At 40.7% G+C, this 51,061-nt stretch overlaps 5 protein-coding genes and 1 pseudogene across 5 annotated transcripts; all 6 read left to right on the top strand.

Annotated features, from left to right (window-relative positions):
• The first annotated feature begins 9,233 nt into the window (after window positions 1-9,233).
• LOC141784481 (uncharacterized) lies at window positions 9,234-10,685 on the top strand. The gene is made up of 5 exons (XM_074662318.1): window positions 9,234-9,279; window positions 9,379-10,077; window positions 10,214-10,333; window positions 10,415-10,443; window positions 10,560-10,685. Exons 1-5 carry the CDS (start codon window positions 9,237-9,239, stop codon window positions 10,683-10,685), a joined length of 1,017 nt encoding a protein of 338 aa, XP_074518419.1. The 5' UTR covers window positions 9,234-9,236.
• A 4,908-nt stretch (window positions 10,686-15,593) lies between these two features.
• On the top strand, window positions 15,594-19,843 carry LOC141811334 (uncharacterized). Its single transcript, XM_074699357.1, has 5 exons — window positions 15,594-15,648; window positions 15,744-16,442; window positions 16,538-16,646; window positions 19,315-19,345; window positions 19,721-19,843. The coding sequence occupies exons 1-5, from the start codon at window positions 15,594-15,596 to the stop codon at window positions 19,841-19,843; spliced, it is 1,017 nt and encodes a 338-aa protein (XP_074555458.1).
• A 3,246-nt stretch (window positions 19,844-23,089) lies between these two features.
• On the top strand, window positions 23,090-27,933 carry LOC141784480 (uncharacterized). Its single transcript, XM_074662317.1, has 5 exons — window positions 23,090-23,156; window positions 23,264-23,944; window positions 24,237-24,362; window positions 27,291-27,325; window positions 27,814-27,933. The coding sequence occupies exons 1-5, from the start codon at window positions 23,090-23,092 to the stop codon at window positions 27,931-27,933; spliced, it is 1,029 nt and encodes a 342-aa protein (XP_074518418.1).
• A 3,890-nt stretch (window positions 27,934-31,823) lies between these two features.
• On the top strand, window positions 31,824-33,321 carry LOC141784479 (uncharacterized). Its single transcript, XM_074662316.1, has 4 exons — window positions 31,824-31,875; window positions 32,026-32,721; window positions 32,843-32,999; window positions 33,207-33,321. The coding sequence occupies exons 1-4, from the start codon at window positions 31,824-31,826 to the stop codon at window positions 33,319-33,321; spliced, it is 1,020 nt and encodes a 339-aa protein (XP_074518417.1).
• Window positions 33,322-36,877: 3,556 nt separating this feature from the next.
• LOC141784478 (uncharacterized) lies at window positions 36,878-38,362 on the top strand (annotated as a pseudogene).
• An 8,150-nt stretch (window positions 38,363-46,512) lies between these two features.
• On the top strand, window positions 46,513-49,923 carry LOC141784477 (immunoglobulin kappa light chain-like). Its single transcript, XM_074662315.1, has 4 exons — window positions 46,513-46,577; window positions 46,682-47,377; window positions 48,623-48,739; window positions 49,874-49,923. The coding sequence occupies exons 1-4, from the start codon at window positions 46,523-46,525 to the stop codon at window positions 49,921-49,923; spliced, it is 918 nt and encodes a 305-aa protein (XP_074518416.1). The 5' UTR covers window positions 46,513-46,522.
• Window positions 49,924-51,061: the final 1,138 nt, after the last annotated feature.

Below are 51,061 nucleotides of genomic sequence, written 5' to 3'. Positions count from 1 at the left end.
CCATATTCATTTATATATATACACACACATATATATGTGTATATATATCTATATCTATATATATATATATATATATATATATATATATATATATATATATATATATATATATATATATAGATAGATATATATATATATATATATATATATAGATATATATATATATACACACCATTTGCTTTTTTCAGGGCTGCAGCTCCAGCAGAGCCTCCAGCAGTACACTCCTGACAGTCAGGTATGGTCAAAATTCTCAAAACACTGTCAACAAGTTAAAAAAGGTTCCTCCATGTTTTCTTTTTCAATCTGTGCCCTGTCTTTAACAGAGCACAGATGTGGACGCTCTGCAGTACGTAGCTCTGGACTTCAAAAAGAGGCAAAGCGGTAGAGGACAGAGGGCCACAGAAGAGGAGACTGTTTACTCTGGAGTGAGACAGACCTGAAGTGATTAAACTCTGAGGTAGAATTGAACTGTATGCAAGTATTACCCACCACTGATCTCTCTCAGTCCTGCTTTTTTACATTCTCATAGAAACATTGTATCATAATAAATGTGTACCCAATATTTAACATATAATACTTCACTGCGCTGCCTATGCTTCTGCAAAAACTAAAAGTTTTATTCTGCAAGTAAAACAAAAACAAAACTGAAGTTCACTTTAGTAAGGTGTAAAATAATAAAGAAATGTATAATTATATTTGAACAAAACTGTTTCTATCATCTCAACTGTCACTTTTTTGAACGTCATGAAACCAATCATTCATTTTTCAACTAATACAATAAATAAAACAAATAATTGACAAAATGAGCAAATTGTTCCTTTCTTTCTAAATGGTTGTCTCCATGTGAGCTGCATCAGTCCATTTTCTAATCCTATCATATACAAACATACACAACTCAAATAAGTTGCATAAAAAAGTCTAAAAAGACACTCTAAGGAAATTCATTTTCTGATTGTTGTAAAATAAAATCTAATTTCTGACTCAAAACAATCAGAAAACAGTCAAAAATTTAGCATAGTTTATTTTAGGATCACGGAGTCTGCAGGTAAACACTGTCAGCCTGTTTTCTGAGTGTGGAGCTACCACACAGCAACAGCCGTCGGCTCTCTGCAGGTTAACACTGGTATACTGGTGGTGGTTACTCTCACTTCAGTCAAGGAAACCAGAAACAGCCTCTGTTAAACTTTTTCTCCTTTTTGCGAAAAAAAAAAAAAAAATATATATCCACATAGATGTTGGAAAGTAAAAAACTCAAACACAAGCACAGCATGTTGCTGCACTGGAAAAAAAAAATGAAATCATATAAAGTTTTTTTGTCCTTTTTCAGTATAAAATGTCTTTTAAGACTTAATATGAACAACATTCAACTCACAAGTCCAGGAAAGTGTCAAGTTATTTAACACAAAAATAAAGTCTGAATCACTTGAAACAAGTAAATAATAATAATAATAAAAAACTGAAATGGAACAAGAGGAAACTTGTATTAAAATATTGCTTTAGTTTCAAGCAAATTTTCCAGTCCAATTGGCAGATTCATTATTTTTTACTTAAGACAAGCATTCAGACCTTATTTTTGTCTATAAAAAATTAAGACAAGGCCTTCTTATTGATTTTTCAGGTGAATATTGCTTATAGTAGGTATAACAAGAACATTTGTACTTAAAATAAGACAAAAACACCTGATAAGATTTCATTATAGATTAAGATTACATTAATAAAAAGATAACATGCTTAATCTGGTTGAATTCTGGTGTGAGGTCACCAAGGTGAAAAATGTTTTTTTTAAAAGGGGGTTCAGTTATATTTTAAAGCTTTGTACTGACATAAACTGTACAAGTTTCACAGGACATTTTTTTTTTTCTCACAATGCTGTTTTAGAAAACCCTTTATCAGCTTCTGTCTGAAACTCTTTGTTTTAGGTACTGTCTCTTTAAGAGTCCCTGCTCCACAAACCCTTTTCCCTCTGACTGGCCAGCCCTTTGAAGGCTTGTTGTGAGCAGAGCTATTGGCAGACCTCGGTGTTGAGGGCCAGAATTAAGGGCCAGACCTCAATGTTTGAGGTCTGGTCCTCATACTGCAAGTCTTGGTAATAAATTTTGGGGCTCTTACTCTTATTCTTGAAATGAAATTTTCAGAGTAAATCTGCACTCGTTTGGTGTGAAAATCCAATATTGATGCAAAACTCATTTGTAATTGTGTTTCTTAGATGTCTGTCATTAACTTCTGCATCCTAAGTTCCTAGTCATGGTCATAATAGTAACAGGAATAAGGAGTTTGTGATTTTTAATCATGATATCTTAGTGAGACAGCACAATGCAACAGAATCAAGGGGATCTGACAAACTGAAAATACAACAAAGGTCATCAAACATCTGTTTTCACAACCCATATGTAAACCTAGCAGACTGTACCTTAAAACCCTGCTGAGAGCAGTTTAGCCTTTGGCCATTGGGGGGCAGCAGTACACAAGTGACTTCAGTGCTACATCATGAAGCTTATCGTTTAGCTGATTCAGAGCTATTTATGAAGACACAACAGAAAACTGCTGCTGTGACCACAAAGCAGAGACACTCAGATTATTTATAGTGAAATCAGCATTCGTGGCCCACAGGGTGACATGTTTGGTTGTAACCTGCTGTTGTGGTTGTCTTTAACCTGTTTTCAGAGCGCACAGCACAGTTAAAACCTCAGAGCAGCACTTTGTGTCATCACAGTCTAAAATGATCTGGGTTTAAGATGTAAACTTACAAGTTGAAGTTTGTTTTGCCAAATTTGGCAGCTTCATCTCCTGCTTAAGTTTATGTTTAACCCTTGAAATATGACAGAATTTAACGCCCTCACTGCCACTGATCCAACTTTATCTTATCTCAAAACACCAACACAAGTCGACTATTTGATGGTTTGCTCTGCATGTTTGTCTCGTCTTTGAAGTCATTTCTCTTCAGCGTTCACAAAGACAGCAACGTGTTTTCATGATCAAGACAAAAAAAAAAACTCCCATCAGAGCTCGCTCTGGTCAAGGTCGCCCACGCAAGTTCAGCCTGAGTGGTTTCATCGCCCCCCTTTACCTCCGACAGGATGTCTGTGTGGTTTTATCTGCAGTGATGTTTATTGCAGCCTTCTCACAACAACAGCTTTGTTCTGTGTGCTTCGGTCGACTTGTTTGTCCTTAAACAGGTAAAAAGTCATACAGAGAATCACACTTTGAGACCTGAAGCTGTTAGAAGGTGGAGTTACAGGCGGAGCAGGAGCATTGCTGACACCGCTAATGCAGGCTGAGCTCTGCACTCTGTCTAAAACTTAACGTAGTCTATATCATCCAAAGTTTTTCAGTATCTGTGTTAAAATCCTACAGTTTGATATTTTTAAACAGAATAAAAAGACATTCACAAATGGAAAAAATGAGGATTCATTTTTGCTGAAATGCTTTGCTAAAATATTCATCCATCAAGTCACTAAATTACTGATTTAGGAAGATAGTTCAAAAATTGTCCGGGTGCTTTGCTATCAGCCACCATTGGTTTTGGCTTTTTTCACGACTTCAAAAAAGTAGAAAGAAAGAAAGAAAGAAAACCTACTTCCTGTCTTCTTTTTTTTTTTTTATCTGAAAAGAATTACTATAAATCAGGAAAGATGTGTTGTCAAAATCTGCAGAATAGAAAAATAAATATGATGGAAGAAAGTCTAAAAAAGTTGATTTAGTCTGACACTGGGTTTTAAAGTTATGTCAGATTTTAAAGTCAAAGGACTACTTGAACATGCAACAAAGCAAAAAGCAGACCAAAAATTAAAACCAGCCATCTTAGACCCCTGCAAGAGAAAAAACCTCATCATGTACTGGGAAAAGGCAGAGGCCGTCCACTCAGAGAGAAGCAGACACCAGCAGGTGTCACCATACCTTGGATGCTGTCCTAAGGCTCAGTCATTTTACTGCTTCAGGTTAGATGGCCAAACCTCTATGAATCAGCTGACATACGAGTCACTACAACCTAAGATGCTTCTGAAGACTTAGTGCTTCTTCCGCCTCAATAAGGAAAGTAGCCATTTGATGTCCCACAAGCCTAACGCCTAACTCACATGTGGTCCCTTTGCATGTAGTTGTCATGGACGATATACGAGAGGAGTAACATTGAAGTCACAACAAAAAGAGTAATAAAACACTGTAAGCATATCTATAACTATAAGTAAACTTTCTTGTTTTTTTTTTTCATATTAAATATCACCCCTGCTCTTTATCTGGGCTTGGGACCGGCAAAAGTGGCCTAAAAGAGAAAAGCACAATTAATTTACGTGCAGTGTCCTGCTCTGTCTGTGAAGGATTTGGATAGAGGAGGGGTCCACAGCAGCACCCACTGCTTGATGAGAAGTGTGAGATCACTTTCTCGTCAGAGTTCAGAAAAGTCGCTAGGTTGGCAACACTGGGAAGACTGCGGGAGATTGGTAGTTGAAATATGGCAGGGCATATGGTACAAAACAAAACAAAACAAAAATCAACATTTGTCTAGTTAGAGGAGCTGTTGAAGTATGGTGTACAAAGGTTAGATAACGAAAAAGTTAGCTTCCGGCTACCGACCAGTTTCTAGCTTAAAGGGGACATATCATGCTGATCCCTGATTTAATACTTACATATGATATAATAAATTTGAAAACAAGACATTTCACCCCCTGAATTTTCAAAAAATGAGATATTGTATTTTTTCTGATATCCTAAAACGAGATTTGATGCCTCTGAAAATAGGTCATTGACATTTGGCCGCGAGATTTCAACCATCGTGACGACACGAGGATCCTTTCTTTATATTGGAGTAATCTGATAAAGCAGCTCCTCCTCTGTGATGTCAGTTAGTCACACAACCACCACCGAGGGATACAGCCACCAAGAGCCGAGTATTAACGTATAAACATACATGTTACAGTACCGGTTTGACTCACCACACTGAAGCGTCCTGAGATGATCTGTGTCGAGGTGGAATTTTCTTCCTCCTGAGCTGCAGAACCGTCCAGGTCTGACTCGGGGTCCAATACAAAAGGACGTATCCTACACTCTGCCATTTTATTAGTGCTATCAATGCCTTACGGTGAAGTTTTGGCAAACAGCAAACTTGCTCGGTCTGCTCCATCCAATATGGCGATTTTGTAAATACTGCCATGCTGCAAAAACTGCCCCCTAGCTCTACCCCCTCTATCCCTCTGATAGAACTGACCAATCAGAGCACAAAGGGGTGTGACGTTGCGAGGTTACTGGAGGTCATTCTGGAAACGGAGCGTTTCAACGAGATCTTCAGAATGGCCTAAAATGAGGATATTGAGAACGCTATTGTGGGGCAATGAAGGAACTAAATGACTTGTACTGAGGGCAGAAATGCTTTACAGGCATTCTAGTCTGGCATAGTGAAAAAGAGAAACAAGCATGATATGTCCCCTTTAAGTCTGATCCAAAAGTAGATTCAAAAAAGTTGAAATAAGGATGAACTACATTGCATATATATTTAAAATGTATAGGTGTACTTAAAAATACAAACATTATACTCGAAAGGATTGAAAGTTTTATTAACTGCTCCAGATGAGAGCTCTCTGTGTCTGCAGATGTCATGCAGCAGCTCAGCTTGTCACCTGCAGCCCCACACAAACCCTAAAAAAATACACTGCATCCCTAAAAGTTATGGCTTTCTATGGTTTGCAAAATGCATGATAAAACTTGTGTCTGGTTTTATTTTGTGCCATTAAATCAAAAACTTTATAAAAAAATAAAACAGCTACTGTATGAGGAACAAAGACGTGACAGAATGAGAACAAAGCTCCAAATGACAAAGCAAGTGGCCCTATGCGCAACCTGTCAAAACCACAGTAAACAACTCTACTCAGTTGCATGATCCAGGAAGTAAAGGCTCATGTGCTCAGAAATGTGTCTCCACCAACTGAAGAAACAACAAACAGCTTCGTCCACTGTTCTTTTTTTAGAGCTTAACCACAAACATCACACATACACTTAAGTTATACAGCAGCAGCCCAAATCTGTTTGGTGCTCGTCCAATGTGTGGTCATCCATTACTTAAGTTAGACGAGGCATTTGATCAGTGATATCTTTCAGCTGCAATTGAAACTTAGATGGCTCAATCACTCTGAGAGAGGTTTTATGTGGGAGGAGAAAAAAGGCCTGTCCCTAGGAAGCGGCTCCATAAAGTTAAAGAAATGCTTAACATTGAATTACAAACACAAATGGGGTTTTCATTTTTTGTATTTCATCACTTTATCTCATGTTATGGATAAACAAAAACAGCTTCCTTATGCCCAAAGCTAATCCACTTCATCCACCTCAGCTTCCACTTTAATACAAGTGCAACTACAGCTGCAAGAGTTAAAACTGGGATGTAAATACTCAGTCATCTTTACAAAACAGAGTCCAGAACTCTCAAAGCTGTCATTGAGAGGTGGTTCCTGGAGTAGCTCAAGTTCGAGACGGATCCTAGATAGCTCTGTGGTATCACCTGACTCTGCTTACCAGGCTCTGGGTTTAAGGATGTTGTCACCTGGCTTTTTTGGGGGGGTGGTAGAGGTTTAGTGGTAGAGTTGGTCGTCTCTCAATTGGAATGTCAAGGGTTTCATCCCAGCAACTGCAATCACATGTCAAACCGTCACACGCCTCAAATACACTAGATAAGTCTGCGGTCAGACTCCATTCCGTTGTATGTTGACTGCGTTTGTCAACTTACACCGGTTGTGTGGTCAGTCCATCAAGCTGTATGACTGACAGACAGCTGGAGTCACAGACCAAGGAGTTCCCACGCTTCCTGCTCCATTGATAAGCCTTTCTTCATTCATGTTGGGCTGTAAAACCTCAAACCTGTTGACTCCTGGTCTGGCTCCGCTCATTGTGTCCGTTTGTTGTTGTACACAAGCTAAATACAAACTGATTTTGACATGGTCTATCAGTGATAATCTGAGCCTCTGTTCTCTAAAGGCTTAGAGCTGTAATACATTTTACTAGGAGAAGAAGAAGAATCACTGCAGAAGAAGAGAGGAATTTAAATCGAAACTAGATGCTCAGGACAGTGAAATCTGTTTTCTAAAGTAAGTATTACGGTGCTTTCCTAACTGTTTAAAGTCAATTTGTGTTCACATGGGAGATCGTTTTGTTTTAAGCTACGGATACCAAGCTAACGTTAACGTTTTATATCTCATCGTGTCCCCAAATGACTAGCGTCAGCTTCCAATGGCTGCTTAACGTCTACATTTAATTCAGGTTGTTGCATATAGTTACACATTTTACGAATGATGAAACATCGGTTTCATGCTCTGTTGACTTATAAGACATGTAACGTGGGATACATGACTGCTTTGTAAAGAGAAGCAAATAAGGTAGTAAGACAGACAGATAGACAGACAGTCAGGACTCAGCTTTGGCAGAAGCAGTTATGGAAGCTCCCATCCTGGGACTAGTCAGGAGAAGGAATGTCAGGCAAAACCCAGCCCATGATCCTGACATCCTCATGACTTCCTGTCCTGCTCGATCTTTTCTGCAATGGACTGCAACAGGTGAGGTACAGTCTGAGTTGACACATTGACATTGACTTGAATGGAAAACTATCTGATCTGTTGCTGTGATTGAACGGAGACGTACTGCAGACACATATTGCACTGACCCTACTGGTCAGTGCTGTGTCTGGACCGACAGTGACTCTCAATGCCCTGGAAACAGTCTGGAGGTCTTTCAGTGGCAGCAGTCCTTCAACTGAGCCGCCACCGCCTCCTTTATAAACAGGGAGGTTCATCTCCTGTGCTCCCTGGACCACAGGAGATAAATTCTCAGTAAGCATGGGTGAAGACCAGCACGCAAAGCTCCAGATAACTCCAGAACATCTCTGTCTTCTTCTGACCACGATGACCTCAGCCATTTGTGTGCAACACTGTGCCAGTTTGCACCTGCCTTTTCAAAGTGCAAAATATCGGCGCAAAAAGCAGGGACTTCTAACAGTTTTCGGTTTGATTCATCATTCAGCAGGTGTTAAATGATCACATTTGCATCTCCTTCTCCCAGGGTTGTGCACGTTCTGATGATCTGCATCGATTCTGCATATTCACGAAGGCAAACACTACATGGACTGCATGTGCTATTTTGTTCTTTTAACAGGCGCAATCCTCTGTGCACCCAATTAGTAAATCAGCTCTACACACGCTATCACGCTTACACCTGTTTTTGTGCATGCAAACCTTTAGTTGATCAGGCCCTTGAGGTCTAATACCAAGTGTCTTATGGGACTGGTGCTCAAGGTCTGTGAAGGAAATGTGACATCCTCTGAAGGTGTCCAGAGGAGTGGCCAAAGCTGGCACTTAAAACTGACTGGGTGTTCCAGCTGTTCTTCCACGAAAGTTGAACACAATGATTGGTTATTTACCTTGTCAGAGGCAGGACTTGAGCCAATACTGATCATCTGAGGGTCCATGTTTGTCCAGCAATCTAGTCATGTGCCCCATGTACCATGTACAGAGGGTAGCCCTCTAACTCTCTGCGCTGTTGCTACAGTTGCTACAGTTGCTACAGTCTGACGTCAGCTTCCTTTGTACCTGAATGTAGCACATATTATTTTGTTAGTGCCTTCAATGTGTCCTTGAAAATTCTTTCAAGGTTTCTAAGCTAGGATGATTATGTAGTGGCACTCTATTGCATTCAATTTCAAAATAAAATGACTACACACAATATTACACCCATACAATGCTTCGGTGGTAGTTGATAAAGTAGGGTGCAAAGGAAAACAGGGCAAAGGATTTTTTTATGCATGCAGACACAAATACCTCGGCCACCCCTGTCTCTGTCAGTTGGGCCACCCCAGTCAAATAAGTCTGGATACGCCCCTGGGTGCTGCAATCACTGACTCTGTCTTGTTCACCTATAGCATCAGTGGAAATGTAGGCTGACAGTGTTACTAAGAGCACAGCAGATTTTCCATGTGAAAAAACAAACAAAAAAATCAAAACACACCTCTGACAACAGAGCATAGTCTGAAAACATATTCAGAGGCAGACGGCAGAAAGGCAAAAGAAGTTTAAACACCAAATGTGTAGTTTGTGAAATCAGCCTCAACCACCTTTCTTTTCTTTTTTTTTTTTTATCAAGGAGATATCGCGAGTCTGAATCTAAACCAGCCCAGACAGCTGAGCCAATCACAAACAGCCCTTGTCTCTTATAAAAGTTGAGAGCTGCTATCGACACAGGATAAAGCCTGCAGAGATTCAGCCATGAAGCCTCTTTACATTCTTATTGTTCTTCTCAGCGAGATTGGTAAGTATTTCAATTTTTTTTTTCACTGATTCTTTTTTCTTGATGTGTTTTAATGAGTTTTACGAAGCCAGACATCATTATGTTTTTATTGCTTTGCAGCTCGAGCTGCGGCACAGGACGGGGACTCAAGTATTCACCAGGACAGTGGGGTTGAAACAGCTCTGGTTGGTCAAAGTGTTAGTTTTCCGTGCAAGTACAGGAGCGATACTGCAAATTTCATTTCTTGGTATAAGCAGAGCTTGGGCAGCAAACCTGACATTATATCAACTCGGATGATGCTCAACAAAAATGCCAGCGTCTACCCTGCGTATGAAGACAGGTTTCAAGTTGTAGTAAAAAAAGAAGAAAGCACAGACCTTCTTATCATCGAAAAGATTAAATTGTCAGATTCAGCGACGTATTACTGCGGGATTTTGGAATTCAATGCGATTGAATTTGGAGCAGGAGTCTTTCTTCACGTCAAATCATCTTCGTCTAGCATGAAACCTGTCATCAATCAGCCAGCGTTGGAGCGTCTCCGGGTGGGAGACTCTGTGAATCTGAGCTGTACGGTTTACTCTGAACCGTGCGAGGGGGAGCAGAGCTTCTACTGGTTCAGACACAGTGTTGCTCAGTCTGCAGTTATGTACCACAGCAAAGGACAGTGCAGGACGGATCCAGAGTCTTATAATAAGAGGAACTGTACTTTGAATCTTGCTATAAAGTCAGTGAATGTCTCTGATGCTGGGATGTATTACTGTGCTCTCGCTTCCTGTGGGGAAACTGTGTTTGGAAATGGAACAAAGGTGCAGATTGAAGGTAGGTGATGGCTGACACAAGGGTCAAAAAAAAAATATTGTTCACACCCTCAAAAAACACACTTCCTGCATCTCAACATACTTGGACACAGAAATTGGATCAATGGCTTTATTTTGTCTTCACTTCTTGTTCCGAGGTTTAACTGAAGTCCTGGTCTCTTGCCTGAGTGTTGCACTGGCAGTTGCCATCATTGTGCTTCTTGTTTTGGCTTCCATCATGTACAAGCTGAAAACAGAGTCAAACTCTGTGTGTGAAGGTAAAATTTACAAAATCAATTTGTTCTACTTTTTTTTTTTGTAACAGCCTGGCTCGATCATGAATCTGCTTTGATTTGCAGGCGCTGTTTCTACAACATGTGACGCTTTGGTGGGTAACACAGCAGTGTGATAAGGCCAAAAACTACACAAATATGACCTTCAAAGAGCTCTTTTCTCATATGATGATTCTGATATGATTTAACTTTGTTATTCTCTCATCACCAGAGCCAGGATGCTGATAGTCTCCATTATGCTGCTCTGAGTGTGAAAGGAAGCAGTGAGCGGCATCGTCCGGAGAGGAGCATGGACACAGACTGTGTGTACTCAAGATTAAAGAGCAGGAAGGAGTGAAGATTAGTCTCTCTATATACCTCTTATCTGCTTTGTAGTTCCTCTGAAAAGCTTGCATTTAAAGAAAATGTCATTTTTTAATGTTTTGAAGGTTTCTTCTGTATTACATGTTGCTTTAGTGTAAGAAATTAAAAGAAGGATTGCACGTCTCTACATACAGTTTGATACTGGGTACAAATAAAGGAAAAACATGCTCATTAAAAGCCCCTGTGTGTTCTATAAATACCTTCTCGTTCAAGCTACGCAAACTCAGACTGTGTCTTTCAGTCTACAGCCGTTTCTCACCAGACAGCGCTCACTCTTGTGGTGAAGGTGGCGTGAACTCAAGCCTCTAAGTTTCCATCGGTGGAAACACAAGTCCTAGGTGAGCTCAAACACAGGAAGACTGGCCTGCAGCTCACAGGCCACAACCTTTGTCACCTCTGCGGAGTCTTTCTCACAGAGCTGTGTGAAACAAACAGCACGTCTTTGATGCACAAGCAAGCGGTGCACACAGCAGAAAAACACCTCTGAGCAACAGGTTTTATCATTACAGTAAGGCTATACACATAGAATAACTTGGATATTTGACATACCTGCAGGTCCAGCCGTCTAGATTTAACTGTAAGCTCATGTGGAAACCAGACTCAACCAGAAAGAGTTGGTTCATTAACTTTTGCTTCTCAGTATTTTCAGTTCCCTAATATTTCAGTGAATTACAGTTCTCAGATTAAACAGAAAGTTCCTTCTATTAAGACAAGACCAAACCACTGCTGCTTCAAGAAGTAGATCCCATTCTCAGAGGTCAAGATAAGACAAAAGGCTGGTGAGCTGGTAGTTGTTAAAAGAGTCATTGGATGTGTCAGAAACCCTACAGTCAAGACCCAAACATGAAAGGTTTTCAAATTAATTTCCCAAGAATCTTTTTTTTTTTTCTTTCTGTGTTTTCAATATATATGGCAACACTTAAGCACTGACTACAAATATGCATACACACGAACACACTGCTGGGATGTGATTGGGATGTTACTTCATCAGTTTAATAAGAATCAGAATACCTTATTGATCCCCTGGGAAAGGGAAATTTCATTTCAGTTACATCCCTTCCAAGACATATGCGAAGACAAACATTGGGGAACACAGAGATTGAGAAAAAAAACAACAACTCCTCAGCAAAGAAGCACATGAAAACAGCAATTATAAACTCAAAGACTTGCACAAATGTCACTGCTCAGCCACAGAGGGGTGTGCACGCAGCCTTTCTCGGGCACGCGTGCACCAACCCCTGCAGCTGGACTGTAACGGAGCCAAAGAAGGAGTTGAGTCTGAGGCTGTGTGTGCCATGTGACTTCATGTGTGTGTATGTGTAAGCCCATGGACTTCATCCCCACTTAGACTCGACAATGTTTGTGTCATCTGATGGTGGCCGTTGAGACGACCTCGAGAGTTCTGACCCCGAGACAAGTTCGCAGGTGGAAGGTGGGGGAGAGGAGGGGATGAGCATCTGTATGCATACCATCCAGGAGAGTAGAGTGTTATCAGCCTACCAAGGCTGACGCGGGGGAGCCGGAAGAGAGATAAACATTGTTTGGGTCAGGCAGACACACTGAAATTTTTTGTCTGCCTTAAAGTCCCAACTGGTCAACTCTGTGGCATGCCAAAAGACCTAATTCAGTGGCCCATTACAGCCAAGCCGAGCTGACAACTTCTCCAGGTTATTATCCGTCCTGCGAAGAAGTCCAGGAATGACATCCTGCCTGTGATTAAGTTCACATATCGCTTGAGTCTGAGTGTTGACAGCCCTGCACAATCCCTCAGGGACCGGCAGCTTGTCAATTGCCAAAAGTGCTGCCTGCATCTTCTGAAGTTTGCCATAAATAAGGAAACCGCCAACTCCAAACAGCGGAAAGCCTGTTGTCATAATTCCAAATATGTAGAAATCTTCAACATCCTCGACAGAGCTGAGCAACTGGCATATGGTCCTCCAAGTATCCCAGGTGTCAATCGTATACCCTGGTGCAAACATTCCACTGGGGCAGGCGGGCTCCACTTCCAGTTTTCTCGTTGAGAAAATTCGATCAATTGTGTTGAGAGACCAGCTGATCAAATCCATGGTTTTAGGTTTTGGATAGGATACAAAGAGAGGCTCTGATAGTTCAGACAGAGACAGACCAAGAGCAAGCAGGACAGATAGGGAGGAGGGAGCTGGAAGAAAAGCGTCCGCCTTTGTCGAGAGCAAAAAAGAAGACACCTTGGATCAGCAGCAGTCTCAGAAACACAAACAGGCTAACAAATCCTGCTATAAGTATATAGCATGTAGCTTCAATGCATCTGTCCAAAATAAAAGCCACAGTGTGTTCTGTAAATGCTGTTTTTGTTTTCTAGAGCTCAAAGGTGTCTGTTTGTTTGTGGCTGTACAGTCAGCAGGCTGAACAATCGGGTCTTGTACTTTTCAGCTCCTCTGTTGAGTTTGTCTGTGGTTCAATCAGGAAGTATCTACAGGGTTTTCATGCATGCTCTGCAGTTTTACTGTGACGCTTCAAGGATTACTAGAAAACTACTGTAAATAGATTAAGGCTAAAAGAGGAAGTGAGCTGTTTATTGAGGCTCTTTGGTGGTTAAATTAAAAGCACTGTGTTGTGAAGAACTGATAAAACAATAACCAGTAACCCCATAAAATACAAGACATATTCATCAGCATGCCAAAATACATTACATACAAATCTTTAAAGGTAGAGTCTGCCTGATTTTCTTATAAAATCAAATGTCAACTTCCACAGGAATAATCCTGCTCAATCATCACTTCTGGGGCTCATACATGTGCATCTGTGTCAGTGTCAGTGTCAGTGTCTGCTTTCAACCCTCTCCTCTGCCTGTATGTTGATGCTTTGGTTGTATCAGAATGTTTCTTGATGGAGAATAGGCTTGGCTACATCAGCAATCACAGTGCAGTGCGCAAGTGACTTAGCATGTTGGTTAGTGAGTGGAAGAGGCTATCCTGAGCGGCTACAATACTGTAGAAAGCACGGAGAAAGAAAAATATAACCAAAGTGAAAATTAACGCCAAACAGATCATACTTTTAACTAAAGGACAGGGAAGCTTGGATTGACTTTTACTCGCTTTCAGGAACCTGGAGAGCAGCACGGGCCAAAGAGCTTTCTGCTAACCAGGTATGTGTCAAATACCCGTGATTAGCTTGTGCTAAAATGTCAAATCTGGTACAGGGCTCTCAAGTCTCTTCCATCTAGACACGTTTTGCTACAGGTGTGTTCACGCAATCACAGCTGGAGGCATTGACAGGGGCCCCAGAAAGGACCCTGGGGGGCCCAAAATCCCTGGCGGCGCCCTTATCTTTGACCAAATTTATTTATTATCATATATGTCCATATAGATGGTTTTCAAGCTATAACCTTAAACCTTACCTAACCATGGGTTAGGAAGGTGCCACTGCTCGCTGATTGCCCCACGAGTTCAGAGTGTAGTAACTACACAATTGGTCAAAATGGAGTTAAAACTGGAACTCAGCTTTGGGACATCTGGTTCATCTCCTGACAAAGTCAGTTGGTGCAGATATGTTCTGTTTCAAGAGAAGAAGACAAAAATGCAGATTTTCAGCAACTTTGTAATGCAGACATAAAAGCAAGCCAAATTGTTTCATGCTGTTACTGGGGTTAAGCTTTGTTTGACAGTAAAGGCTGTGTTATGCTCTCCACACGAACATGATATATGGAATTGAGACGCAGGAGATCCGCATGGTGTCTGTTGGTGTCTATTCCAAAACTGCAGGGGGCGGTGTATCACAAACATACATCTACCAGAGCACTAAACAAGAGTCGAAGCAGTTTGCCTTCGTTTATGACATATCTGTCCTGGAGATTTTTCTTTTAACAGATTCCTCTTCTCTGTCGAGAAGGCTGCAATTTCACACCATGAATTATTTACCGCTCGGTTATCACAGTGATCTCTGTGTAAAGAGTCATACAGATGCCCGTATTTCTGCACTTCAACTACCAGGGGATCCCGTTCTTTCGTCATCTTGTCCGGGCGTCTCCATCTGGCAGGTTAGAAAATTGGAGTGTGCACAGCGCAGAAACTTTCTGCGTTAAAGGGACCTCGCGAGAGGGCTTAGGTGCGAAAATGACGCCATTCATGCGTATGAAGCCACACGGGCCCCACGGACACGTCAAGCATAATTCAGCCTTAGAGAAACAACACTGCCATACATGTACAGAAACAGGTTTCCCAAGATCACCAAGACAGTGGGCATGCGACATTGGCTACTCTGAGATAAATAAATGTTTTAATCAACTGACAACAATTGGGGTTGCTTGTTGCTAGCATATTAATAATAATAAAAATAACAACAACAACGATGATAATAATAATAATAATAATAATAATAATAATAATAATAATTATTATTATTATTATTATTATTATTATTATTATTATTATTATTATTATAAAGTCATGATAATACATGGCTCTGTTTGAAAAAAAAAAGATCCTTTGCTTGCAAAAGGGATCTATCTGTATTGTTGAGGTCAAAGGTCACAGCAAGATTGAATGCCTTTAAGAAAAGACATCACATGAATGCATCCACTCTCATCTCTGTCTGGCAAGCCAAAAAACTTTTTTCTCAGTTTCATGTTTGCGTGGTGCCTGCTCTCTGTAGAGCAGCATAAGTCCTTTAAAACAAGTAAAGTGTTTTTTCTGTACCTCTGAAACATTGTGAACGTGCTCTGACAACTTTCACCCTTTTTAATTCACTGTCTTTAAAGTACACCCCACGCAGAACTGAACATGTGACCATCGTTTCCACTTGATGACACCAGGGGGTACTTCTGATTGGCCAGTCACATAGAGTCTATCCTCTGTAAGAGTGCAGACCATGCTGAGATTCTCAGAGTCAGTGCAGCAGTATGATCATGACAGCCCTCAGCTTTGCTGTGTGTTTGACTTGTCTGTTCTTAAGAGGATTGGGTGAGTAATCTGTTTTTTTCATGCACTTACTGAAAGATATCACTGCATGATGAGTCAGGTTGAATTAATTCTGCTCCTCCTTCATCTCTTTTCAGCTCAGATGACTGATCTGAAATCCTTCATTCATGTACGTCAAGTCAGTGGATTTATTGAAGCTAATGTTGGTGACAATGTGACTCTGGAGTGTTTCTATTATGAGACTGCTACTATGTTTTACTGGTACAGGCAAAGTCTGGGGGATAAACCAAAGCTCATGGTTTCTTTCTATCGTCATGATGAGAGTGGTGTCTTTGTAAAAGAGTTTAAGGACATTTCTCGTTTCCAACTAGACGCAGGAAGCGGTAAATTTCACTTGAAAATTTTGAATTTAGACCCGTCAGACTCTGCCACCTACTTCTGTACGGGCAGCTATGACTATGATTTTGAATTTATAGATGGAGTTAATGTTATTGTAAAGGGATCAGGCTTGAACACACAGTATTTAGTCCATCCGTCAGGATCTGAGACCATCCAGTCTGGAGGATCCACGACTCTGGACTGTACAGTCCACACTGGGACGTGTGATGGAGAGCACAGGGTTTACTGGTTCAGACACTCTCAGGAACCTCAACCAGGACTCATTTACACCCATGGAGGCAGGAATGATCAGTGTGAGAGGAAATCCAACCAGCAAACACACACCTGCATCTACAACTTGCCGGTGAAGAGCCAGAGTTCGTCTTCTCATGCTGTCTGTGCTGTCGCCTCATGTGGACAAATACTGTTTGGACAAGACAAAAAGCTGGATAAAAAGAGTAGGTAGCATTTATTTGTTAAAAACATCTTCAATGATTTTTGCCTGTTTAAAATTCCAAGACTATATTTAATCTACTTTGTTTTAAATCTGCAGATGAAAGTGACTCTTTTGCCTTGGTGCATTTCTTGATCGGGGCTTTGGTATTCACCACCTCACTGGTCATTTTGCTGGTCTACGCTTTGTACAAACAAAAGTACTGCCAGCATACAGGTAGGATCAGGGGTGGGCGATATAGCCTCAAAATTATATCACAATATTTTAAGGAAATTTGCGATAACGATACTTATGACGAAAAAACGAACAACTTGTTATGAGTGTTTGCTGCTTCTAAATAACAGCATTTTTAACTGCACACACAGTATGGAAGCCACTTTTCCAACCATTTACTACTACACAAGCTTGAAATGTAAACATAGTAAGTAGATCAGATCCAGAGGAAATCTGACGTTTTGGAGGAGGAAAAGTTAAACTTCATAACTCTATACAACACAACACGTTCTTTCTATGAGGACACCAACAGAAAGGAGAAGGCATGGACTGAAGGGGCTGAAGTTTAGGGAGAGCCAGTTAAGCTAAACATGCTAATAAATAACCATGAAAGTACGTTGTCATGGGTGGGATTCCTGCAGAAACATGTGGTTCTCCTGTGATCTTGTGATCTCATTATCCAACTGCTATGGGCGCTGCCCCGCCCTGCCCTGTGCTGTGCTGTGCTTTGCAGCGCTCAAGAGATGCATCCACTGGCGCTCACCCGAAATCTGCAGTACTGTGCTGAGCAACACTCACGTTTTATGGGTAAATTAGGGGTAATGCTGTTAAAGGGTTTGGACATTGGGCTCCACTACACATCCATCGTAGAGGCAAAAATTCCACTGATAATGTTTCAGCTGTAGGTGGTGGAACATGTTTGTGGTGTTGCCACCCCGCACGGTAAGAGTTCCCCAGCACATTTGCTGCATGTCTGATCTTTGTTCAGCCAAACCACCTCAACATCACTGAGGTAGCTCTTCTTTTAGACACTAAATCCTCATGTGAGGATGAAGTTGATGCTGCCGCACTACTTTCGCTCTCGCCCATTGTTGATTTGTACAAAGCAGGGAGCATCATGCGTCATTGCGCTTCTGCATTGTAATAATAAGGAAGTGACACATTTATATCATCCAAAAAATTATACCAGTATTATCATAGACGGTATAAGATGGCATACCCCATAGGTAGGAATATATATATATATATATATATATATATATATATATATATATATATATATATATATATATATATATATATATATATATAAATCTTAGCTTTATGACATGGAGCGTTATCCTTCTGGAAGTAGCCGCCAGAAGAAGAATACACTGTGCTCATAAAGGGATGGACATGGTCAGCAACAATACTCAGGTAGGCTGTGGACTTTAAACCATGCTCAGTTGGTTCTAAGGGGACCAAAGTGAGCCAAGAAAATACCCCCCCCCCCCCCCCCCCCCCCACTATTTTTAAAAATATATCCATCCACCAGCACCAGGAGCTGGAAGTATGCCAAATCCATATTTGCCGTTATTGTGTTTTTCAGACATGAAACCCATGCCAGACAATCAGAACAAATCCTTGTCATTCAGCAGTGACATTTGAGAACCAAAGCTCAATTTCCAGATGTACACATAAAACTGGAGTTTTCTCAAATCTTCTCTTGGGCCAGAGTTTCCAGTACCCATTTTTTTGGTAAAGCAAAACTGTGATTTGATATGGATGACAGGCTAAAATGTATAAAAATATACTATATGCAGTTTCCCTGATACATGGCTACGTGTAGACATGACTTTAGCTGACAGGAGGGTCACCCGGTGTGGTCTTCTGCTGCTGTAGCCCATCTGCCTCAAGGTTGGACGTGTTGTGTGTTCAGAGATGCTCTTCTGCAGACCTCGGTTGTAACCAGTGGTTATTTGAGTTACTGTTGCCTTTCTATTAGCTCCAACCAGTCTGTCCATTCTCCTGAGACCTCTGGCATCAACAAGATGTTTAATCCCAGAGAGCTGCTTCTCACTGGTTTCTCTGTAAACCCTAGAGATGGTTGTGTGTGAAAATCCCTGTAAATCAGCAGTTTGTGAAATCCTGATAGCTGTCTAGGGTCACCACATGACCACAACAGGTGAGACCATCAGCTTTTTGTAAGGCCAGTGACCTCACGGTGGCTGTGGTGATCTGTCAGTCACAGCAGAGACGCAATGACAGGAGATGAGAACTGAAGAGGCGTGCTTGCTGTCCTGAGAAAAGTGGATCAAAAGTTGGGCAAGTTAACAGACAACTGAGGCGGAGTTGTGAAGCTGATTTTAAGATAACATCAGTCAAAGCAGCAGACGTTAAACAGCTGCCAGGCAGATGAAAACATGGAGTTACATAGTGTAATGTACGAAGATCGTGCATCCAAAAAGACCATCTGACAAATGTGAACTCGAAAGAAAAAGTTTGTTGCGGTCCTCAAAGCGACAGTTATGATGAAACTGATAGGAGGATGTATGAGGTTGTTACTGAGAAACAAAATAAAGGCATTACCATTATGAGAGCTGTCCTCAGAATTACATTTAAAACAAAGGTCCTAGTGATTGGATTTAAAGCCAAAAGTGAAAGCAGAGTCTTATCATTATTTCAATGATTGTTTCAGAATTTCAATTTAAAAAAAATAGTTACAAAGTAAATTTTGGTTATAGCTCTTTTTCTGAGGTTTGGTCTTGAAAAAGGTGGAGATTGTCCTATATTTAGGTCATTACAGTAGAATCAATTAACTTAAGTACAGGTTTTTATTTCATCATTCGTATGAAAAGTGAGGTTTGATAGTTTTTTTTTTTTTTTTTTAAAGCAGATCCTAGATCTTCACCTGCCTCAACTGAAAACACAGGGGTAAGCACCATTCATTTCTATCTTCATGATTTGGATTTATACAGAAAGAACTCATGGATCCTCGATTATGTCAGTGTAATGCTTATCAAGAATAAGTGGTTACTGGCAAGTTGCCATCTCTTTCAATTAAGGACCAAATGTTATTTTGTATTCTTCACTTTATATATATATATATATATATATATATATATATATATATATATATATATATATATATATATATATATAGGTAGCATTTATAACTCTGTGTGTAAGAAATGGTTTTGCTGCTGGCAAATAAGTAATCCGTATGCATGTACTGTCATAACATTGAAGTTGTATTGTAGTTATTGCCTAAGGGTTGTACTATCATGATTTTATTTTTTATGACTGCAGGAAAACCAAGATCCAGACAGCATTCATTATGCTGCTTTGAAGGTGCAAAGGGCCACCAGCAGGTCTGTGAGACACAGAGAGGATGTCCCGAATGAATGTGTCTATTCCAGTGTGAGGCAGTAGAGCCAAACATGTTCATTTGTTCATACCATGGATGAAGAGTGTGTTAAAATAAAAGTGTCTCTCACCCAAAAAATTGTGTTTATTTTTTTCAGAAACATGAATTTATTTTCAGATGTTAACTTGTTTGGTCACGCAGAGATTTTTTCCTCCTCCTGCAGTGTACACTGTAGACTTTGCAGGGTGTAAAAATATGTTACACCACTGTACATCATGTCACACAGGGTTACATAACAATGCTTAATTTTTCATTAGAAATGGGCTTTGTCATACTGAGCCCTAGCTTTTGCAGCTAGCATCCAGTAGACACTCAAGGTACTGCAGGTCTTTTCACTCACAGTATGCTTTGACTTCTGTTTGCTGGTTGGTCTCATCCTCATTTTGCAGGAGTTTGCAGGTTACCTCCAGCATTAGGGTGTGGTCACTGTGGTCGAAACTGACCAAACCGTACTCATGCATGATTGAGCCACCTGCAGCGCGATTCCCCACCTGTGGTCACACCACTCCAATATGAACCAGACCAAAGCTTTTTTTCGTCTTGAACATATGTCATAACACTGTCATACAACACACACATGGCTCACCTTCCAGTGGGCTTATTTTACAACAAGATGAAACCCAACGGGATCAGGTGCTGACATTATTGTCCAGGAAATTAACTTAACTGCTTTTGAGAATTCCAGATAATTTCTGTTTGTCAAATTAGAGATTTATGAAACCATTTGGTTATCTGAACATCTACTCAGTGATTAGCACCGCCTTTATGGAGGCCGAACACTAAGCCTAGATGTCTTTAGGTCACATGCCGAAGTGTCCTCAAGCAAGACACAGAACCCCAAATTGTTCCTGATCCCAGTGATGTGAGTCAGATAAGGTCATATTGATGGGTTGTATAACTCCCTGTGCCATCTGGTTTCAGTTTCTATTTTTTTTCTTAACGGGAAAAACACTTGAGATGAATCATCTTGTTTTCAAAGGATTTCCTGTCAAAGATACGTATGAGATGGAACATGATTATCCATCGACTCTGAGCTAGCTTCATTATGAGTTCTTATATTTAGGCTGGTTTATACTTCTGCATTAACCCAATGACATAGTGGCTGTCATACATGTTGCTGTTGCTGTTATCATCAAGCAACTATTACAAGGAAGGATAGAGAAGAGATGTCAGCAGTAAATACAGGAAGCACATCTAGTCACATCTAGTCACAGGGCTTGTAGTCTGAATCATTTCGACGCCCTGGTGTTTTGGAGGAGGTGCACATCAGCTACATGCGTAGGTCTTTGCGTTAGTATGCAGTGTTGCTAACTTAGTGACTTTTCAGACCCCTTTAGAATAGAATAGAATAGAATAGAATAGAATAGAAAATGCTTTATTTATCCCCAAAGGAAAATTCAGGAGTCACAGACGCAATCAAGAAAACAAAAGTAAGAAAGTGTATAGAAAGTGCAAATGATGACAGCTTGTCCACCACTCTCCAGCCCAGCCAGTCTCCACCTCCACAGGGTCCAGGACTGAGCCTCCCCAGCAGTCTGTTCAGTCTCTGTGTCCTGGATCCTGTCTGCTCACAGCAGGTGAAGCTCTTCCAATGTGGCGTTGGTGTCCGGTGTTAGCTCTGTTAGCCATGTCTGAATAGCATGATGCTACTCTGCCCTCTGGTATTCCCTCTGTTGCTGGATTAGCACGGCTAGCTTGTCCATCTTATTGGAGAGAGATCTTAAGTTCCCAATAACGATGGATGGACGGACAGGTCCATGTCGTCACTTCTTAGCTCACACCTGAGAACCAGCAAGTTGTCCTCACCTCCTTCTCCTCACCTTGTGGGGAAACATCAGGCCTTGCACCAGTTAGCATTGACATGCTACAGGCTGCTGACTGCTAATCTTACATGTAAACAATGCAGCCATGGTTACATGTAGGATCTCCAGACAAACACAGGAGAAAAAGTAGTAAAAATATCACTGTAGCCACAAAACCAGTTTACAAAGTAATAATTAGGGCTGCACGATTATCACAATCGCAACCGCAATCGCAATGTCAGCACATGCAATTCAGATTTTTCTCCATGATAACCAAGCAAGTCCGCAGACTCATCATGACACAACTCTTTTTATTAAATCGCAAGCACAATCGCAATCGCAATATTGTCCACCTAATCGCAAATCGCACCTTTTCCCCAAATCGTGCAGCACTAGTAATGATCCACTCCAAATACAAAGATGACGAAAAAGAGACGAAAAAATAACAAGACACAGACAAAGAAGAGATATCTGCTGTAACAGGCAGCAACAACCAACAGGTCGGTGCCTAACAATTTGTTAGTAACCAGCTGCACATCTAGTGACTTTGCTGGAGTTTGGAGACCCTGATGTAAAAGCCTCCCCGTTCACAATCAGTCACAGGCAGACAGGTCATTCTCCCTCCCAGCTACAGCCAGAGCAGGGGACTGCATGAAAATGAATAATACATGTGTGTGTCTGTTTTGGGTCGCTTTTGCCAGTCCCAAGCCCGGGACATTAGTAAAAAAAGGATAATCAACAGAAGATAGTTCATTTGAAGTTGTTAACGTATTTGCGCTGTTGTTTTACACGCTTTCTGTCTCTCCCACAATTATTTTCCTCTCTCCTACAGAGTCCATAGCAGTAACATTCAAATGGTTCATTATGCAAATTAGGCGATGAACGTTGAAGTGATTGTAAAAAAAGATTCAGGGCTCTGGGGAACATCCTGGCCTTAAGCTCTGTTTGACACCTGCTTCATTCTGCTTATATTTGTGTGTAGGGGTGTCTGCACAGATAGATACAAATAGAAGCCACAAGAGCTGTGGTAAATAAAGATCAAAAAGTGTGATACATAAAAGACAGAGCAAAAAAAAAAAAAAAAATCACCCACTCTTTAAGCCCCTGTACTGTCATGTCACTGAAACAAGACTTTCCACTAGTGCAAAGAGTAACCATCAAGACAAGAGAGAGCAAAGGGAGACCAGAACCATCATTCTTCAGACAGTTAGTTCACTTTTTCCTGTCGAAAACATCGTCATTCAATTCAAGAAAACTGTGGCTCATTGGGTTTTTAACCATCAGGCTTGGGGGACTAACTGTGCAGCTAATGTGACTTTGCAAGAACCAAAACAGGGCAAAGGAGGAGGGCAAAAGAGGACATCTCCTCAGCCAATCACAAGCAGTCCCTTCTGTTAGAGTAGAGGACCAGGGACGCTGCTTCACATTCATCAAGATATTTAGATCAAGATGACATCTCTGAAGCTCTTCTTGTGCCTCATGTGTCTGTGCTGGTGGAGAACAGGTAAGCTGTTTTGTCAGGATGAACTTTTGCTCTTAAAAAAACGTTCACTGAGCATTTTCAGCCCCAAAGAGAAACTTTTTATGGCTTTAATGTGTAACTTCTGTCTTTTTTCTTTCTAGCCTTGACAAATCGTGACAGATTGATCTCATTCGTGCGCCAAGAGGAGAGTTTTGTATCAGCTAATGTTGGGGAAAGTGTGACATTACGATGTTTCTTCGAAGGAAATGTAGCAGCTATGCTCTACTGGTACAAGCAATCCCTGGGACAAAAGCCGAGGCTCGTCTCGAGCTTCTACAAACATGATACACAGGGCACTTTCAGTGAGGAGTTTGAGAATGATTCACGCCTCAAACTAATAGTTAATGGTTCTATCAATCACTTAATGATCACAAACGTGCGTCCGTCAGATTCTGCCACCTATTACTGTGTGAGTAGCTACGCATACAACTTCCAATTTGCGGAGGGAACTACTCTCACTGTGAAAGGCTCAGGATGGATCATCCCAACGACCGTCCACCAGGCAAGAAGCTCTGAGACCCTGAACTGTGCAGTGAGCGCTGGGAGCTGTGACGGAGAGCACAGTGTTTACTGGGTCAGAAGCTCTGAGGAGTCCAAACCAGCACTGGTTTACACACAGGGAGACAGGGACGACCAGTGTGAGAGGAAACCTGAGACAAATACTTGTGTCTACAGTTTGCCAGTGGAGTCCCTGAACTCTTCTCATGCCAGGAATTTGTACTGTGCTGTTTCAGCATGTGGACATATTCTGTTTGGAAATGAATCCAAATCAAACTTGTCAGGTAAGTACAGATGTTTGAAAGACTAAAAATGATTGCTGTGCAAGCAAAAGTTACAAACATTGCCTTAGTGCATTGGGAGGGTTAAAAGATCTGGGAAAAGCCTGACTTATCATAAGAGTAGAAAAAAATACATCTGTGCAGTCTGAGGGTTTAGCCCTGCAGCAGAAATATTTTTTTTTATTACATTAAACCAAGTTCAGCACATTTTTACACATTTACACCAACAAATTTAAAGAATCTGTAACAATCTGGTAACAACTAAACTGTTTAACCAATGTCTTGCCGTGTACAGATGAGAAAAACTCTCTTGACTCTCTGGTGTTGATCTTGAGCGGAGGTCTGGCGTTCACCATCATCCTGGCTGTTATCCTGACCATCACAGTTTATAGAATGAATAAAGGAGGCTGCCAATGTGCAGGTAAGTGATACTGATTCTTGATCTGCATCTTCATGTTAGAGAGAACTCATCTCTTTGTCACCTCTGCTGAGCACTCGCTTGCTAACCACGTGCTGCCTGTAACCTGTCAGTATCTCAGTTTCTCTGCTCTCTGCAGCATGTTGCCTCTAAGTATGCGTCGTCCCTGCATACACATCTGTAAATGTTGACTTTTCAGTCCGCTGCTTTTTTGGCTGCTTCAGTTGGATATGTAAGCCATAGTGCAGTTACTGAAGCTGACTGACATATGAGCTCAGAGCTTGTCCAAACAGCTTCCCCTTGGACCAGTCTTCGTTTCGTTACCCAAAATTATGACAATAAAGAGCTGAAATATTTCACTGATGCTAAAATCTCTGATAAAGTATTGTTTCTGACGTGACGAAAATGAGCAAGATCAACCTCAGGAACTTTGCCTGACGTGTGTCCCATCTGTCTAGGGATGGGTACCTTTCTCATTTGAAACGATACGGTACCGATGCCTGGTACCTGGCAATCAGTACCAGTACTCAACTGTAAAGATTTTCTGTACATTTTTGAGTTTGAAAAAGAAATATATCAGTTTGTTTAATAATAAAATATAAAATGTTTACAATTAAACATATTTATTCTTTAATATATAACCTTCCAATGCTGTGTTCATGTTCAGCATGGAAAATCTCCCACTCTTCCACTCTTCCCTCAGTCACAAGGATGGATTTAGGTACCTAAACATGGTACCTTTTGATTGTACGTGAATCGGTACCCGGTACTTCTGACAGAATTCAGTCGGTACCTATAAAAGTACTTAATTCAGCACCCATCCCCACATCTATCAAAATCAGAAACAGTGAAAAACTTTGCACATCCACGCCATGGGCAAGTGCGTCAGAAGAGACAGTTAAGTCCAAATTAACAGAAGAAAGATCCTGCGCACTGGCCAACTTCCAGAAAGAAGAACTTTACCACAATGTTTCGATCTATAACATTGTACTAGAGTTCTTCTTTCTGGAAGTTGGCCAGTGTGCAGGAACTTTTTCTGTTAATTTGTCAAAAAAAATAAATAAAAGGAATGCATTTTTGTTACAGGTGTATTTAGAGCCCTATATGCAACGAAGACCCATAGTGCAAAAAAATGAAATCTTATCAAGTGTTTTTGTCTTATTCTAAGTAAAAATGGCCTTATTATATTATGTATGAGCCACAAACAACTTATCAGTCCAAAAAAACGTCTTCTTTTAAGTTATATAAAGACAAGAAATAAGGTCTGAATTGTTTGTAACAAGAGAAAAAAATCTGCCAATGGAACAAAGAAAAATTCGCTCGAAAATTTGCTTGAAACAAGAATTATGTCTTCATACATTCTCTTACATTCAGAGGTCATTTTCGTCCTTCAATAACTTGAAACAACATTTTTCTGGACTGGTCAGGTAAATGCGGCTCATATTAAGTCTAAAAAGACATTTTCTACTGAAAATAAGACAAAAACACTTGATGAGATTTCAGCTTTGTTTTTTTTTTTTTAGCAGTGTGTAACATCGACTTGAATTGTGATGACAAAAATATTGTTCATTAACATTAAACAACTTGTTACATTTTTGGGTTTTATTACAGTTTTTTATATTACATTTCAGGCTCAGCTATTTTTGTTAGTTTAAACCAGTTATTTCATTTTGGTTATTATTATTATTATTATTGTTATTATTATTATTATTATTGTTATTATTATTATTATTATTATTATTATTATTATTATTATTATTATTATTATTATTATTATTATTATTATTTCTTTTGTTTTATTTATTTTCAATTACATTGGCTTCGTTACATTTCAAGTCTTTGATGCAGACGCTCTAACAAGGCGTGTGGTGATTACACAGTCATTGAAACTGTCTGCTCAAGATGTGCCCGCCACTGAAGCTGCATTTAACCACCGTTAAAACACAGCAGTGTTTTTAAAGCTTATCATTCAAAAATAGAGCCATGGTGTCCACAGAAAGAGTGTTTTCTTTTTGCTTGACTTGGAGCAAGGATCATTCTCCTGTACTTTCACTTTTATCCGTTTGTAGCTGCAGCAGATTTATACTTAAAGGAGAATCCAGGCTGAATTATAACACAAAGAGATGTCACCAGCAAAAGTGTTCAGGGAGTTAAAAGCTGCAGATTTTAACACTTGGTTTGACCCCAATACCAATCTCTGAACTGAATTAATCTAAAGAGAAAACATTCTAACTAAAATGTTTATGGACTAAAACTAGACTAAGGCCATAAAGGTCAAAAAGACTATCGTGTCTAAAATTAGCAGGTATTTACACCAAAGCACTAAAACTAAAAACAAAATAGCCGTCAAAATCATCACTGTCGCTCCCTGCCTTCTTGAACTTTGACCTCAGCCTCCTCAGGCCTCACAAATCCCTGACACTCTGAGCTTTGGGACTATGTAGAAACAAATTTGATAGATGATGTAATTATATTGGCGCTGAACAGCAGTGGTGATTCTAAATTGCGCGTAGGTGCGTGGAAAGCTGTCTGTCTCTGTGTCAGCCCTGTGAGTGAGTGGAGACCAGTCCAGGGTGTGACTGGAAGACAGATTAGATTTTACTGTGTTGTGTTGCTCTTTTTGTTTTACTTCCCTTGTGTTTAAATCTGTCTTTTGTGGATTTACCTTGTGTTCCTTTGAGTCAAGAATTTTGTATTTCTATGTCCCTGTGTGTCTGGTCTCAATGAAAAAAAAAAAAGCTGAACATGACAGACTGCTGCGATGGTTCAGTTTAATTTCCATTGTCAATCAAAAATCAAAACAGAGCCCTGAGAAATGGTAAACAAACTGGAAACAAATCTTTGAAAAAAGTTGTGGTTGTCTGTTTTTGCTTCTGCTTCACATTGACGATCAATACTCCTGCTCATATACCTTTTTTTGTTTCATGACAGAGTCTCAAAGAGCGTCTGATGCATCAGCTGCAGAGGTACATATAATCTATCTTCTCAAACTTGATGTAATTTACCTGGATTAGCTTCATTGATAGTCTTACATGTGCAGTATCACAGTTTATCTAAAGGTCGAGAAGCAACGCTGAGTAAAGTGACCGTTACCTTTACACCTATCTAATCTAATCTCTCTGACTTCCTTAAAATGTTGGGTCTGCTAAAACTGCAAAGCCAAAAGTTACAGAAATTGGCAGATGAGACTCAGACACTCCAAGATTTTAACTTCCAAAAGGTGGTGTTTTGATAAATATATTTTTTTAAATCATCGTAAAAAATGAATGGACCCTAAGTCAAATTCTGAGCCACCACTCTAAAAAGGCAAAACTCATCTACTTATAACCCCAGTTTTCCTGAAACCTTGTTTTGCACATTAGCCTTGAGTTACATTGAAGGATACATTGAAATCCTCAGAGGGTGGAAGTCTGTTTTTACCAAGCTCACACATCAGATTTGTTTCCTTTACCAGGGTTATCAAGAGGCAGACAACCTCCACTACGCTGCTCTGAGGGACCCCAGGGCCAACAGACCGAGAGCACACAGGGACAACACCAGGAGTGAATGTGTGTACTCCAGAGTCAGGCAGTGAAAAAATGGAATCATGTATTTATTTTTTCCCTTTGTATATTTATACACCCTACTTCTTTTACCGGAAGATTTTCTTTTCCATACAAACAGATAAATTAAGAGACTGGACTAACTGTGGTTATTTAAGAGCCATGAATCAATAAAACTGCTTATCTATTGTATTAAAATAAGGCCTGAGCTCTTTTTGTCAGTGGGCTTACTTCAAACCTTAAACTGTATTTGACCTTAAGAACAGCAAGTTATAAGGAAAGGAAAGTGTATGAGGTCATGGTGCAGTGGAAATGCAGTTTCAATAATGATGGTTTCAATAAAACTCACTTTTCTCGTGGCTTTGGTAACTACAGTGATCTGATTCTGAGGCCTTGCCCACGGTTTATTGTGTGGCAGTGTCACGGCGGGTTGATAAACTACAAGTAAGGCTCAGGATTTTTTATTTGATCACCATAATGGTGAGGAGGAGGAGGAGGAGGAGGAGGAGGAAGGCGAGGCCAAGTGTTAGAATCTGCAGGCCGCTGAGCGTCTGCTCGAGGCTGGCCCCGGAAGAACAAAAAACCACAAACACACCAAGCCAAAATTAAAATATAAAAGCCAAGAAATAAACATGTTTACAGCCTGGTGTTTTCTTGCGTGACTACATAGAAATATTAAATGTTTTAAAAATAAATGTCCCTGTTATCTTTGTTCCAAAGTTGTTTGTGATAAACATACACCATGTTTCACCTGATGAGGCACACGGGCAATAAAAAACAGCTATAAGTTCAAACAGGAAATGCACAAACACATGTACATGAAACACATTATTGTATTAAGTGAAACAAACACAACATGAGGTATATCTTGTGAATCTCCTTACCTGGTGAGGTAGCTTACAGCATCTCCCTTATGTTTGCTGAAAAAGTGATATCAGTGTGAAATCATTGTTTGTTTTTTTATCAAATTTTGAAAGTGATACACAATTCTACTTGAAAAAAGCAGGAACTACACTTTTTTTATCTTAAACATAGATATTCTTGATATTCAGGTGAAATAATGAAATGTGTGCAGACTTTGTAACTCCTACACATTCATATGTTGTAGGATCTGTGTGTAAACTGGTCAAAAAGCTCAGTTCCGAAGTAGCTCAGGCTCTTCTCCAGCCCTAGAACACCATCGCTGGCTGATTTTCGCCCGGCAAACATGTTTACGTTGTTTTCATTATGTTGTCTTTTTCTGAGTGTCATGGGTCCCTGGGTAGCCTCAGCATCTTCTTTGACATTTCTGAAGGCATGGGTGTTTATCTTGTCCAAAACCGGATTTTTTCCTACAGGCACATGCTGGGGTGATTTTCACCCAGCAATAGTGACTGTGGGTAAAGTAAGTTTTGGGTGTATTCCACTCGGTGATAGTGTTAACATATAAAATCAGGGGATTCTCCTGCATTTCAAGGGTGACATCACTCAGGACTGCTATATTTACTGTTATTTCTTTGCCTCATCCTGTCACAGGATTGGTGTCTCTGGCATCCCAGCTACTGAGTAACACATAGCTAAGGTTCATTTAAAGGGGACATATCATGCTGATCACCCTGATTTAATACTTACATATGATATAATAAATTTGAAAACAAGACACCCGCTGAGAAAATTAGATATTATATTTTTTCTGATATCCTAGAACGAGATTTGATGCCTCTGAAAATAGGTCATTGCCAGTTGGCCGCAAGATTTCAACCGTCGTGATGACACGAGGATCCTTTCTTTTTATTGGAGTAATCTGATAAAGCAGCTCCTCCTCTGTGATGTCAGTTAGTCACACACCCGCCACTGAGGGATTCACCCACCAAGAGCCGAGTATAAACGTATAAACTATACGCTACCCTGTTGCTTGGGCAGCGGTCTCCAAGGCCTCCCATGGCCTCTGATTTTCTGGGGGATGGGCCGTGACCTCCATCCCACCACTACATGCCCACATCTTGCCCCACCTGGCCTGGCTGTGGTTCGTGGCTTGGGGCCGGGTGGACGGGTGGTCGGGGAGGGCGGGTGCTATCTGCAGGGGGGCCGCTGTTCTGGGCCCTGGGTGCTGTCTTTGGTATCGGCGGGGAGGCAGGTCTGTGCCCCCTTGAGTCCTGGGGTTGTCCCTGGGCCTGGCGGTTTGGGGACTGTGTGGGGGGCCCGGGTGACCTGGTGGCCAGGGGGGCGCCCGTGGCTGGATTTTGCCTACTTGGATATTCGGTGACCACCTCACACACATGCAGATACTCAAGCTTCTGTCGAGACTAACAAAGAGATATGATAGATCCCGTCAGAGCATGCTGAGTTAGGTACTGTTACACATCTTCTCACATCCTGTGATGCATGCCACTTCAACTCCTATCCACGTAGGCCCACACTCCCCACACTATCAAGACCCCCCATTTCTGATGTCCCTGGTTTCGTTCAACATTTATTTCCTGTATTGAATTAGCCCAGCACTTGAACTGTGAAATCAGTTGATGTTTGTCCTCCCTTCTGTTTGTCTTGTCTCGTCCTGCCTGTCATTATTTCCCCTTCTTTCACACTGTGGTGTGGCACGGCCCTCCCCTTCAGCTCACATCAGGGGTTAAATAAAGTTTAGAATGATGGAGTAGCCTACAGGGAGGGCTGGTGATGGTCACTATAGCAGTTAATCATATTCACATCTCTCGGACTGCTAGAAAAAAAAATACATTGGTCTTTTCAACGCTGTCATATGACACAGTGCTCAGCAGAAAAGATAATGCAGACAAGGGGAAAAAAAAATAAAAATAAAAAAAATAAACTGTATTGTATGACTTAGATATATCCTAAAGATCTCAAATATCAGACACCATTTATGCTGTGTATGTTAGCTGCTCACTGCTTTATGAAATTCCTGCTTACTGCTTTATGAACATCCTGCCCACTGCTTTATGGTTTCCCATTTACCCGGTACAGTTTAGGTGCTTTCCATCCTGTGCCGCTCACTGCTTTATGATGACTCATGTATGATAAGACACTTACATGAGATTAAAGAGGGTTATGAGCCAGTCATGAACTCGAGTCTGCATGAGTTTGTATGTGTCTGACTGAAGGCCAGTATAGGCCTAAATTCTTAATACTTCCGGACACCTGTGAAGTTGGAGATTGATACATGGGGAGTACAAAAAAACACCATTAGACTTGTGCTTAAGTAACGGAAGTTGAAGGAGGAGCCCCATACGCCTATGGGTTGACCGGACATTATTAAAAAACAAAGGAAATATCATTTATAAGAATAAAGGGGGTGTAGAACCACCCCTGGGATGAAAATGCACAAAAAGAGGTATTATGCCATTGTAAAGACAGTGTTTTTGAACCTTGAAAGATTCACACTCCCCTCCTTGTTCACTTGTTACTGAATAAAGTGCTTTTTGGATGCAACCTGGACAGTGTTTTACTTTTGATTTTTGATTCTTGAACGAACCTGAAGATGCAGAGACGTCAGATAGCCTCAAAGCCCTGAAAAAAGAAACAACATGAGTTGAAAACTCACAATGAAGTGACAAAAGAAACCCTCCATGTGACTCTGGGTGACTGATTGAACTAAAACCAATCATACAGATGTGAAAGAAGTAATAAAACTTCACAAGGACAGAAAACAGGAAAAGAAGACAAGAAATGCAAGATTGAAAAACTAACAAACTTGAAAGATGCAACTGGCTGCACTCACCCTGTGTACTTTACTCTGGTTAGCTACAGGGTGCCTGTGAGCTTTTTCACCTGCTTTTAAATATAGAGAAGAGAAAGAACAACACCCACCAACACACAGAACAACACAACATGCTCCGTTTCATGTCAGCCAATCAAACACAGCCTGGTGTGTGAGGTGAGAAGGGACTGTGGGTCCTCAGTCATTCAGTGATACGACTTCAGCACGATGACATCTCCGAAGTTCCTCTTCATCCTGACATGTTTTCTGGGACAAATTGGTGAGTGTTTTGATTCGTTTTATTATTTTTCTATTTTCTTTTTCATGTAGCCTGAGTTAGCTCCAAATTGGACACGTCTGAATTCTCTAATGTGGAACTTATTCGCTGGATGGTAACAAGTGCTTTTGACTTTCTGTCATTTCTTCTCAGTTCAGATAACTGCTGTGAAAGAGTCCTCATCTGTTCACCACGAGAGCAGAGAAACTCGAGAGACTTTGACCTTACACTGTTCCTATGAAGGTGCTGATTCCAAACGTGTTTACTGGTACAAAAAAACTCTACAGGATCAATTAGAGCTCATCTCCTCTGTCTACAAATACACAAGTACTGACAGTTTCCACGGTGAATTTAAGAACAACTCTCGTTTCTCTCTGGATGCTCAGGAGGGTAAAAACCATCTGACAATCTCAGATTTACATGTTTCAGACTCTGCTACTTATTACTGCTTAGGTATCCATTATAGCGGGTTAGAGGTTTTAAAAACTGTTCATGTGATTGTTAAAAGTAAGGGATGGAGCATCCCAGCCGTCATCCATCAGTCAGGACCTGAGAGCATCCAGCCAGGAGGCTCTGTGACTCTGAACTGTTCAGTCCACACTGGGAGCTGTGATGGAGAACACAGGGTTTACTGGTTCAAAGACTCTGAAGAGTCTCAACCAGGAGCCATTTACACCAGCGGAGGCAGGAATGATGAGTGTGAGAGGAAAGCTGAGTCACAAACACACACCTGTACCTACAAGCTGCCCCTGAAGAAGCTGGATGTTTCTCATGCTGGGACTTACCACTGTGCTGTGGTCTCATGTGGACACATTGTGTTTGGAGACGGGACCAAGCTGGACTTTAAAGGTAAGTGTCTGTGCTGTGAAGCTGCTCTCATTTCATCCCCAATGACTGTGATCAGAGGAAACATGAAGACAGAGAGGAAAGCTGGGAGCTCTGTTTCTCATGTCTGACTCTTTACCTCCAGACGGAGTGGACCTTCTTATCTTGGTGTATTTTCTGAGTGGAGCTCTGATATTTCTGACTCTGCTGCTGGTTGTCATGGCCTTCTCTCTCTACAAGATGGAAAACAGGAACCGTTTGCTTTCTGAAGGTAGGACAACTAACACTGCTTCTTTCTGCTTGTGTCTCATTGACTTTAATGTTAAACTAAAGAGTGTTTCCTGTTTGTCACAATCAGAGGCTGAAGGAAGAACGTCAGACCCCTCTGCAAGAAACCTGGACGTGAGAGCATTTCTTTTAGCTCCAAAAATATGTTTACTGCAGTAAAATGTCTGAAGTTTTTCATGGTTCATGTGATGATAGACTTTCTGTGTGTTGTAGGGTCAAAGAGAAGCAGACGACCTCTTTTACGCTGCTCTGAGTGTGAACAAGTCAAAAACATCAAGAAGACAAAGAAACACAATTGGAGATGAGTGTGTGTACTCCAGTGTGAAGCAGAACTAATATTTCTATATTTTAAAGATAAAAGCTTTTTCAATCAAGAAATTTGTTTCTGTTCTCTATTCATGTTCTTAAATAATTAAGTGTCAATAAAGATTCAAACTGAGTACTTTTTTTTTCTTATTCTAATGTTTTATCTGTCTTCTTATAATCTTAACTTAATACATTGATTAGTTTGACTTTACTTTATTCTGTCAAAAGTACACAAGAAAATAATTTTATAAAAATCTCAAACATGAGTGAAAAGGAGCAGAAAGAAAAAATATCTTCACTCTCTCACAGTTATATTTATCAATAAACACATGTTCAAAACTACAAGTTATACACTCACTGGCCACTTTATTAGGCACCAGTGTCCAACTGCTCGTTAACACAAATTTCTAATCAGCCAATCACATGGCAGCAACTCAATGCATTTAGGCATGTAGACATGGCCAAGACGATCTGCTGCAGTTCAAAGCGAGCATCAGAATGAGGAAGAAAGGTGATTTAAGGGACTTTGAACGTGGTATGGTTGTTGGGGCCAGACGGGCTGGTCTGAGTATTTCAGAAATTGCTGATCTACTGGGATTTTAACCCACAACCATCTCTAGGGTTTACAGAGAATGGTCCCAAAAAGAGAAAATATCCAGTGAGCGGCAGTTCTATGGGACAAAATGTCTTGTTGATGCCAGAGGTCAGAGGAGAATGGACAGACTGGTTGGAGCTGATAGAAAGACAACAGTAACTCAAATAACCACTGGTTACAACCCAGGTCTGCAGAAGAGCATCTCTGAACACACAACACGTCCAACCTTGAGGCAGATGGGCTACAGCAGCAGAAGACCACACCGGGTGACCCTCCTGTCAGCTAAGAACAGGAAACTGAGGCTACAATTCACACAGCAACACCAAAACTGGACAATAGAAGATTGGAAAAACGTTGCCTGGTCTGATGAGTCTGGATTTCTGCTCCACATTCAGATGGTAGGGTCAGAATTTGGCTTCAACAACATGAAAGCATGGATCCATCCTGCCTTGTATCAATGGTTCAGGCTGGTGGTGGTGTAATGTTGTGGGGGATATTTTCTTGGCTCACTTTGGGCCCCTTAGTACCAACTGAGCATGGTTTAAAGTCCACAGTCTACCTGAGTATTGTTGCTGACCATGTCCATCCCTTTAAAGCACAGTGTACCATCTTCTGATGGGTACACTGTTATCCAGCAGAATAACGCTCCATGTCATAAAGCTAGAATCATCTCAGACTGGTTTCTTCAACATGACAATGAGTTCCCTGTACTCAAATGACCTCCACAGTCCCCAGATCTCAATCCAATAGAGCACCTTTGGGATGTGGTGGAACGGGAGATTCTCATCATGGATGTTCAGACGACAAATCTGCAGCAACTGTGTGATGCTATCATGTCCATATGACCAAACTCTCTGAGGAATGTTTCCAGGACCTTGTTAAATCTATGTCACCAAGGATTAAGGCCGTTCTGAGGGCAAAAGGGGGTCCAACCCTCTACTAGCAAGGTCTACCTTATAAAGTGGCTGGCGAGTGTATAAAACTATATATAACTATATATAACTATATACATTACACTGAAAGTCCTAACCTGTTCTTTTCCCTGAGCCCCTTTCTGAGGCTGATGATGACACTTTTCAAGACAAAAACGACATGCTCAGAATCAGCGGTGGACTGGCCATCGGGTGTACAGAGTTTTCCTGTTGGGCTGATCAGTAATGGGCCAGTGAAAGGTCGTTTTATTCATCAATTTTTTCTATTTTTGCGCCTTGCTTTGGTAACTACGGTCACTCTCCGGGGCCAGCTCGAGGACATGCAGCTGCAGACACCACTCAGTCATAGAGACAGAGAGGTGACGATTGGTTGGCTCAGTCAGTGACAGCGCTCACCTCCCGTCCAGTACACTGTAAAAAAAAAAAAACAAAAAAAAAACACAGAACTATGTGAAATAACTGTAAAAATACTGGATTAGATTTTAAAGTCACAATTCATTAAAACACAGTATTTCATAGTTTATAAATGTTTGTTACACTTTAAAATAACATATAAATTCAGTCAGGACACATGAATTTGTGATTTTAGTGAAAATATCATTGACGGATTTTTCCTAAATTATCACGGTCGAACACCTTCAATATAGTTACAATGCAAAGAGTTCTGCAGAAAAATACCGTTATTTTACAGCCAAATAATTTTTGTTGTGATGGTGTTTTGTGACTGTGAGTGAGGAGGGAACACAGTGGATGTAAGACTCTGCTGAACATTAAAGTATTGCTTTGGGGAAACATGCTGCCTGTACAACATTGCATTGACCGACTGTGAAATTCAAATAACATTCTTCTTAAAAATTGACCAACAAAGCAAAGACTATCAACACATCTCATTTATTAAAAACAAAATACACAGTAAAAATTACTGGATACATGGTCCGCGCCGTGACACAGGGAACAGTTCCGCCCCGTGGCACACAGAAAGTGGATCCGCCCAATATGGCACAGACAGCCAGTCTGCCCCGTGGAGCACAGACAGCCGGTCTGCCTCCTAGAGCGGAGACAGCTGGTTCGCACTGTGAAGCACAATGTCAGGGACCAAGCAGCAAAGACACAACAAAGGAGTTTCTTTGTTTGAAAAAGTGGGTTCTTTTTTATTTTACCCCAAAATAAAGTCAACTGTAAAAATTATACTGATAATAATTCGGCCTATAAAAGAGGTCAAGTTAATATATCTCAACTCAAACTGAACTTAGGGTGGGAATATTACAAACAGACCTAACACAATGAAACAATAGGACACAATATATAGTGGTTTGGCCAAATCAATTCAAACACAAGGGGAAAACAAAACAAGAATATGTGCAACCTTTTACAAAACTAAACTAAGAAAACCTAAATCCCTCCCGTGACATTGGAACAGTTGGACTCTTCCATTTGACAGCCTCCAGTATAAAAGCATTGGCTGCCCTCGGCCCATCGCCTTTTGCTCACTCCAGGAAGTGCCCTTCCCCAGCAGCCAGGTAACTCAAAACAAAGAAATGATTGTAATGTGTGTAATGTTAATGTTAAAGCAACCTAATGTGTCATTGGTTTATTGCAAAGACAAAGTGTTGAACAAAGTGGGTGGAGCTGTTACCCCTGTGTGGCCCTGGCCATTACACACAAACATGCTGTTCCCACTGTTTCCTGTAAAGTTCCTTTTTTTTTTTTTTTTTTACAGTGTGGAGAATCTACATGTGAAAGCAAAAGATAGTTAAATTACACAGAAAAAAAAAGAAATGAAGGGAGGAAAAAAAATAATGCAAGATTGAGGAACTGACAAGCTTCACAACAGCAGATGCAACTGGCTGCAGTCACCCTGTTTACTTTGATCTGGTTCATGTGAGATTTTTCACCTGCTTTTAGATGTAGAAGAGAGAGGAAAACACCCTAACAAAAAATAGTGCTTTAAAAAAAACATGCTCTGTCAGTTTCATGTCAGCCAATCAAACACAGCCTGGTGCGTAGGGTGAGGAGGGACTCTAAGTCCTCAGTCATTCAGTGATACGACTTGGACACGATGACATCTCCAAAGTTCCTTGTCATCCTGACATGTTTTCTGAGACAAATTGGTGAGTTTTTTGATTCATTTATTATTTCATGGGCATCAGCTCTAGATCTGACATTTTTTAATTGTTAAAATGTACTAACTTAGTGGTAACAATATCTTTTGATTTCTCTGTCATTTCTCCTCAGCTCAGATAACTGCTGTGAAAGAGTCCTCATCTGTTCACCATGAGAGCAGAGACACTGGAGAAACTTTGACCTTACAATGTTCCTATGAAGATGTAGGTTTCAGAACTGTCCACTGGTACAGACAAATACCAGGGGAGCACTTAGAGATTATCTCCTCGGTCTCCAAACACCAAACTACTGACAGCTTTCATGGTGAATTTAAGAACAACTCTCATTTTCTTTGGATGCTCAGGAGGGTAAAAACCATCTGACAATCTCCAATCTACAGTTGTCAGACTCAGCTACTTATTACTGTTTAGGTATCCATTATAGCGAGTTAGAGGTTTTAAAAACGGTTCATGTGATTGTTAAAAGTAAGGAATGGAGCATCCCAGCCGTCATCCATCAGTCAGGACCTGAGAGCATCCAGCCAGGAGGCTCTGTGACTCTGAACTGTTCAGTCCACACTGGGAGCTGTGATGGAGAACACAGGGTTTACTGGTTCAAAGACTCTGAAGAGTCTCAACTAGGAGCCATTTACACCAGCGGAGGCAGGAATGATGAGTGTGAGAGGAAAGCTGAGTCACAAACACACACCTGTACCTACAAGCTGCCCCTGAAGAAGCTGGATGTTTCTCATGCCGGGACTTACCACTGTGCTGTGGTCTCATGTGGACACATTGTGTTTGGAGACGGGACCAAGCTGGACTTTAAAGGTAAGTGTCTGTGCTGTGAAGCTGCTCTCATTTCATCCCCAATGACTGTGATCAGAGGAAACATGAAGACAGAGAGGAAAGCTGGGAGCTCTGTTTCTCATGTCTGACTCTTTACCTCCAGACGGAGTGGACCTTCTTATCTTGGTGTATTTTCTGAGTGGAGCTCTGATGTTTCTGACTCTGCTGCTGGTTGTCATGGCCTTCTCTCTCTACAAGATGAAAAACAGGAACCGTTTGCTTTCTGAAGGTATGACAACTAACACTGCTTCTTTCTGCTTGTGTCTCATTGACTTTAATGTTAAACTAAAGAGTGTTTCCTGTTTGTCACAATCAGAGGCTCAAGCAAGAACGTCAGACCACTCTGCAAGAAACCTGGAGGTGAGGGAATTTCTTTTAGCTCCAAAAATATGTTTACTGCAGAAAAATGTTTGAAGTTGTTCCATGATCCACATGGTGATAGACTTCTGTGTGTGTTGTAGGGTCAAAGAGAAGCAGACAACCTCTTTTACGCTGCTCTGAGTGTGAACAAGAAAACATCAAGAAGACAGAAAAACATGACCGGAGATGAGTGTGTGTACTCTGAGTGTGTGTACTTCAGTATGAAGCAGAAGTGACTTTTCTTTGTTTTAGAGATTTAAGCTTTGTTAATTAAGAATGTGAGTTTCTGTTCTGTATTCATGCTCATGTCAGTAAAGACTTTTTCCAAGTGCATTTTTTCATAATTTTGTAAGCTTTTATCTGTCCTTTTATAAAAGTCTCTTCTTTGTAGATCATTAAAAAAAGTTACGGAACAATAAATGGAATGATTCACTCGACTATTTCTTATCCAGCCCCCCTTTACATTTTTTCCTTCCTTTCTTAATGCACAGTAGCCACATTCTGAGTGTAAAACCTGAATTTAAATTTAATTTCATCCTCTTTGAGCCAAAACATAAAAAGCCTGATTAAAAAAAAAAGACAGAAAAAAATGGGGGAAGAAAAAAAAAGTTTTCAGATTTCCTGTCTACGTGTGGAAGGAGCCTGAGACTATTCAGACGAGGTTTTTGTGGGTCTTCAGTCCTGTCCCTCTTGGCCCTGGTTTTCTAGTAGTGTTGGGAGGGTCCTGAACACATCATTTAATACTTGAGAATCACTTTACTGACTCGTGAATCATGATTCCTCTCTCATTCACTGACTCAGTGCAAAGCTCACAGTTGCCCGACCCAATCCTAACACAAGAGAATCACTCAGTAGCTCACAGTACCCAGTACGGCTCGACTCAAAACATACACAAGTCACTCACCCAACCCTCCCTTCCTGTGAGTTACGGATCACTCACTAGCTCACAGTGGTCTGCTGCTCTGCTGTGATAGTCTGAGCGACGCTGTAAAAGAAAGAAATTCAGTCTACACATTGTGGTTGTCTTGCAAATATAGAGGCAGGCAGACCAAAGAAAAAAAATATTTAGCCTGTTCCACTGTTTGTTCTGAAGATCAACTATAACTTAAGTGTCTTTTTGCCGCTGCAATTAATAACATTATGAAAGATGGAACGTAATAGAAACTTACCATTTAGTTTTGCCCTTTTATTACAAAAAAAGAGGGAATTTTAAAAGATAATTAACAAAAAAAGTGTCATTTGCATGTTTCTATTATTACTTTTTTTGTGCCTGTCACTCCCTCCAGAAATCAGACAAAGCTGAGTTGTCATCACAGGTGACTTTATCGCGTTCTTCATCATATTACCAGTTCCACTGTCGAACTTACAATGAAAAATAAGAGAACATACTTAATACAAACTCACTTCACAGTCATGTTACATATTTTCATACAAATACACATAAACACATACCTCGCTGGCCGCGTTAATCCGTGAGGGAATAAGACAATCAAAGGGGAACAAAAAAGGTGCGCTCCTAAAAATGAGCCAAAACAGATGCACAGAACACCTGGTTCCTATCATGACGTCGCATGCAACTTAAATCCTATACTTATATTCCTGCACTTAAAGAAAAATAAAATATACAAGAAAATATAAATATAAAATGACAACAATTTTGGCAGCTAAAGTGCCCATATGTAACCTTTATGTGAATGGGGCCTGATGAAGAGGTGTGAAAAGGTGTTAACCTCGTGGTAATCTTCTATGCACTCCCTGCGTAACTGACTCAGTGACTCAAGAAACCCGAGTTACTTTGGTGAGTGACTCATTAAAACTCGATTCACAAAATAGAATCAAGTGGCTGGAGCCTACCGTAGCTGTCTTTCAGCAAGAGGCAGCCCTGGACTGGTCACCAGTCGAGCACAGGACTGACACACAGAGACAGACAAGCTTTCACACACTCACACCTACTGGCAACTCAGAATCACAGATTAACCTGATGAGCTTGTTTTTGGACTGTGGGAGGAAGCCGGAGTATTCACGCAAGCACAGGGAGAACATGCAGTCAGTTCTGTCTAGGACCAGGTGATACAGTCTCTTGGTTAGTTTGTTAACCTGAAATTTGAGTGGGGTGTATCAGCAGTGGGAACAGTGGTGCCGTGTGGGGTGCGGCTGAGGGGGAAAGACAACCACCCCACCCATCCCAGCTCTAGATGTTAGTGGACTATGAGGCAGGAGCCAAGAGCATCTTCACCATCCTTCATGGATGTTTCGAAAGACTAGTCCCTTACACCTCAAGAAGGCTCATCAGTGACATCTGGAATCTCAGATGTGCTCCATTCTGCCCCTAGCCCTATGTGTGATGGCAAGGTGCAATGTGGTACTTTGTTAGAGAAGGGAAGCAGTTTACTGGGCTGTGAGTGGTCCACACCTCTATCTGGGGTTGGGTTGGGATCTTGAGGCTGGGAAGCGGGATGAAACCCCTGGTTAGGGTAGTGGGTTTGGGGTTTGAGGGGTACGGCCTGGGGTTTTAGAGGTGGGGGCTTACCCAGGCCTGTGGTGAAATTTGAGACCTAGGAAATGTCTCTGCTTTTGAACCAGAGCCACCAACCAGCCTGTTCAGCTACACCTGAGAGGGCTTTGATGGCTTGAAGTTGGGCTTCGCCACAAATTCCCAAGTCCTGAAGCAATCTGGTAGTTGACCTGCCCATAAATCCTTTATAGCCAACTCCCACCAAGCAAAATTTAGCTTTGTAGTTGCGCTGCACAGCATCAACTGTATATGTAAGGCTCTTGTGTTCATGGGCCATCTCCATTTAGGCAAGTTAAGCTCTTTGATGTAGGGGGTAGTCTGAGGTTTGTAGGGGCTATCTCTGCAGGGGAGTCTTTGATTCAGATCTGCCGCTAAACTTAAGTCTTGTGCCCCTCCCAACTGGCCGAAGTCCGATCTTACGCTGACCTTGGTTGTCCTTGTCTCCTGCGCAGATGAAACCTTCTCCAGGGATTGATAATGCCAGAGGTAAGGCATTGATTTTGACTGTCTGGTAGTCAGGCACCTGATCGTGCCAGGCTTGTCTTGCAACTTACCAGAAATGTGCCTCGGGTTTGTTGGAAATGGGCACAGGGGCACATAGGGTCTTCTTTATACCATTGGTCGAGGTTACTCTGAAATGGTAGGATATTCCAGGAGAACTTCCTCTTTTAACTCCCTCCCATCTAATCCACTGCCCTTGTTTTACTGTGACATGAGAATAGGGAGTCGATTCAGACAATCAGTGGAGATATCCAGTCCAAATCTAGGCCCTCCATAGGCTAGATTTGATTGCCCAACACTGACGTTTGGAGGCAAACTACTCTAACTCCTCCTTTTTCTCTGTGGTTAAGTTCTACAATTCTAAAATGCTTATTTACCAGACACATTTGTTCAAAGCAACGTACAACACAAGCAAGAATTTAGACTTGGATATAAACTTTGGTTAGTGTGGCAAAGTGCTTCAAGTTCTATTGCTTTTCTTGTCATCATAGGCAGCTGGGGAGCAAACTTGGGCACCTTAACTGGTCTGTAGATATGAAGGCTCGTATGCTGCAAAACTGTGATGCACTGTGAGTAACCCATCCCTCTGTTATTCCAAACTGGTGACTCAGTTAACCTATATTGCTTCAGCAAATGAACAAGTGCTGAAAGTAAGAAACAAAATCAATGTCATGGGAAAAAAAAAGTCAGAAAACAAACTCAATTCAGAAAGTGACAGACTTGGGGAAAAAAAAAAAAAAAAAAAAAAAAAACATTATACAAGATATGCTTCTGCAACTGGCTGCACTCAGCTTGTTAACTTTGATCTAGTTAGCTACTGAGCAGATGTAATCTCTTTCACCTACTTTTAGTTAAAGAACAGAGAAGAAAACACCTTAACAGCACACAAGCATACAGCACTATAGGATTAAGAAAAAAAAAAAGCTTGACCTATTCATGTCAGCCAATGAAACACAGCCTGTTGTATAAGGCTAGGGGGGACTGTGAGTCATCAGTCATACAGTGACACGATTTCAGCGCGATGACATCTCCAAAGTTCATCTTCATTCTGACATGTTTTCTGAGAGAAATTGGTGAGGGTTTTTATTTATTTATCGTTTCATACATGTTGGCTTTCACGTTTTCTATATATTTGAGGTTTCTATTCTTGGAATTTATTCTCTGGATGGTAACAAATGCTAATTTCTCCTCAGCTCAGATAACTGCTGTGAAAGAGTCCTCATCTGTTCACCATGAGAGCAGAGACACTGGAGAAACTTTGACCTTACAGTGTTTCTGTAACAATACTGATTCTAAATCTGTTCACTGGTACAGACAAACTCTGGACAATCAATTAGAGCCCATCTCCTCTGTCTACAAATATGCAACTACTGGAAGTTTTCATGGTGAATTTAAGAACAACTCTCGTTTCTCTCTGGATGCTCATAAGGGAAAAAACCATCTGACAATCTCAGATTTGCAGGTGTCGGACTCCACTACCTATTACTGCTTAAGCAGCCATATCCGCATTTTGGAAATTCTAAAAACCGTTCATGTGATTGTTAAGAGTTCAGCTTTACCTCCAGACGGAGTGGACCTTCTTATCTTGGTGTGTTTTCTGAGTGGAGCTCTGATATTTCTGACTCTGCTGCTGGTTGTCATGGCCTTCTCTCTCTACAAGATGAAAAACAGGAACCGTTTGCTTTCTGAAGGTAGGACAACTAACACTGCTTCTTTCTGCATGTGTTTCATTGACTTTAATGTTAAACTAAAGAGTGTTTCCTGTTTGTCACAATCAGAGGCTCAAGAAAGAACGTCAGACCCCTCTGCAAGAAACCTGGAGGTGAGAGCATTTGTTTACTGCAGAAAAAAATGTCTCAAGTTTTTCATGGTCCACATGGTGACAGACTTTTGTGTGTGTTGTAGAGTCAAAGAGAAGCAGACGACCTCTTTTACGCTGCTCTGAGTGTGAACAAGTCAAAAACATCAAGAAGACAAAGAAACACAACCGGAGACGAGTGTGTGTACTCCAGTGTGAAGCAGAACTGAGTTGTTTTGTTTTCTGTCTGTTTTCATGATATTTACAACATATCAGCTTTATAAAGTAAAGCACAAGCTTTAACACAACTGATCTCAAGTCATGCTAATGTAAATAACTCAAATCTTATTAAAGGCAGGTTTTGTTTGTTTTTTGTTCCCTTGTTTTGTTTGCTCATAATTACTTTTCAATTACTTTTGGAATGTGTAACAAATCAAAAAATAGATTAACAAAAACAACAGACAACAACAACAACAAAAAACAGGTTACCAAGTGTTTTACAGAGGCAATTAAGTAAAGATCAAAAAAACCTACATGAAGAACAGAGAAACATATAAAACAAACTTCAAACATTTAAAATCCATTCCAACAGTTGGGCATGGTTATTTAAAAAATATAATATATATTTTTAAATAATTAAATTCAGAAATAATCGTTGTGAAATCCTGGAATACAAGGTGTACGTCTACGTTTACATGCGTAGCAGACCTGGACCCTGTTCTACGAAGCAAGTTCGGTCTAGTGAGATAGCCTTGGAGCTACCTCGCTGAACTGAGCGTGGTAGCCGGCGGTCTCGCTACACGGTTTTACGACGCTGGTTATCAACCTCATAAGTGGATCCAGCTAGGCAATGAGCGCGTGCACACATATAAGGCGGAGCCCACTGCATCTGACCAATCGCGAACATGAAGCAGTCTGGGGTGTCAGAGCAGGCCGGAGAGAGAAGGAGCGCATACTTCACACAGGAGGAGCAGGAGGTGATCATGAGGAAGTATGACGAGGTGAAACATGTGATTAAAGTTAAAAGCAGCACCGTCGCCGCTGCTAAAGCACGGAAGGAGTGCTGGTAGAAAATTGCTGACAGTCGAAATGCATAAGTGTAGTGCAAAAAAAAATCTTTTGTGCCATTCTCATCCTGAAATAGCGCTGTTCACCATGCACTTTTACTGTAACATGCACCATACCTAATTTATTTCTTAGATGAATTTATTCATTTGTTCATTCCTATCGTGTTTACATTTTGATATGTAGCCCACATGAGCCCTACATGAATTCCTGTCACAATTTTAATACGGGCAATAAAATATTGTCATGGAACAGAAGTGTTGAAGATCTTATTACGGCAGTGAGAGTTCTTCATTCCCTTTAACTACCTGTAGAAAGTGTCATGTACTACCAACCCCTCCCTGGAAAACCGGTAACTTTCATAAAGGTGGTCATCCCAAAAAGAGAGTGGGTCGGGCTCTGATGTCCACGGGATCCTCTAAGAAGGGACAAGCCATTTTTTCGTGAGGGCTCATTGGTCAGTGGGCGGGGTTTTTATAGTCCGCGAGTTCAATCTGGAACCTAACCTGCCCCGGAGCAGGTTAGCCGTTCAGCGTACGTTGCCATGGAGACTCGCCTCGCTGAGGAGTGATTCCGTGTCCTAGAAAAGGGAATCCGGAACCTATCCTCAAAGCTACTTCGCTAGGCAGTAATCCTGCTTCGTAGAACAGGGCCCAGGGTAGGGTGTTGTCAATTTGATGCAGAAGTATAAACCAGGCTTAAAGATCCTTTGAGGAGGATCTGTTTTATTTGGTCTGCATTGCCACCCTCTGGCCAAAAGTCTCAAACTGTCGGGAAGTGTGTGTGTGTGTTTTTTTTTTTTTTTTTTTGTTATTGTTTTTTTTTTTATTAAATGGAGATTGAACTTGAAATAAATTTTCTTTGTTAGAGACAACTTTTTACTGGATACAACACGCCGAGGTAAGGTATTTATCAGTACACATCAAGCAAACGTTGCAGAACCCATCTATATTTAGCTCAGCTGGCAGCCTGGTGCTCTAAGACATGTCTTAATGTGTAACGTTAGTGAATCCTGGTTATGTCCTGCCAGTCATCAACCAATCAGAGCTAACGTAACCTCACTCTTCATTTATTGATAGACTCACAAGTTTGAACAGACCACTGCAGAATAACTGCTGACTGTGGGTTGGAATGGACATTAGCACAAAAAGCTTAGCTCCTGTGTTAGCCTTTCGCTCGGGCTGATCAAGGAGCTGATCATCGACTTTTGGAGGACTAACAACAGACACCCCCCCCCCCCCCCCCCCCCCCCCCCCACACACACACACACACACACATCAACGGGGAATGTGTGGAGAGGGTAGAGGACTTCCGCTTTCTGGGAGTCCACTTAGAGAAGGACCTGACCTGGACAGTGAACACCTCTGAGCTACTGAAGAAGGCCCAGCAGAGACTGCACTTCCTGAAGGTTTTAATACAATTCTATTCTATTCTGTTCTCTTCTATTCTGTTCTGTATCTCTCTTCTGTTTATCTTTCTTCTGCTCTTCTGTCCTTTTTCTGTCTGACAGTTAGGCTCCAGTGTCCACCACCACTACAAAATTGATCACAGAAATCGTTTTCAGCAGGGAAAACACGGATCTGTCTTCTCTACTAAACTTAGTCAGTCGGCGTGGTGTTGTCATAGAGACCTAGACGTGCCGTAAACCAATTATGCTCAACCTGATTGGGAAGCTACTCAGTAGTATTCCAAAATAACCTGTAACCTGTAATACTGGTGCTGATAATCTCATTTTGAAGTGTGGATTACGATCAGGTATATAGGGAGACTTTTTCAAGATCACTCAGAAACTCCACACAGGGACTTTAACACACATGCTTATGCTGAAATCACTGCAAATACTTTCACATGTTCATCCTTCCCAGATTGATAACCGTTCAGAAGAACAGATTTTATCAAGTTGACACTTCTTTTAAACCAAAATCAAGCTGGATACTCCATAGTCAAGTCTTTGAATTTGCAGCTGGCTGTGACTTGATAGGGAGCATCTACAAAGTACAAAATCACCAGAACTATTCAGGAAATTCCACCTAAAAATGTGTTGTTCTCACATTAATGCTCTTCTACTGGTTAGACTTAAACTATCAGCACAGGAGTGTATGTCCTGACAATTTGTGGAGCTCATAACTTACTTATACCCCATGCCTGCCCCTTAGTTTAAAATGAAGTACACAGGAAAAAAAAAAAAAAAAAAAAAAAAAAACACACTTTTAGATTTATGGACTGGTACTTTTTCTTCTAATGAAGTCAGATGTCATCACCATCTCTGTTCCTGTGCCTGAGTAGAATATTTCATCACTCTTCACACCCCAGCTTTAAGGCCAAACAAGCCATGTTGAGTCGAATTGAGAAAGGCCACTTTCACAGCTCTACAGCCCAACACACATAGCACGTGATGTTGCTTCCTTTGTCTGAAGCGGCCTTATTATGTTGGCCAATGAAATGCAGCCTGCTGTGTAAAAAAAAACGGGGCAACGCTGCCAGCAATCTTCTTTTCAGGAAACCAGTTTGAGCACAATGACATCTCCAAACTTTCTCCTGTGTCTGATAGGTCTGCTGCTGGGCCCGATGGGTAAGTAGCATCTTTACTCTGTTTGATGTGTTTGAGTGTGAAATGACTGATTTTAACCAAATGATAAATAACGTTTTTTTTTGTGTGTGTCTTACTTACTCCAGCTGAAACAACTGCTCTGAAACCAACCTCCTCCCTCCTACATGAGAGCCGAGAAGCAGGGCAGAAACTGACATTACAGTGTTTGAATGATGACGAAAGTGTCACACATGTGACCTGGTTTAAACACGCTGTGGGGGAGAAGCTTCAGCTCATTTCTTCTGTCTACAAATATACAACTAATGACAGCCTTCAGGGGGAGTTCAGGAAAAACCCACGCTTCTCTCTGGATGCTCAGAAGGGGAAAAACCATCTGACAATCTCAGACCTGCAGGTGTCAGACTCTGCTACGTATTACTGCTTAAGCTGCCGTTACTGCATGATGGATATTGTGGAAACTGTCCATGTCCATGTAAAGAGTTCATCTTTGAGCATCCCAGCCGTCATCCATCAGTCAGGACCTGAGAGCATCCAGCCAGGAGGCTCTGTGACTCTGAACTGTTCAGTACACACTGGGAGCTGTGATGGAGAACACAGGGTTTACTGGTTCAAAGACTCTGAAGAGTCTCAACCAGGAGCCATTTACACCAGCGGAGGCAGGAATGATGAGTGTGAGAGGAAAGCTGAGTCACAAACACACACCTGTACCTACAAGCTGCCCCTGAAGAAGCTGGATGTTTCTCATGCTGGGACTTACCACTGTGCTGTGGTCTCATGTGGACACATTGTGTTTGGAGACGGGACCAGGCTGGACTTCAAAGGTAAGTACGAAATAGTAGCTAAAAGTTTTTGTAGATTGACAGTTAATTTGATTTCTGGAGGAACAACTTGAAGAAAAAGCCTCAAAGGTTTGAGTTTATCTGCACTTTAACTTTTTTGATGTGTCAAAAAATAACATTTTATATTCAACATTAGCTAATTTAGCTTAAGCTGCTCATCACGTTGTCTCATTTCTTATAAACGTTTCGTTTTGTTTTGTTTTTTTTTCTGCAGTTATTTCTCCTCATCCTGTTTGGTTTCTGCTCTCTTTAACTTTTTATAAGTTCCTGTAGGAAGCCCAGGGGTGGCACAAAAATCAAAGTATCATAGTATCTGGACTTTTTCTATAACTATTCTTAGTTTGGATTTTTTTTTAAATCATTATTTGTTTATTTATTTATTTATATATTTATTTATTCATTTATTTTAGCGTTTTTTTTGTTTGTTTGTTTGTTTTTTACCTTTTTTTTTTTTTTTTTTTTTTTTTTTTGCAAATTTAAATCCTTCATTTTAGTCTTGGTTTTAAGCTGGATTGGAAAAAAAAAAAAAAAAAAACAACTTTATATGTCATATCACCTGACAGAAAAAAAAAGTAAAACAGATAAGGCTCCAGATATAGCTTGTAGTCATCAACATTTATCATTTCCCCATGGTCTGGTATTAAATACAGTAAACAAAAAAATTGCAATAGGTGGAAATAGCAGTTTAATTAAAAAAAAAAGAGAAGTCATAAAAGAATCGATTCAGGAGACAAGAACATCATCCCAGCCCTAACTAAGCCAATGAAACCAATTGTAAGCAAACCAATTAAAAAAAAAAAAAAAAAAATTGGCCCTTTTTATTAACCAAACCAGCATTAAGAGACTTTTCTTTCATGTTGAACCAGCAGAACGCCCTGTATGCAGCATGCTGTCTGTTTTTGATGCGGAAGTTACATTAAACTTTCAAAGTGACACCAAAATCTGCTTTACTGTGTCAATTTTTGAATAAAGTTAAATAAAATCTAAAATTGAAAAATGTTTGATTTAGTTAAATCTTTAATACAGTGGAAAGGATAAAGATGTAGACATAGAAAATCATCTGAGAGACATGCAGGATGTGTAACTGTAAATTCAACCTATGTGTCCTTTCTCTTTGTTAAATCCTGTGCTTATGCCCGCATATAAAATGATATATGTATATAGATGTGTTACAAATGTCAAATTACTCATTCTTTAGCTAAGAAGTCTCCTAATACCCCTTTACAGATCAGGGGATCTATCCTGGCTTCTTGGTCTACTTTTTGAGTGGGGGCTGGGCATTCACCACCATCCTGGCTCTTATCTTAGTGTGCAAGAAGGACAAAGGAAGCTGCAAATGTGCCAGTAAGAAATATTGAAACACTCATTTATTGGTTGCTCACGGGTCAGCCTCAAAACCAGACTCAAATCTAAAGGTGACAGAGCTTTTGTGTCGGCTGCCCCCCAGTTGCCTGTGCATATCTGCTCTGCGGGGTCATTTGAGGTGTTTGAATCTTCACCTCTTCTCCCTGACTTTTAATCAAAGTTTTTCTTTTTTTTATGTTATAGCTGAGTCACAGAACAGCAGAACCTCCTTCACAACAACAGCAGAGGTGAATATCTGTTCATGTTATCCGTTCATTTTGTCCCTCTCATTTGTCTTACTACTTCATGAATAGTTCATTCAAGCACTGATTCTGGACACAAACCTGATATGTGTCAATTCCATCTCGGCTCCATCACATTTTACCTTCATGCTCTTTAATCCGTCATTTGCCACACCTATGATGATCCTCTAAACCTGTTGACTCCTTGCCTGGCTCTGCTTATCAAGTCACCTTTGCAAAAAAGATCTAGATCTCAGTGAGTTTTTCCATCTGGTCAAAAAGTGGGTTTTTAATTTACTTAAATTAAACACAGACAGTTTTTATTTAGAGGAAAGACAGCCAAACTTCAACTTCTGTACCAAACAGACAGTAGAAAGGTGGCAAAAATCAAGAGCAGGAAACAAAAGGTGGAGAACCAAGGGGCCATTTACACGACAACAGCTTTGGGGTGAAACTTGAAAGTAATGCTGTGTTTCAACCTTGGGTTCTTACTGAAACAGTGTTTTAGCCAATCTAAAACCCAAAACCTTTTGAAAACCGCCTCTAGTGAGGATTTTTTCTGAAACGCTGCTGTGTAAAGCCAGTGTCCTCAGTGGAAATGCTGACGTCACTCTTGTTCGGCTCGTCGTGAACTACCATGTTGTGCTCGTGTTGCTCAATCTGCTGAATACGCTGACTATCTTTCTACAAAATGTGCATCTGTTGCTCCACTTCTGCTCTTAGCATTCACCAATACACCAGGTTTAATTCAGATTTCATCTTATACAGCTTGGCTAGTTGTCCAAATCGAAGAGTGCATAGTAATGACAAATAAAACTTGTCTTCACCTCAGCTTTTAGAAACATTAAGTGTTCCTGATGATAAAAATTCTCTTTTCTTTTTTTTTCTTCAGGACTACAAAACCTACAGCTCACTAACAAGAAGGGACGACACCTGGAGTGAATGTGTGTATTTTATTGTCAGACCATAGTAGTGGACAGATTGTAATCATTTGTACTCAAATAAATAATGTTTATTTGTTGTTGTTGTTTTCCAATGTGACTGAATTCATACAAAACATCAACAATGTGTGTTTAAAGCTCCATGTGATGTGTGTTTGTAGTGGTGTGTGGAGCATTTTTTTTGTGTCTGTTTTTTTTTTTTTCTGTAACTTTGAATGTAAGTTGTGAACTTGCATTTTTTATGTTTATATTTTCGTTGAAAGTGAAACTTAATGACGTGCTGTTTTCTCACTTTGTCAAGCTCAGCTGCCAAAAGCTAAAATTCAAATAATCACCTCAAAAGTAGATTATAACCATGGTTACAAGGCTATGACTATGTATTGGTTAAATGTTAGCTGATGGTTGATTTAGTCTAAGGATGATAAGACAGTGTCTGTAGGGCCAGGGACCAATCACGACCCTTTTTAACGAGAAAAAAAAAAAAAAAAAAAAAAAAGAAGAAGATGCAAATGATTCAGAACAGGAAAACCTTGTACCACTTTTTGGATATGCATCTATGATGGATTGAAACAAAAGAGAGGTGAGTGTGGATAGACTCACAGTATATTGCTGTATTCGCGTTCCAGTGAAAAATAAACTCTTGCTGCATTAATACTGGTTTCTTCAGTGTCTGATTCTAAAAGTTTTGAAGTAACATTTAAAAAAAACAAAAGAGCCCTACAGGTCCTGACCTCTTTCGGCTCAGACTGCCTGAGACCCCCTCTAAGGGCGGCGCTGCAAAATAAAAGTTGTATTTTTGTACAAAAAGCAAATACTTGACAGCAGATAATGTGTTAATGAATTTATGACCGCTTCAGTTAATCTGACTCATCTTTGGAATACTGCATCCCTTTCTTCTAAAAAGTTTAGTCTCAAACTCATTGCTTTAGTTTCTTCTCCCAGCTTTGTTCATAGAATCCCTTCTATTCTCAGTTAAGACATGCAGGCAGGGCTTGACATTAACACCTGCCAACTCACCAAATGCAGGTGAATTTCAGCTGTGGCGGGTAACATCGTCACTCCTACTAGCCGCTTTGGCAGGTTGAATTATTTGATTGTAGTTTTCTGAAATTGCATCTAAAATACTAAACCCATTGCAG

Source organism: Halichoeres trimaculatus, unplaced genomic scaffold (assembly GCF_033239565.1).
Source record: "Halichoeres trimaculatus isolate MK-OKI-2021-1 unplaced genomic scaffold, fHalTri1.1 fHalTri1_scaffold_22, whole genome shotgun sequence".
Taxonomy (NCBI): Eukaryota; Metazoa; Chordata; class Actinopteri; order Labriformes; family Labridae; genus Halichoeres; species Halichoeres trimaculatus.
The sequence above is the reverse complement of the archived record's forward strand: the minus strand, read 5'-3'. Positions and strand labels throughout refer to the sequence as shown.

What these genes read in the sequence shown, in the direction of transcription:
- LOC141784480 (XM_074662317.1), top strand. Translation starts at nt 23,090, where the DNA reads ATGACATCTCTGAAGCTCTTCTTGTGCCTCATGTGTCTGTGCTGGTGG. An exon ending in GAGAACAGGTAAGCTGTTTT is followed by an intron (nt 23,157 to 23,263) that starts GTCAGGATGAAC and finishes TTTTCTTTCTAG; the next exon opens with CCTTGACAAATCGTGACAGA. An exon ending in AGGAGGCTGCCAATGTGCAG is followed by an intron (nt 24,363 to 27,290) that starts GTAAGTGATACT and finishes GTTTCATGACAG; the next exon opens with AGTCTCAAAGAGCGTCTGAT.
- LOC141784479 (XM_074662316.1), top strand. Translation starts at nt 31,824, where the DNA reads ATGACATCTCCGAAGTTCCTCTTCATCCTGACATGTTTTCTGGGACAA. An exon ending in ATGTTTTCTGGGACAAATTG is followed by an intron (nt 31,876 to 32,025) that starts GTGAGTGTTTTG and finishes ATTTCTTCTCAG; the next exon opens with TTCAGATAACTGCTGTGAAA. An exon ending in AACACTGCTTCTTTCTGCTT is followed by an intron (nt 33,000 to 33,206) that starts GTGTCTCATTGA and finishes GTAGGGTCAAAG; the next exon opens with AGAAGCAGACGACCTCTTTT.
- LOC141784481 (XM_074662318.1), top strand. Translation starts at nt 9,237, where the DNA reads ATGAAGCCTCTTTACATTCTTATTGTTCTTCTCAGCGAGATTG. An exon ending in AACAAAGGTGCAGATTGAAG is followed by an intron (nt 10,078 to 10,213) that starts GTAGGTGATGGC and finishes TCTTGTTCCGAG; the next exon opens with GTTTAACTGAAGTCCTGGTC. An exon ending in GTCAAACTCTGTGTGTGAAG is followed by an intron (nt 10,334 to 10,414) that starts GTAAAATTTACA and finishes TTTGATTTGCAG; the next exon opens with GCGCTGTTTCTACAACATGT.
- LOC141811334 (XM_074699357.1), top strand. Translation starts at nt 15,594, where the DNA reads ATGACAGCCCTCAGCTTTGCTGTGTGTTTGACTTGTCTGTTCTTAAGA. An exon ending in TCTGTTCTTAAGAGGATTGG is followed by an intron (nt 15,649 to 15,743) that starts GTGAGTAATCTG and finishes ATCTCTTTTCAG; the next exon opens with CTCAGATGACTGATCTGAAA. An exon ending in TACAAACAAAAGTACTGCCA is followed by an intron (nt 16,647 to 19,314) that starts GCATACAGGTAG and finishes AGCAGATCCTAG; the next exon opens with ATCTTCACCTGCCTCAACTG.
- LOC141784477 (XM_074662315.1), top strand. Translation starts at nt 46,523, where the DNA reads ATGACATCTCCAAACTTTCTCCTGTGTCTGATAGGTCTGCTGCTGGGC. An exon ending in GACCAGGCTGGACTTCAAAG is followed by an intron (nt 47,378 to 48,622) that starts GTAAGTACGAAA and finishes ACCCCTTTACAG; the next exon opens with ATCAGGGGATCTATCCTGGC. An exon ending in AGGAAGCTGCAAATGTGCCA is followed by an intron (nt 48,740 to 49,873) that starts GTAAGAAATATT and finishes TTTTTTCTTCAG; the next exon opens with GACTACAAAACCTACAGCTC.